The sequence below is a fragment of the Cornus florida genome, unplaced genomic scaffold, assembly GCF_030987335.1.
Source record: "Cornus florida cultivar Cherokee Brave unplaced genomic scaffold, ASM3098733v1 CherokeeBrave_3.0.0_Hap2_Chr02, whole genome shotgun sequence".
Taxonomy (NCBI): domain Eukaryota; kingdom Viridiplantae; phylum Streptophyta; class Magnoliopsida; order Cornales; family Cornaceae; genus Cornus; species Cornus florida.
The window spans coordinates 63653668-63725756 of NW_026775572.1; the positions used below are offsets into that span (position 1 = coordinate 63653668).

Sequence of the window (72089 nt, forward strand, 5' to 3'; positions counted from 1 at the left end):
AATGGTAAAGAAATTTTGCACATTCAACCAAATTTAGTACGCGCTTTGTTGTATGGTGTTTTGAATAAAATTTGAAAGCATATTTGATAATGTCTATTTATTGTAAAAAAATTTAAAAACAAAAATATAAAAAACATGTATTTGGTAAAAAAGTGTTGCAACTATTTTATAAATGTCATTTTTTTCAGAGTAGCCATTTGAGAGTACCATACCCTTTCAATTTTTGATAACTATTCACGGTACTGTACAAAAAAAAATATTTTTTTACCAAGCGCTATTATTTTCACTGTTCAATGATACAATACTCGACAAAAACAAAAACACTAAAAACAAAAAATGTACCAAACAACCCCTTAAAAAATAGGAAACTGCTTTTAGAAACTATAAAACACCATAAAGAAAACTAAGTTATAATCCTATATAAATTTCCTTACCTGTTAATCCTTGAAGGGACATTCTCAGAAGACATGATCACAACTGGTACATCTCTCATAGATGTAGACTCCTGTAAAATAACATAAAAATTAATCTAAGTTGAGTGATTTGGAAACCAATTCAACATAACACTTTGCCAAAATTAGTAAAATTTGAGCTTGTCTGACAAATAAATAAGTTGATTAAATAATTTGAAATTAATGAAGGTTGCTTGAATTTGGGAATTAATATGGATTTATGCTCCATAAACATAAAACTTTTAAATTCATATCATTAATAGTAAGAGATTTAATTCAGATCTATTAACACACCTTGATCTTTCTTAGGAGATCATAGCCAGTCATTCCAGGCATACAATAATCTGTAATAATCAAACTTATTTCCACTTCCTGCGATAACAAATAAAGCGCATAGATCAATTATATATATATATATATATATATTTGATTACCAGAGAACCCAGGAAAGAAATTAAAATCCGTACTTGAGTATGATTGTTTGGGATAACAGAGGTTGGATCTCTCTGTTCATCATCATATTGCAAACCCAAAAACTCCAAAGCCTTATTTCCAGAATCCAAAGCAGTAACTGTGATAATAAAAAATACCCAGAAGAAATAACAATCAAAATCCAATAAAATTTAATCCAAAAGCTAAAATTTCTCAAGGAAAAAAATAAGGCCATGTTTGGTTCAGTTTTATGAAGGAAAAAAAAAAATATATATATATATATATAAGAACACAGAAAAAAACTCCCCCTGAAAGAGTTTCCCTAAACAAGTTTTTGTGCAAGCATATGTATATGTATATGTATATGTATATGTATAAAGGATCAAATTACCTCGATAAGAAGATGTTTTGAGGAGCCTCTCAATCAATTTTCGGTCTATCAAGCTATCATCAACTGCTAGAACATGGAACTGTGCATCTTTGGCCACACAACCCATTGAAAATAATAATCAACCAACCAAACACGACCCAACAGTGAAACGACAATAGGAGACTTGGAATGAGGGGTTGTGGATGCTTTTGGAGATTTTATATGATGACCCATATCTCATATATAGGAAAACAAGATCAAATCAGATATGAATCAGAATCTCCAGGATCTTCTAGGTTGATCTTCAAATCGAAGAAGATGCAACGAAGCTTCTTTTTTTAGTTTCTTTTTTGAATTTTGAATTTTATATAATGATAGCACTTTCTAAAAATATTTTATTGACTCTTTATCTACAGTTGGAGCTGTACGGGAAGATCTCATGCACGTGCCTACCAGTTTTGAGTCTTATTACTAAATAAAAAAAATTAAAATAAAAAAACAAGACTATGTAAAGCTATCTTACCGTAAATTATTGAATGTGTGAGTTGGCGAACTCGTTGGTTACAAAATTGGTAAGTGCATGTAAATTATAATGCGAGCGTATTATAGTATAAAAATAAACCTGATTTTGATGTCCAAGGCTGATATTTTTACAGAAAAATGATAGAATTGATGACTTAGTTATTACCACAAACAAATTTGGTTTGGTGGGAACCGTGGGATGATTGATCCCTCCCTATCCATGATCGGGTGGAGCAAACGTCTCAGGAATGATTAGTGTAGTGTCGACCGAGTACACTACAATGTTAAAGTGAACAATAAAAAAGAAAGAAAAAGACACCTTATAACATCTTTAATTTACACAAAAAAATAATAAAAAAAAAATTTGTATAAATCTGATTTGTCATGATAAATTTACACAAAAAAATTTAAATTATTTAATTTTAACTCTATTGTTTTATATTTTTTATGTAAAAATATATCTCCCAATAACAATCAACCATGTGTCATGCGAAAACCCCTCATAACTTTTACAAACCTACTTAATATATGGTTGATTATTTAAATGAATGACAAAGAGGAATGAGAAAGGAAATATGTTAACCTTATAGTGTAAAAAAGTTATGTAAAATATATAACATTTTCACACATTGGTGATATGATAATGTATCTTAACAAATTGTTAGAAATAAAAAAAAATTACATATTGTAAATGATAATGTATATTTTACAAAAAAATATATATATATATATATTTTAATAGACAATTGAAAATACAATTAGTAAAAAATTGTGGAATACTTTATGGGTTGACGGACTGCTCCTTTTATAGGAGACCTTAATAGTTGTGTCCCCCTATTATATTGGTTCCTTTGGCCTCTCCACTAAAAATAGGCTCCTTAATAGTGTTGGTCGTTGTGCCTACCTAGAAAAGACTTCTCCCACAGGAGAGTTATCCAAAGAAGTTATCTCATCCACTTGGAGTCTATCCAAACATTTTGGCTTTCACGTCAGCTGGACTTTCATATAAGGGTAAGAATAATGTTTCTGACTCTCCTGAGAAGAGTTACGAAGCCTTCTTTGTTATAAAAATTTGAGTTTGTGTGATTTGTAATTATAAAAATAAATTTTTTTTTTTTAGTTAGTTATAAAAAAAATTATTTTTAAAGAATTAATTTTTATTATTCTTTAAAAATTATTTTTTATTCTCTTAATTTTTTAAAATTATTTTCAAAATTACAAATCAAGCATATCATTGATTTTTATAAATTTGAAATATACACTAAAGTGTACTTAGTTTATAATTTTGAAAATAGTTCTCAATATAACAACAAAACTGTTTTCAGATTTTACAGTTATCTAGAAAAAAAACCCTTCTTATAACTGAATTTTGAATTTTTTGTACAATTTTAATAAAATTGAAAACATGTCTTACTTGGTTTGTAATTCTGAGACCAGTTTTCAAGATAACAAAAAAATTGTTTTCAGAAAAATATAACAGGCAGTAATCTGAAAAAAAAAAAAAAAAAAAAACAAACTGAATTTTGAGTTTTTTGTTGTACAATTTTAATAAAATTGAAAACATGGCTTGCTTGATTTGTAATTCTGATAAAAGTTCTATGTTCTAATAAAAGAAAACTGTTCAAAAATAATTCATTTCACTTTTCGCATATTTCAAAAAATTATTATAATCCAATAGTTAAATAAAGAGAACTTATGACTATTCTTTATAAGTAAATTAAATTTATTTTATAACTTTTTATGCCGGTAGCAAGGAAAAAAAAAAAAAATATGACACTTCCTTGTGCTTAAAATTAAAAAGAGTGTGGAAATTTTATTTGTGACCAAATCTATTTTTTCCTTTTTCTTGCAACAAAAACATGCACAAGTTCAACTTTTTACACATTCATTTCATTCAGACCTTTGAGAATTGATATATAATTTTTTTTTTTTTAATTAAATAAGAATGATTTTGCTATCGAAATCAAATATATGCATTCAACTCCAATATTTTACCATTCTTTCAACTAACGGCCTCTCTTATAATTTTTAATTTAGGTATGAATTTAAAAAAAGTTCATGTACATTTAATGAGATTGTCAAATTTGATACCAATTTGGATGGGCATAAATCAATTAATTGGCCTTGTTATTTTGAAACAATTACACAACTTGATTTCACATAACACAAATCAAATTACAAGAAAGGAAATGCAGTAAATTTGATTTTAAATTATACTGAATTAAATTTTGGATTGAAAATGTAGGAGAGTGTAAGGAACAATTTAGATAAACAAAGTAATCTATTTGCAAAATTTATGTGCTTGGACTGATTTTATTTTATTTCTTTTCAATTGCCTTGTGAATAAAAAAGTTTTCATCCTCAGATTTTTATTTCATTAGATTTTCTTCATTTCAACCTTGATTTTTTTTTTCACCAAAAAAAAGATTTGTGTGCTTGCACGTGCATGGCGTGCGTATCCAAACCATAACCATTTACTCTTCCACAATTTTAGTCCTTTTGCTCCATTTATTCTATGTAAAACATTTTTATGGTATAATATATTTAATGTAAAACCTTCTTTTTTTTTTCTTTTTTTTTTTCTTACTGTTGTACGTGCATTGGTGCAACCAAATATTGGGAAAATAGCAAAATGTCTTTTGAAATATACATTAAGGTTGGGAAAAATATTTTACACCTTCAGATAAAATATATATTTTTTATTTTATTTTTTAATGTTTGACAAAGGTCCAAGTCAAGATTGAGGTCGAGTCTATCAAGGACTTGTAAAATAACTTGTTGAAAAATTGATGGGTATTTTATTTTTATTAAGTTTTAATTTTTTTTTCTTGGTAAATATTTTACGACAATCAAACATTAAAAAATAAAAAATATATATTTTATATCCAAACAAACCCAGCCTAAAATGAATGGAGCCTTGGCTAAAATTAGAAGCTGGTTTTATTTTTAGACTAAGTTCAATATATATATATATATATTTTTTTGTAACAAATTAGTTACCAAACATATATTTTTTTTCAAAATAAATCACACTGCAAAAAAATAATAAATGGAAAGGAGTTACCATTTCTGCTTCATATGAAATTTAAAATGCAAAATAAATATTTTCGCCCAAGAAAACCTTTTAATGTCGTATTTGGTGTTTCAGTTTTTTTTTTTTTTTCAAAAATTGTTTTTTGAAATATTAAATAATATATTAATTTTAACTATTACACTGTTAAACTACTATTTTTGGACTTGTTACGGCACCTCTGAAATGAATTCCTAGCTCCGCCTAATTGCATGGCATTTATATACTATCTTCATCTCTTATTAGTTGTCCATCTTTAATTTTATAACTTTTTAAGTGGACATACAATTAATGCATTGTCTCCTTTTTAAATTACTAAATTGTCCTTCAAACTATAAATATATATAACACTAAAGTTTGAATTTTTTTAAAAAGATAAAGGATAATGATGGAAATATAATGAAAAGATGCTTTGACTTTTTAAAGAGGACAACTAATTTGGGACATGTAAAAAGGGAAAAATAGATTACTAATAAGGGATGGAGGGAGTATATTTATTGAATAATCTTACCACAATCATAAGTAATGTATATATAAAAATATAAAGAATCATAAATGTATATAATTAATATCGACCAACTCCGTGTATAGACTCTATATGTCACTATTGTTTCAAAAAATGTAATAATAATAAATAAATAAAGGAGGTTCACAATTACAAATGATTATTATTAAAAACATTGTCAAGTTCACTCAAATAGGGACAATAAATTACCGGGAAAAAATAGGGACACTACTATTAAAAATACAACTTTTTTTTTTTTCAAATTTTCGTAGGTTTTTTTTCAGCAGCCTACTATATACTATGGTGACCTGAAGTATTAGTAGAACAAGACGGCGATCAATAATAAATTAATTTTGGCAATGCAAATAAATTTTTAAAAAAGGCCTAAAATTCTTTCTGAAATGTAATTATTTTTCTTATGACCAAATTAAATAAATGTTAATTGTGATGTGCATAGTAGTAATTTGCACTGAATAGACCTATGGCCACGTCACACAAGCTTTACACATTCAAATGTGGTGAACTGTATAAAACACGCCACTAGTTCCAATAATATTTAATTCTAATTGTTGTTCAAAAAGCACAAATTTATTGGGATTCAAATTTTTTACATTTTTTTCTCCAAAATTTTTTAATTCTATATTTATCATCATTTTTGTTTTAATTAAACACAATAAGTAGTTACACAAAATATATATATATATATATATATATATATATGGAAAAGTCTAAAAAAACACTCCATAATTTTAAATATGTGCGAATTACACTCCAGTACTTTAATTTGTTTATATAAATTCATACAAGATATGAAAACGTGCATCTAAGCACATCCGGTTAGAATTTCGGTGAAAATTGAACGTCAGTTGGTCATCTGCCATACACATAACCATTTTAAACCCTTTATTTTCAAAATTACCCTTCTTATATTTCTTTACTATCCTTCACCATATATATATATAACCCTAATCTCTCTTTTCCCTATCTCAGTGTTTTGATTTAATCTTAGATAAATTGGAGAAATGGATAAAGATAAAATTTTTTTGATCTTCGATAAATTATAAAAGTAGATAACGATAAAATCTTAATTACCTAACCGTCATGTTCAACTGCTGCCCTTCTTCCTCTTTCAACTGCTGCCCTTCTTCCATCCTCCGCTATTTTGGGAAATAAATTATTCTATTAATCTATCTATTTGAGAGAGAAAGTGCAAGTAATATGCCCTAACTTGAAACAACTTGGTATTGACAAAAGGTTTCTTTGTCTTTTCCTATTTTATGTTATTTTATTATCATTTTTAAATCATAAATAGAGGGTTATTTTAGTCTTTTTATAGCTCCGATACCGGTCAATAAAGGTTAACGGCCAAAAGGCACTAATCCACACCATTTTTAATGTATAGGGGAGGTAAACAAACAACGGGGGGTTGTATGCACTATATTGATATTATAGGGGTGTAAACCGCACAGGATCATATATATATATATATATACATATATACACACACACACATATGGGTTCATTAGCATGGGGTTAGGCATAAAATCAAATCCAATCCGATTGAATGGATTGATAAAAATTGAATCCAATGAGAGCCTTAATCGAATCCGTGGAATATCATATTGGTTTTATGGATTGAATTTTTAAAAACAACTTAATAATTTTAAATTTTTTTTAGCCCAGTGTAAAATTAAGATGAAATAATTTATTACCCACACAAAACAAACTAAATTGGGCAACAATTTCACATAATTCCTTGCAACATCTGAGACATGGGAATATTGTAAACACTTAAAATTTGTGATGGTTTAATCACCGTTTGATCGGCCAAGAAGTCAAATATTATTGATTAATTAATTTCATAAATACGGGTCCCATCAATGGACACGTGTCAAAATCCTAAAGGTCCAAGCCTTTAAAGAAAATGGTGGTTTAATTCAAATTTGAATTGATTTCCATATAAAAATAATTAAGTTCCTTATTTATGAAAAAATTGCACAATTATTAGGTAGTTTTAAAATTAAACGACCCGTTTTTTTGGCCTATAAATATAAAGCCACCTTACACATTTGGAGGAGATACATAAAGAGACGAACAAAACATTGAAGCTCTGACTCAAAAAAAATTCCGAAGTTTTTGAAGAACAACAACAACAAACGTGCCATACTTACGCCATTCTTCGTCAAAGGCCTTCACCCACAGTTCGAGATCAAGCCCCACCGATCCTCGTTCAAATATTCATTTGAGCCTTCTTCAACTTTGAAAAACTAGAACAAAGTTCAACCACCGGTTTAAGATCAAGCTTTTAAAGCTCTTGTACCAATTTCTGAAGGAGATTATAGATTGTAAAAGAATCGCCAATAGAGAAAAATTATATTCATTTTTCCTGATATTTAATAAAATAATTGTTTGTTGCATTTATTTTCATTCCTGGATTTCCGGATACAAAATTTGTGTGTACAAATTTATGTCACGCCCGGTGGGACCTCTATGCCCTCATCTTTATCTCCTTAGTCACTCATTAACATTTTTTCTTTCTCAAATCAATGGCCTCCAAGAAGATTCAAATCGCTCATGGCTCGAAGAATGCTGGTAAAAATGTCGGGGTTACAACAACCAACAAGGTTCTCACCTTGAAGGCCGCCAAGAACACTGTCGCTCCATCAAGTGATAGCAACACCTCCACGGGACCAACAACCTGTAGTAAAGCGATAACGGCCACTTATTTGGCACAAAAGCAAAACACGGTGCGTGTCAACTCCACCAATCCTGCAAATGCAAAGGCTCAACCGTTCATAACCCTTGAATAATTGAGAGCCACGAAAATCAATGCCACAAGCCCTGAGGAGGACCTCGCTAGTATGGAAGGCTTTTATTCGAAAAGTACGTCATCGCATCTATCTCAATCCATTCCGGATTCCAACTCAAGCACGCGCTCATATTCAGCCTCATCCCCTATATCTCCGGAAGGTTCGGCTTCACCGAGATATGCTGATTCTCAGACTTCTTCACGGTCAACCCACATGCAAGTCATGATGACTGACACAACGTCAGTAAAGGAACAACTTACGACTATAGCACGTGCTATTGAGAAGCTCACTAAGACTGTGGAAGAAAAATACCTACAGATTGCTTCATTAATGAATAAGCTTGAAGAACAAAATTCTGTCGAGTCAAGTCAAGGACCCATGCACCCTTCTGGTTTCATGCCATAAGCAACCATGGCGAACAAGGCTCACCGTGCAACAACATATGAACAGGGGGTAAACCAATCCAACCTTGCTCCCTTCATCACTTCTTTGTTTGTCCAACAGGTTTAAGACATGATCAGTAACACGATCGGGCCACAATATGGCGGGGCAACTCACATTTTTCTCATGTATTTGAAACCTTACATAAAACGAATCGATAACATGATAATACCAGTCGGATGCTAACCCCCCAAGTTACAACAGTTTGATGGGAAGGAGAACCCTAAGCACGTATGCTGCCAAGATTTGAAGTGGGGGCAATTTGTAGACACTTAAAATTTGTGATTGTCTAATCACCGTCAGATCGGTAAATTCCATAAATACGGGTTCCATCAATGGATACGTATCAAAATCCTAAAGGTCCAGGTCTTTAAAGAAAATGACACTTTAATTCAAATTTGAATTGATTTCCATATGAAATGAAACAGATCCCTTATTTATGAAAAAATCGCACAATTATTAGGGATTTCCTACTATTTGGCCTATAAATACAAGGTCACCTTACACATTTGGAGGAGATACACAGAGAGACGAATATGACATCTAAACTCTGACTCAACAAAAACTCCGAAGTTCTGAAGAAGAACAACAACAACAAGCGTGCCACATATACGACGTTCTTCATCAAAAGCCTTCACTCACCGTTCGATATCAAGCCCTGTCGGCCTTCGTTCAAAGATCTATTTGAGTCTTCTTCAACTTTGAAGAACTCAAACAAAATTCAACCATCAGTTCAAAATCAAGTTTCCGAAACCCTTGTACCGATTTTCGAAGGAGATTTAATCAGAAGGAGATTCTAAATTATAATAGAATCGCCAATAGAGAATTGTATTATTTTTTCCTAATATTTAATAAAATTGTTGTTTGTTGCATTTATTTTCGTTCCTAATCCAGTGAGAGCCTTAATCCAATTGTGGATATCATATTGGTTTTACGGATTGAATTTTTAGAAACAGCTTAATAATTTTTAATTTTTTTAGCCCAGTGTAAAATTGGGACGAAATAATTTATTACCCACACAAAACAAAAATATATTGGGCAATAACTATACATAATTTCTTGTAACATCGGAGACATTCCCAAAATAATTCATTGCAATGAGCCCGTTGCACACGGTGGAACGGGGCAACCAAAATTTTCTACCCCGCAACAGAAATTACAATACTTATGTTCCACTTGTCACTCTATTCCAAGTACCTTGTTAGCAAAAGCTGCCATAGAGAATATATAACCATAGGGTTAAGTTTAAGGTTAAAACATAGCTCCCTATATTTATATATATCACAACAAACACCTTTTTACTCACTCAAAACCATCAACATATTTATATATATCACAACAAACACCTTTTTACTCACTCAAAACCATCAACCATCAAAATGAATACGTAAGCCTAGTTTTTTTTTTTTTTTTTTTTTTTTTTTTTTTTTTTTTTTGTCAAATTTTAATCTAAAAGAAAGAAAATGAGAGAAAACATGAATCAATTAGAATTCCAAGAAAGGTAAAAAAAGGAGTTGTGCAGACATGAACTATTCAAAAAGGATTGCTCCCACTTAATATTTTGAGAAAATCATTCAAAGTCTTATCAATGTAAGTGATGTTAAGATGCAGATTAAGTATAAGCTGAATCATATTTTTAATAAGTAAACTTTGAAGAGTCCCACAAGGAGGAGGGTTGAGATATATCTCTAAAGAAATTGGAATTATAGCAAATTTTAAATAGAATTAGACCAGTCCCATAAGGAGGTCAAACACGGTTTTGAAAATATAAAAAGTAGACATGATGTGATGTGGGGATTCTTTTATAATTTTATTTTTTTAATTGTGAAGCGCCAATATCTGCTTTCCAATTTATTATTTTAACATATACATTTTTTGTATTTGGCTTGAATTCTTCATCTATTGAAGATTATATCATTGGACTAATGGTCCATTGATACAATTGTAAATGTATAGGATTGTTTTATATAATTATCCCTTACTCACATAATTTTAATTTAATTTATTTAACTATCGAATTATGTATCATTATTCATTCGGTGAGTTAGTCTCAATTCGTATTAATTTTTAGACCATTAAAATTAATGTAATTTCACTTATAACTAATTTTTTTTTTTTTTTTTATAAAATAAAAATGTATTAGAAATTAAATTAGTAGAGATTCACATAATGGATCAGGCTGAACTAAACTGGTTTGACGTCTCATTTTTGTTTTGGTTAGTAGTCTGAACTTTATTTAAATGTTTCTTTTGCAAGGAACAATCCGATTGTACAAATTGACAGCATCCGCACTGCCGATGTCAAATGGGGCCCAATATCCAACAGATAAACGGCTGAGATAATAGTCAACCATGGTTAAATTTAGACCGTCGAGGCGGGTTGCTTAAATTGTTTTCACCAAATGTCTCTCTGTTTCAGAAAAATAAATGTTATTCCTATTTTACCCTCCCCAAATTTAATTATTCCTTGATCCACGTGGTCAAGCAACACCGTCTGATCCTCCAGATCCATCGCCTCGCAACCGTTCGATCCTTTCACACCTATGAATCACCTGAGAGCCGTCCAATCCTTCCACATATGCCGATGCAATGCCTCAGAACCGTCTGATCATCTCAGAACCGTACGGTTCCTAAAGTTAAAACCCAAACAACACCTCTCTGAGTCTCAGTGGTACGCACCCAAAAACAAATTAAGTGACCACTCACACTCATTCCATGCACAGCTAAAAGAACCCATTTTCTCTCTCTACTCTCTGCTGTCTCTCTCTCTACTTTCTCTCTCTACAGAGGACGGACTTGAAGGCCGGAAGTCGGAGGGGTCACTGTTTCTCTCTCTACAAAGGTAGTGGTCTCGAGCCATTCTCTCACATTTCCTCGAAGGGTTTATTCAATTGGAAAAGGGTTTCTCGTTTTGGGTATTTTTTGGGTTTCTCTCTCCATTTTAACTTCAGGTTGAGGTTGTTCGCATTTGTTGTTTTGAATCGATATATATGGTTATTTTCTGTTAAATTAGGGTTTTACTGGGCTACAGCGTTTCTCTCTCTATATGTATGTGTATATATATCTAATTTGGTGGTGGTTGCTAAGTGGGTCTCTTGACTTCTTTTCTTAATAGTTTGTTCATCTGTATAAACTAGCGTTTTGGTATGTGTTGTTGTTTGATTTTTGGTGGTTTTATGTATTTGCATGTTGTTTTGTGCATGAGGTTGCAATGTTGACCATTCTTATACTTGGGTCAAAATGTGGTCCGTTTGGTTGCCGTGAAAATTTGGGAAAGAAGTGAAATCACGAGTTTAAATAAGAGGGTTTTTATTATTTGGGGGAAACTGAGCCTAATGTTTTTCGGGAATTTTTATTTTTATTTTTTATTTTTATCTTTTTCTTGTAAAAGAAATAACATGTGATTCTCTATGGAAAATGAGAAAACATAGGGTTTGGTGTTGCTTATGCATTCCCATGAACCAGAATCTTGCAAAACTTAAGGATACCTTCTGATCTTTTTGTTAAATTTTTATTTTATTTTATGTTATTTATTTATTTTTTGTTGTTCTTTTGACTGAATTTGAATGTCATTTTGAAGTAAACCAGTTTGAAGTCCCTTTTCATAAAGTCTAAGCAAATTTTTATGTATATTTAACTGTTTTTTATTCTCAAATGGCATTTTACTTCAGTTTTGATTTATGGTATGCTGTGAGAGCCATGGAAGAGAACCCCTCTTGCACTCTTTCAGACGGGTTATTGACTGGAATCAGATTTGGTTTGGCAACACCTATAGAAATTGTAAGTACAAGATTGTCATTTCTGCATTTTATGCAAGTGTAATTAGGTTTTCCCAGAGGGTGATGTGGAATTTGGTTGATGTACTGCTTAGCAACAATTTTTATATCTTAAATTTCCTTTTTCTTGGTAAAAGATTTTATTATGTTTCCTTGTTGCTGGAAGGGAATTATTACAATAGTTGAGTTCAAAGAATTCTTTCAGATTCTATAAGAATTTTGTGCACTTCTTTCTGAAAGAAAATATCAGCCTTCAATTATTATGTGCACCATGAATATATATATATATATATATATATATATATATATATATATATATATATATATATATTTTGTACTGTCGAATGAATCCCACAATGCTCTTAGGGAGACTCAAAACCTCTACCTTTCACTTTGAAATGAGAGGAGATACCACTAGGCCACAGCCCTTGGTGTGTGATCCGTGATTAAACTATCATAAAAACTGTAAAACACTTCCGATTGAGAAGAGGTTCTTAAAGTTTTGCCTGCTAAAATTTAAAAGTATGGTTTTGAATCTTATGCCTAGTTCTGATTTAGTTGACTGACAAATTCATATGATTCCCTTTTTTTCCTTGTTCTTTTTTCTGTTATAGTGTACATCTTCCAACAGCGACTTGCCAATTAGCCATGCTAGTCAGCTTTCAAATCCTTTTCTTGGTCTGCCCCTTGAATCTGGTAAATGTGAATCTTGTGGTACTGCTGAGCCAGGGCAATGTGAAGGTGTGTAAGAATTTCATCTTTTTTGCCTTGTCATTTTGTAAAAGGATTGAGTTCTTATCTTAATGAAAAAAGGTATGTGGAACAGATGATTATAACCTTTTTATGCTTTTGAGGAATTACTGCTAAAGTTCTTGGTTTTTTCCTTTCAGGCCACTTTGGATATATTGAGTTACCGATTCCAATATATCATCCTTCTCATATTGGGGAATTGAAACGGATGTTAAGCATGTTATGCTTAAAGTGTTTGAAGATAAAAAACAGGAAGGTATACATCCTATTAGTTTTTATTTTGTTTGCGGAGTAGCATTTGGTTGTTGCCTCAAAGAGTTGGTAGTTACAGGCATGCCATTTCTTGGTTTGGCCTAGAAGATAAGATGTTCAGAAGGCGTGCCTTGTATTTTTACTCTTGTAATTTGAATAGTACCCTTTTGAGTGGATAGACAAAAGGAATTGTTACATGTTTTCACCACTCTGATAGTGCTGAAGCTTGAACCTGGAATTTTTTATGTTGATTGGGTCAAGATAGTTGCACTTGGTTCTAAGCTCTTGTAGAATGCATAGTTTGTCAAAGTGGTCAGCACACACGTCTCATTTCACTGTATTTTCAAAGATTCTTAATTTTTTCAATGGATTTTACTTTTACACTAATTAATGAATCTGTTACTCTCCTATGTGTTCCTGATGGCAAGGGGCATGAAGAACTGAGCAGCCTTGTCTTTTTGCTGAAATACCTTGTGAATTTTTTGAAAAAGGGCTTGCTTGTATTCAGTTGCCCATCTGCCCCAAGGTTTCTACGTGTTGACAATGCGAGATGAATTGTCATGCTTAGACATGGGAATATCATATGAAAATTATGAACTAGAAACACTGTCATCGGCTCATGATATTTTCCTGACACATTAGGTAAGCCTTTGAAAACACTCAGAAGTATGGGATAGATTTTTCTAAACTTGTGCTGAATTTTATTTTCTATTCCTAATAAATGAAGGAATTCCATAGAAATAACATTCCGGAGTAGGCAAATTCAATTTGCATGGTAGTTGTACAAGTTATGCATGCTCGGACGTTGCCAACACAAAAATATCTAAGTACAAAAATATCATGGAAGTCAGTCTATTCTTTTTAGAAAAAGTTACTCACAAGCTCTTACTTTCTTTTTATGAAAAAAAATAATACTGTTTATTTTATTTTTATGTTATATTATATATATAATGCAGTTTTCGTAATATCCAAAACATATAAAGGAGGTTCTGGAGTGTTGGCATCTTCTCTTTTTGTTCTCTTTCTCTCTCTCTTGGTCCCTTAACAAAGGGATGTAATGGGGATTTTTAGTTATTATTTTCTCATTTTTGCTGACCCCATTTATATGGGACAAAGGCAAGGATGGTGATTTTCTCATTTCTGTCTCCCTCAGATTCGAAGGGGTTCGTGTAAGGTTCGTGCTATTCTTAAGATGTATTTGAGTGTTTCTTCGGTCCTTCAAAACCTTTTCATTTCTTAAATTGATAAATTACCGTTCCATTTTGTGATACATGTAATTATTTCGTCATTTCTTTGTGAAGTTTATTTTCATGCATAAATCTTGTGAATTATCGGCACAGGCTTTCCTGCTTTCTAAATTAAGGGGGTAGACCCTTAGTTGTGTTATATCAAAATACAAATGTAAAATCCTCTGAGATTACAACGGATTGTGTTATTATTTATACTATCCTTATCTATTTTCACAATAAAAAGTTGATAAAATAGTGAGTGTATTTATACTTCTGATAGCTGTTTGAGTTCAGTTCTTTCTTTATTCCTCAGATTAATTCTATTTGACTTTGTATCTGACGTGCTATAATTCCTTTGCTTGTGTTCCATATGCTTTGTCTTAATGGGTTTACACTTTGAGTTTCAGGTAAAGAACATTGGTCTGCTTGAAAGAGCGCTGTCCTCTTGCTGTGAGGTGAGTTTCTAACTGTCAAAATGATTGCTATAAATGTGACATTTTGATTGTCTACAAATGAGTTGTACTTTCTGCTCATTTGGTACTACTCATTTGATCCCTTTTACTATTAATTCATATTTTTGGTTAATTTGTCCCGTTGGGTTTTTTTGCTCTCTCTCTCTCTCTCTCTCTTGAAGATGTGCATATATATTCCTAAGTCGAGGGATTATATATGGTGGAGATCTATAAAGAGAAAGAAGAAAAGAGATACATAATCCGAAAGAAGCCAAGAGAGAAAATGAAAAATAAAGGGGAGGGGTATTAGGATGGCATAAAGTTTACGAAGGATTCGAATTTCAATGTTCTGCCAAGTAAGCCACTTTTAAGTTGGCTGGTCTGGGCCTCTGGGGATCCAGAGAATGACATATTTATTTGATGAATTAGATCTTTATATTTTTATCAGAAAAAAGAAACTCGATTTTTAAGACGAGCTCTTTTAAGACGTGTGGTTGTGATTATACTGGTAGTGGTTCTCTAGCACAAATTAAGCTTATATAAATTATATATTAAATAATTCAATACCTCCACGCAGATTTAATAGCTTGATAGTAGAAAAGTCCATCTTCGCTTGCCCTCATGCTTTCCAGGAAAGAAAAGCAAATGAAAATCACCCATCAATTTTTATCTTGAGCTTACCATTTGGAAGGCAGCTCCGATTGTCACTAAACTTGTCTTGGTCGGGGAAGGCTACATGCTTGAATTGATGTCTAACTGTGTCAGCATTAATGCATTTTGATTTCTTTTGTTATCCAAGATCTTTGTGATAGGATTAAGCGTTGGTCCACTGCTGGATAATTCATATTATAAGATTCTTTCACTGTTTCTCTCCTTCGGTATCACCAGATAATAAATATGCACAAATTAAATCACTTCACTTTGTGACTAAGAGTCAAGGTATTTGAATTGGTAAAGGTGCTATATCCCATGGCATAATACAGTTCACCAATATTTTAGATAGGAAGTACCTGTAGTAGAAAGGATGGTTATAGTGTGTATCCAGGAGAGGGTGTGTGTGCTTGGGAAGGGAAGGCGGAGAGAGCAAGGAAGGAAAGGTGCTGCACTGCTTGTTTCTCTTTGACCTGCATAATTCATATGCAGGATAAGGCACAGTACGTGTTCCTTGTGGAGGTAACAAGTGGTAACGTTTCTCAAACTCAATATCCAAGCATGGGATTTAAACTTTCCGGGTGCATGGAGAACCAAATGTTTGATTCAATTCAAACTCAACGCCCTAGGTTGTTTTTGAGTAGGTGATGTCTTATTTTGCTTTCAGTTCTCAATTCTCAGTTATTATTATTAGCTTTATTGTTGTTATTGTCATTGTTAATTTCAGTAGTTGTTATGAATAGGTTATGGATATAAAAAATACTGGTTGGTATTCTCATTTTCACTTTTAGTTGTCCTTTTTTTATTGATAAGTGAGAATATAATAAAAAGCGTTCAAATGGGGAACGCATCCCGGAAACTATACAAAGGCCGAAGCCAAAGAAAGGAACCCAAAAAATCAACAAACTCCTCTAAAGATTGACAATTTCTCCCCATCACCCAACCAAAAAGAGAACTAATGATTAGAAATTTCAAAGCCCCAATGGAAGATTCCTCCCCGTTGAAAGATCTTATATTCCGCATAACGTTTTGCGCACTTAGCCAACTTCTTATTTGGTAAGTTTGAAGATGAGTGCTAGTTATAAAGGAAAGGGGTAAATTACACTGACCATCTTTGTTTTTCTCTTTTTTCCCCCCCTTTTCCCCCCTATCAGCCCATCTCATTCATTTTTGCTTCTTTCCCACGTCTTCATTCTAAAGTCCCAATATTTGTATCTATGTTACCCGGACTCGGGTACGGGTATCAGACACGGGTATGTGTCTAGAGGTCGGATCCATCATTTTTTAAATTATAGGATACGGGGACTCAGCTAAAAAGTGTCCAAAATTTGGACACGGACACTTGGACATGTCTTAATTATTATACAATGATAATACTTATCAAAAAAAAAATATATATACACACACAATGATAATACTTATCAAAAATATATATATATATATATATATATATATGTATATATATATATATATATATTATACAATAATAAAAGTATAACCTATTTATCTAAGTCTCTCAAGTATAGACATTATGTCCTACTCTCTCTCTACAAAAAAAGAAAAAGAAAAAAAGAGAGATATCCTTGTCATTTGGTTGGTAAGGTAGATGGTTTTTTACAAGAAAAGTATAGTAAATGTAAAAGTAAAAAGTAACTGCACAAGGCTCTATATATATTGTTTTTTAAATACTACTAAGAAAAGTATGCAAGTTTCCTAAGAGTAAAAAATATACGAAGCAAATTTAAAAGTAAGAAAAGTCAAAAAGTAAATGCACTGGGTCCAATAAAAAAAAGTAACTGCACTGGGCCCTATGTGACAGAAACAAAGAAAACATGGCAGTAAAAATGACCACTCATCTGCCACACGTCAGATCATTAAATAGAGAGATGAGTGGCGTGAATTCACTCTCGCATAAAATTAAAAACCGTGTAACAGCCGCGCGTTGAAAACAACCATTTTCAACCTTAAAAAAGCCCTAATTTCTAACCAGCAGACTCGAGCATGTCTTCTTTTATTTATTTGTTTAAAGAACAACTATTGTTGTTGTTATGAAGTAGATTTAGTTCATTAAACGATAAATTAAATATATTTATAACTCATTATGTATTATGATTAGTGATTTTTTCATTGTAAGGTTGATGACAAATAATATTATTCTTAAATAGAGGACCATAGATATAAAAAGATAAAAGATATATTTATTCATCGCCATGTCCTTATCTTAACTCTTTATTACGATTTGAGTGTTTGTGTCGTGTCGTATCCGTGTCCCATTCCCATATCCGTGCTTCTTAGTAGGTGGCTATATAGGAAATACGGATGGTGAAGATTGTTGCCTTCATCTCTATAAAGCTGGAGGATGAAGAAAACTGTTGTCTCTGGGCAATCTAAGTAATCGGGGTAATCCCAAATTGTCAGCAGATTTGCTAGGACCGGATCGCTATCGGACCTATGGTCTCCTTTGTTTGCGACCTTTTCACTTTTGTACCAAAGGAAACGTGGCCAGTTTGACTAACCATATATGATTAATGGTGGATCTAACCATTTGACTATCAAAAGATATCATGTATTGCTAATCTTGTTTTTGCTCTTGGCATACTCCAAGTAGTATTGCTTCTAACCACCAGTACTTATATATTTGTCATGGGATGTATTATATATCCAGTGACAAAATCAAGGGTGAAAATTGCTTCCTCCATCACTGTCCATGTCCATACTAATGTGACCAGAAGCACTTACTTCATAGGAAAAGAAGATTGACCAGATTATCTCATTTGTTGGAAACACCGGAAAAGAAGATTGCTTGTGCAAATCTTAAATTTGTTTGGTAGAGAGAGACTAGATAATTTCAGGGAGAGATAAAAAAGTTAATTTTACATTCTCCGTCAATGATATTTAATGAAGTTGGTTATAACAGGGGAAGTCAATATTAATTTTGAAAAACGAGGGGAGGTTTTGTAATTATGCCAAATCTCAAAGGAGGTTATTGTAATTTACTCCCTCTCCCCCCCACCCAAAAAAAAAAAAAAAAGAAAAGAAAAGAAAAGAAAAGAAAAAGAGTCAAAGATAAATTATAAGAAATGTCATTTTAAGATATATTAGTTTAATTCTAAGAACTTTCAGTTTAAGATATAATAATCTTTGCATTTCGAAGTTCCAAATGTGAATTTATATGTATGTATATGTGTATTTTATCTGAACATTATAATCATTTTAGACAAGTTTGTGTTGCACGCCCACACTCTTAGGTGAGAATATTCGTTTATATTTGGAGAATGTTCTCTTAGTTGTTGTGGACGGATATTATTTTCTTATATTTGAAGAACTTATGCAAAAAATATTATTTGCATCACTTATATTTGGTAAGTGATGCAAAAAATATTTGTAAAAAAAGAAAGATCATTTTTTATAGGCAACATTATTTCAACCATGCTTCCACTTTCTAGTTGTTCGAAATATCAAGTCATGGAAGCAAGCAATTTAAAAGAAAATTTCTGATCTTCCTTCAGTACTTTGTACAAACCACCTGATGATTAGATTAAATGTGACTTGAATCCTACACCTCCCATTTATGGGTACCAACACGAAACAAGTCAAGCAACCGCCCTATGATTAGATTAAATAATTCAAAAATTGTCATTGCTTGACATATATGATGAATTTTGCTTCAGATATCTTTAAAATTATCCCCTTTATGCCCCTTCAGATTCCTCTTAAATAGAGAATTGGCTCTCCAACTTGAGGTCTTCAGCAAGGAAGCTTAAAGAGAGCAGGATAGAGAGAGAAAGAGTGGCAGAGGAGAACTAATGGCAGCCAGGGTTTCTGCTTCTTCTCTTCGCAAAAAGAACTAGTAAATGCTTCCTGCTAGGAGTGGGATACCTGAGGCCTGCTCTAATCTTTTTTCTAATGGGTCCAATGTTGCTTTCTAGTTAACTCTTAACCCTGATAGCCCCATTAATTATCAAGTAAGATAATTGAACTCCAGGAATAGGATAATTACTATGAATCTCCAACATTGCTAAAAAATTGCAAATAAGCCCTTCCATTTAAATTAGCTTTAGGGATTCAAAAAGGATTTAATGTACGCTCTGTGACTAACTTCCAGTTAACTCTTAACCCTGATAGCCCCATTCTAGTTAACTGTTAACCTTGATAGCCCCATTAATTATCAAGTAAGATAATTGCACTCCAAGAATATGATAATTACTATGAATCTCCAACATTGCTAAAAAATTGCAAATAAGCCCTTCCATGTAAATTAGCTTTAGGGATTCAAAAAGGATTTAATGTACGCTTTGTGACTAACTTCTAGCCACTTTGGTTATTTGATTTATCACCTTTAATCATATTAATCTTTTCTCCAAAGATGATGACAAATAATACTATGTTTGAGTTCATATATAACAAAAACCATTTTAGCGAACTCTTTGCTAAAATTTTTTTTAAGTTTTTTTATTAAAGATCTCACTCATTGAAAATTTAATACAATTCAGATTAGAGATAAGAGTCCATTATATTCTCCGGAATAAGAGATTTTTGTAAAATTTCAAGTGTAAAATTTCAAGAAAAATCATTCATTAACTATTTTATATTATCTATTCTTATCAACAATATGGTTCAATGCATTTCAAATGTGTAAACACATCAAACCCGAGTGTTCCATCAAATGACTAAATAAGCCAACTTATCTCATAGATATCAGTATGGTAGAATGCTCAATTATGTCATTAACTGTTATTTTTCAGAATACAACAATTTGATGATTTCTAGCTCTTTTACATGAGTTTTACTCTATGCACCTAAATCATCCTTTAGTATTTTAAAGGGCTTTATCAACCTCATGGGTTTATTAATGCATAACTACCCATAATGTGAGTAAATGGCAATGAATAATAATGTCATTCCCTAAGTGAAAACGTCTAATGCAAGATTGGCTTGTTGACGGCATACAATCCCAACACTAGTAGCCACAACTAGGTTTGGGAATGTAGTTAAATCGTATCTTGAAATAATTATTTTATAAAGACTATAATTCTGATATATTTGGTTTTTTAGTTGCTTGAGAAATGAACACTTCTAAAAATTTAGAGCTGGCGCCGGTTGATAACAAGATGAAAGAAGGCATTCAAGGCAGTTTAACTATTTGTATGGCTGATTATTTTATTATTTTGTAGGAGGCTTCACAAATTTCTATCAATGAGGTTAAAGCGAATGATGGTGCTTTTTACTTGGAGCTGAAACTACCAACTAGGTCGAGACTCCAGGATGGATTTTGGAATTTTTTGGAAAGATATGGTTTTCGCTATGGTGATGACCATCGTCGACCATTGCTTCCTTATGAGGTTTGGCTTCCTCTGTGCTCTTATATTACCTTATTAGGTAATGATGACATTGTGAATTACATTATTTACTAGGCCTAGGCTGCTTCTTGTTTAGATATATGGCCTGTTGCCTCATTGTAACTAGGCAACAAAACCGACATACTCAAATGCATATCCAAAAAGCCTGAGCATGCCACTTCTGATAGTTTCTGTTGAAAAATTCCAATATATGCATGAGAATATCCTTTGGCATGAAGACAATAGCTAATTTGTAGAGGATGCTTCTTAGAACTTTATGTGATTGGATAGTTTCTTTTCTTCCTTCCCCCCCTCCTTGAGGTCCGTTTGAAGGGCATCGTGGCCCAGCATTAAGTTTCCCCAAATTGAAGCATATCAGACTTTAAAGGTTGATTTTCTTTTCGTCTCTGTTGGTTTTCTCTGTTTGTTAATAGGCATATTATTCATTGGGTTTCTTTTTGGATGGACTTATTTTTCCAAGGAGTGGTTTATGCTTCTAACCACTCTTTGGAGTTATCTGCCTATTTTAATTAGAAGACATCATGTTGAATGAGTTAATATTTCAGCTGTAAAATGTTTCAATTTTAAAGATAAATCTTGTCATTAGAATCTGTATCCAAGAAAATGCTTTGGTATGATATCGTCATTTATTTTGTTTAATCTGGTGTGAATTTACCATTTTAGTTTCAATTTAATGGGGTTTTGGACTTGGAGTTTCCATTTTATTGTCTCTTTGTAACTTTTGATTTATTTTAAAATTATTGCTGATACCCCAAGTTTCTTATGGATACATGATGTTTTTTTTCCTTATCTTTCTTTTGTTTCAAATCTTATGCTTGATTTTTCTCTATTTTTTATTTTCTACAATACAGGTGATGGCAATTCTTAAAAAAATTCCCGAGGAGACTAGAAAAAAGCTTGCTGGGAAGGGGTACTTCCCCCAACATGGATATATTGTGCAATATTTGCCAGTACCCCCGAACTGTTTGTCAGTGCCAGACGTTTCAGATGGAATTAGCGTCATGTCTTCGGTTAGGCATTCTTGTCAAATCTGACTCGGGGGCTTAAATCTATTGTCTTTAGTTGTTAGATTGGGAGTAAGCAAAGTTTTCCCGTTTCTTTCCAGGATCTTTCCACAATGATGCTTAAGAAAGTGTTGAAGCAAGTCGAGATCATCAAAAATTCAAGGTCCGGGACTCCAAATTTCGAATCTCATGAAGTTGAAGCAAATGACTTGCAAGCAGCAGTTGCACAGTATCTTCAAGTTAGGGGCACTGCCAAGGTACTTATATGACTTTGATTTTTTGATTTAATTTTTTTCCAGATGATGTTTAGAATCACAAACAAGTTTTGACTAGTTGAAAGAGATTGCATTACCTAATTATTCTGGCTATCATTTTCATTTATTTTTTGTTTTTCAAGGGAGTGGGATTGGATATGCTGCTTGGTTTCAATTTTTTTTTTCCTAGTTGGGACTCACACACACTGCCTCCACTGAGGTTAGAACCCCTGACCTCCCTTTGGGAAGTAGGAGCCTTGTACCGCTAGGCCACAGGCCTGTTGGTCTGCTTGGTTTCATTTAGCATCTGATATGGCCTATGTAGGATATCTGTTGGTCCAAATAAATAGCTAACTCTGAGTTTTGCTTGCTGCCAGTGCATTGTATTTTGGACGATTTCAGAAACATTGTCTATAATTTATTTTGGTTTTTGCTTGATGGTTTTATATTTTGGCAGTTTAATTTCATTTGTTATTAGTTTCCTACATCGTTGGATGAGTTTTATTCTTTTAAAATGTGCATATGTTGCTTGGATCTGTTCTTTCACAATGATATGGGGGAACTTCTACTTGACTCTCTTGTCTTATCCAACAAAAAAAAAAAAATAAAAAAACTTCTTGTTGGCATTTTTGCACCTATAGATATGTGCATTCAATTAATTGTTTTTTGTCTTTTCATGCAAATCTACAAGGCATCTCGGGATTTAGATGGACGATTTGGGATAAACAAAGAACCCAATGATTCTTCTACTAAAGCATGGCTTGAAAAGATGAAAACATTGTTTATTAGAAAGGGTTCAGGGTTTTCTTCTCGTAGTGTCATAACTGGTGATCCGTATAAAAGGGTGGATGAAATCGGATTACCGTTTGAAATAGCTCAAAGAATTACCTTTGAGGAGAGAGTTAATCAGCATAACATGAAATACCTACAGAAGCTGGTGGATGAAAACTTGTGTTTAACCTATAAGGATGGTTCGTCCACATACTCATTGAGGGAAGGTTCAAAGGGGCATACATTTTTAAGATCTGGTCAAGTGGTACATCGACGAATTATGGATGGTGATATGGTTTTTGTTAATAGGCCACCAACTACCCACAAGCATTCCCTGCAAGCATTGTCAGTGTATGTTCACGAAGACCATACAGTTAAGATCAACCCTCTTATTTGTGGGCCTCTTAGTGCTGATTTTGATGGGGACTGCGTTCATTTATTTTATCCCCAGTCGCTTGCAGCGAAGGCAGAAGTGTTGGAGCTATTCTCAGTTGAGAAACAGTTGCTTAGCTCCCACAGTGGCAACCTTAATTTGCAGCTGGCCACCGATTCATTGTTATCCCTGAAGATGATGTTTATGAATTACTTCTTAAATAGAGCAGCCGCACAGCAGTTAGCGATGTTTGTTTTGAATTCCCTACCAAAGCCTGCATTGTTGAAGGCGTATGGTTCTGGCCCTCTTTGGACTGCTTTACAGATGTTACAGACTGCTCTACCTGCTTGCTTTGACTGTTGCGGGGAGAGACACCTTATAAGAAAAAGTGAGATATTGAAAGTCGATTTTAATAGGGATGTAATGCAGTCCATTATCAACGACATTGTTACATCTATTTTCTCTGAGAAGGGGCCTGATGAGGTTTTGAGGTTCTTTAATTCCTTACAACCTTTGTTAATGGAAAATATATTTTCAGAAGGTTTCAGTGTTTGCTTGGAAGATTTTTCCATTCCCAGAGGCATTATAGAAGATATCCAAAAGAATATACAAGGAATTTCACCACTTTTGTATCACTTACGGTCCACTTCCAATGAGGGGATAGAATTGCAATTGGAGAATCAGTTGCGGCTATTCAAACTGCCCATTGCTAATTTCATTCTTAAGTCGTCTGCAATGGGTAATCTAATTGACTCCAGGAGTGATTCAGCCGTAAACAAGGTGGTACAACAGATTGGAATATTGGGATTACAGCTTTCAAGCAAGGGGAAATTTTATTCAGGAACCTTGCTTGAGGACATGACTCTGGCTTTTGACCGCAAATATCCTTTTGGTGTTCATTATCAGTCTGAAAAATTTGGACTAGTAAGAAGCTGCCTTTTCCATGGATTAGATCCGTATCAGGAGATGGTCCATTCCATCTCTAGTAGAGAAGTAATTGTACGGTCATCTAAAGGTCTGAGCGAACCAGGAACTTTATTCAAAAACTTAATGGCCATCCTTCGGGATGTCGTTATCTGTTATGATGGTACAGTGAGGAATGCTTGTAGCAATTCCATTATTCAGTTTGAATATGGGGTTAAGGCTGGAACTGGGCCCCGGAATTTCTTCCCTGCTGGTGAACCTGTTGGAGTGTTAGCTGCAACTGCCATGTCAAATCCTGCATATAAGGCAGTTCTTGAATCTTCTCCAAGTAGTAATTGCTCTTGGGAGATGATGAAGGTAAATACTTTTAAAATTGGGAACATGTTGTTTCATTTTGATTGATGATTTCAGTTTTGTCCAATTATACTTTACGTAGCCATTGTGTGGATATCAATCTTTCTGTGATTTTCTCTGTTCAGGAGATACTACTTTGCCGTGTCAATTTCAAGAACGATGTATTTGATCGTCGGGTGATACTGTATTTGAATGAATGTGGTTGTGGAAGGAAGTACTGCCAAGAAAATGCTGCATATCTCGTCAAAAATCAGTTGAAAAAAGTCAGTCTTAAGGATACTGCAGTGGAGCTCTTAATTGAGTATGTTTTATTGTGTATCATTTTTATTGTCTCTTACTTTTCTTACACATGTACGTACTTGTCTATCTTTTTTTCTTGTCTCTTACTTTTCTTATGTATATACATGTATATATATTTTACAAGCACATATGGACTTGTTCTTCTTAACTTTATTGTCATCTAAGATGGATGGATATGATCATGGGACAAGGCACAACAAAGAACACTGACCCTTGACACAGAAAATCATAAAAAATAGGACTTGGAAACTGGGAGGATACGGCAATAATATTCACATATAATTATATATGAGACTGTGAGGACAAGACATAGAAACCCCAGATGCCCTTTATTGTAGCTCATCCGTCTCATGTCTGTTGAACTACAACAAGTACCTTATTTATCCCCCAAAAAAAAAAAACTACAACAAGACCTTGGAGTACAATCAGCTACGGTTTTTGATATTGACAGATCAGGATCCTTCCCTTGAATCACTCATGCAAAGTACATTTCCACTACGCATGTATCAGTTTGTTCCCAGGGGTTACCGGTCTTCCGAACTGGAACTTCAACCCTACATCACCACATACAATGGTCAGTAACACAGGCTTACCTTAGGTCAGTTGCATTCCAGACAAGCCTCTTCCCCTATTTCTTCCATGTAAAGTGTCATCCTTTTATTTGCCGCAATGCGCATTGTAGTTTGTTTCCAGGAGTCAACATGTAGGTAGTGTCTTCCTAAGGGCTGCAGGATCAACTGACCAAGGCTGCCAACAAAACTGAACCGGGCCTCAAATCCAACACAATCCTCAACCGGAATCCAGAACAAGAATCAATGATCGCAAATCAACAAGGACTCCAAAGAACGTTTTAGTAAACAAAAGACAACAATAGCTCATATGAGGATTGAACCAAACAATATCCAGTTGACTGCCATCACAAAGGAGCCAGCAGAAGCAGATAAAGAAACTGCACTGGAAACACTAGGTTACAATTAATTTATTCACCAAATTGGCATTTGCAGAACCTCGAGATATGCTACATTTCTCTATTGCCTCTTCTCAAATTACAGTTTGAGATAATCGCATTTGGGTTCTTACAATTCATTATTAATGTTCAATTACTGTGATGATACACAGTATATCGGGATCACATCAGCATCACAGTTTACAAAGATATTATTAAAACCAATAAATATTGTATAATAAGTTTCTCCAAACAACTGCCAGCTCACAAAAATATACACAGTACGTCACATAGAAGATAATAATGTGGTACATTACATTGATATCTTTCAGTGTTATAAAACATAACAATATTTTCAGGGAGGATGGCTGCATCTCACTATAATTATGATGTCTTATCACATATGGAGCAATAATAGGCAAGATAATAGCATAGAACATATTACCTGAGTTTGATTGTGCTGGCATTGTGTCACATATTACCTGGATTACTTTTAAGATATAATTTAAAATTGAGGGGTGGTTGGTTTCAGTTAGCTTCACTTAAGGATGGGAGTCCTTTCTGTATTCTGAGTTTGATTGTGCTGGCATTGTGTCCCAATGTTTGCTTGGACTGTCACGATCTTTACAGCAGAGTGATTCTATCCCTTTCTTCCTCTCTCTTGTTTCTCTCTTTCTTCTTCCTCTCTCCTTGGTTACACATTATAAGTTCCGTTGGCCAAAAAGGGGTGGAGGCCCCCGTATTTCTAGCTTGTGATGCATGGGGTCCTTCTACCACAGCCACCTGGCATAGTTTGGTAGATTGAGGGGTAGCTTGATCGAACTAATTCCGCTATGTCATGTCAAAGTTGACAGGCTTGACAAGCCACCAAGTTATCAATTGACATCCCCATTTGTCAAAGTTTTGCCCCTGGTTATGATTACATATTTCACGGTCTTTTAACTTAATCAAGTCTATTTGATCCTATTTTATGACTAGGTGGGGAGTCCTAATCACTGAAAATTTATGGGTCGTTACATGGAAAATATATAATTATATGACCTTAACTTAAAATATTTGGTACATAACAAGTACATGCCCTATATATATGAGCACTTGTTTGTTTTCTTATGTAGATACGTGTGGGTATGTATTTGACGAATCCTCTACTAGTTCCTTGCCCAATCTTTAATAAGAACTTCATATGTCATTTGTTTTTTAAATATAGTTATACCTCTATATAAATCGTATAGAAACCTTTGATTTGATTTTTATTACGACTATACATTCCTTCCATGTTAAAAGGAAGTTCCATTCAACATTTAAGGCTCACTGGACACATGTAAAGATAAGATGGAGAACTATCGGTTATATGTTTAAAAAGAGTTATTTTTAATTGTGGACATGTCTAAGAGGTTTCAGACTTGTGTCCATGTGTCACTATATGTTTTGCTAGTGCCCTTGCTTCCATTTGGCTGTTCTGGTAATACGATGCTTTAGCCTTTCGTTTTGTGACTTTATTGACAATCTATTTATCTTGAATATATTGGTACATCTTTTCATTTTTTTCCCGGGTGTTTGAGCTTTTATGTGCTTTCCATGTGTGGATACTTACCATTTAATGGTAATATTTAGTGGTTACAAATTTTGTTGTAAATTTACCGTACACGAGTCATCTATTGTTTATTAGCATCATCATTTTGCATGATTATTTTACCTTTTGCTATAGTAAGCATTATATTGTTGTCAAACTTGGTCTTCTCCTGATGTGCATGATGTTTTGAATTTAATAAGAGGTTTTACTTGTTTTCATGTGTGAAAATAATGGTGTTTTGAGTTGCTATTAAAACTTCTGGTGGTTTCATCCTTACAGATATAGAGGACAACAGCAAACTGTTTACGATAGTTCTGAAATTGATCATGGCTTGGTTGGTCATATTCATCTCAATAAGGTTGGTATGTCTTTGAAAAGCATTTGAACTTCTGGTGCGTTTCCTTTGTTTGAAGGTATATTGCACGCCCAATAATTTTTTAATTTTTTTTATGACTTATGGGCTGAACAGATGCAGTTGAAGGATGCAAACATCAGTATGTCGGAGGTTCTTCAAAAGTGCCAAGAAACTGTTAATTCATTTCGGAAGAAGAAAAAAGTTGGTCATCTATTCAAGAGAATTTTGCTATCTGTCAGGTTAGTTTTATCATTAGACTTGTAATCAGAGTTTGAGACGAGCTTTACCATATGGCATATCATTTTTATTTTGTTATTCTACAAGTAAGATTCATTAAAGAGCACTCAAGGGGGGAGCGCATACCAAATACAACTTAACAAAAGCCAAAAAAAACCTGTATATGCACTAGAACTATAATAAAAAACAACAAAATCCTCTAAAGATTTAAAATTTCTCCCATAAAATAATTGTTTGAACTTTTTGTAAATTGTTGTTGTTAACTAGGATATATTCACACCTTAAAATAATTGTTTGAACTTTTTATAAATTCTAGTGACCGACCTTTGTTTTCATTTTTGCTCCTTGTATACCACCATTTCACCATGACTTGGCATAATACTCTTAATGTATGGAATTACAGAGTTATTTATTTCTATAAACTGTATTTCTTCTTGGCAGTGAGTGTTGTTCTTTTCAGCAACATCATGATAGCAAGTGGGTTGACATGCCATGCATGAAGTTCTTTTGGCAAGACACAGGTGATCAACATTTGGAGGCTATTTCTCATATTCTTGCTAACACAGTTTGCCCTGTTTTGTTAGAAACAATTATTAAAGGTATGCTATTAATTTTTATTATTTATTTCAATATTCTTCAACATGTGTGTATCTTAAATATGTTTTCTTTTTCCTGATTTCTCATAGAATTTATCTTCTGTTCATATCTGAATTGTGTAGATATTGCTTTCATTAAGAAGAGGCCATTATCCTGCATGGACATATTGATTAGCTTGTTTTCCCTTTCTTTCTTCTTCCTTTTACCTTTTTGACACCTTTCTTTGTTGAAGGCTGATTTGCTAAGATATATAATTTACGAATAACAAATATGAAATCTCTTATAAGAGATTTTTCTGGAATAGTTTCTTTTCCTTTTTTGTAATGGTGTCAAAAAGTTGGTATGATGACCTCCATCCCCAAAGATGCATCTTTGCAACTTCTTGCACATCCTTTATTGATCATTGATAGTTCCTGGGATGGTTAGCCGAGGATATGATGTGTCAGAGTATGGGCGGTGACTTTTCCTTGTGGGAGGCATGAGTAGGCCTGATATGCTTTTGATTTTGAAATTCCAGCTAGTTTGTTCTGAAGATTGAGTTTGAAATTGTAGTTAACTTTCAATTTTCATCAATCAAACTCACAATCAAGCGACAAACAGAAAGTAAAGTATAGTGGAGCAGAGACGCACAAACCTTAATGTGGAAAATCCAAAAAAGGAAAAGCAATCCACTACACATGAAAGATATTAGTATTAGGTTAACAATTCACTTACCATTGAACGCCTAGTTACTTCTAGTCATAGATGACACCAAACTTTTCCTTGAAAATCTATTCCTTTCGTCCACTCATCTAGAGACTCGCTCCTCACGTATCTTCTTCTTTTATTCATTTATTTATTTATTTATTTTTTATAGTAATTGCTATCCCTTTCTAAATGAAAAATTGGACTAATTCTATTATCAGATAGCAAGTCAAATAAATATGCATAAGGTCCGCAATTATGAGTGATGTGGAAATGTTGAATCACTTGCGTTTGCAAAGTCTCGAAGGAGTTATAAGGTTGTGGTGGTACACGAATTAGAACATAATCTCCTCCAATGAATTTTTGATTCCTAATATGAGCATGTGCAGTAATTTAATAATTTTTATTACTCGAAACAATTCGTTGTCTTATATCGGAATGAAGCTCATGGACAAGCTGGACAAAGGAATCAACAAATTCAAACAAATAGAAATATGGAGGCATAGGTATAAGATCAGAAAATCATATGCACACTCAATAGGATAGCTATCAATTGACTAATTGACCAATCTATGATATACATACTCCATAAGAGGCAACAATGAGTTCCCAATATCTACATGTGCTCCCACAAGACACTGAATCAACTTTCCTGGACTTCCTTCAACTATTTCATTTTTTCTTTCAGTTTGAGGACAAAATGAAAAGGAAAATTTCAAATTGGTGCCTAAAGATGTCCAAAGTGTTTTCCAAAAATGACTTATGTACTTGACATCCTTATTGGACACGATGGAAGTGGGTTACTCATAAAGTGTTAGTCTCTGCACCACTATCTTGATTTATCTCACCTTGTAATGACTCCCATTTGTGGATTTATTTCAAATGCCTTAGACCGGACATGGGAAACTTCCTTAGCCGTTTCTTTTTGTTTTTTTGTTTTTGTTTTTGTTATTTTTTCAAGATGTTTTTGTTATCAGTTATCACAAATCTGAGGAGGAGAAGACCTATATTGTAATTGTACCTTAGAGTCCCTTTCTAATGGTTTTGCAAGTTTTGACTTGATAGTTTTACCATGATACTTAAAGCTATAGGTGTTCTCTCTACAATAGTGAGTTACACTTACATCATAGGTCCATGGGTGACCAAGTAGCACATGTTGATGATACTTTGGTTTTCTGCGCTGTTGAGGAGGCTCAAATGATATATTTGTGGTGTAATTTTGATATGGTTTCAAGTCGTCTCAGGATTGAAGGTGAATGTGGGAAAGAGTGTTTTGGTTCGGGTGGGGGAGGTCCCTGAAATCTCCACTTTAGCTGATATTCTTGGTTGCGGCATTGGCTCCTTCCCCATTTTTTATTTGGGGTTGCTTGTTGGGGCTCTATCGAGGATAGTGGGAGGTTGGGACCTTATGGTGGAAAGGTTTGAAAGGAGTTTGGCTGGTTGGAAAAAAAGCAATATATTTCAAAAGATGGGAGGGTTACTTAGATGAAGAGTACTCTTTTAAGCGTTCTGACTTATTTCCTCCCCTTTTTTCATATCCCTTTTTCTGTGGCTGATAGGATAGAGAGGCTCCAGGGGAATTTCCTTTGGGGTGGAATGGGGGAGGTGAGGTGGTTGAGTTTCATTTGGTTCGTTGGGATCAGGTTTGCAGTTCGATTCAGACTGGAGGTTTGGGTATCAGAAGACTGGTGCCATTCAACAAGTTCCTTTTGGGGAAGTAGTTTTGGAGATTTGGGAGTGAGAGGCACGAACTTTGGAGGAGGGTGATTGCGAGAAGGTTTCGGGAGGACAGAAGAGGTTGGTGCTCTTTTAAGGTACTCTCTCTTGGTGGAGTAGGGTTTGGAAATTCATTTGGAAATGTTGGGATGAATTTTCTAAACACATAAGATTTCGTGTCAGGGATGGTATGAGGATCTGTTTTTGGAAGGGCATTTGGTGAAGCAAGCGATCTTTGGCCCTTTCTTTCCCCAGGCTCTTTAGGATTGCCATGGATAGTCATGCCTTGGTGGTCGACTGCTATTAGCTTGATAGTGGGAGAACATACTAGGATGTGCATTTATTTTGAGGCATTTTCAGGATTGAGGATGCCGTTGCTTATCTGGAGCTACTATATCTCCAAGTGATTGGGGGAGGTCCTGATTCTTGGGTGTGGGCTCCATCTTCCTAGGGTTTTTTTGAGGCTCGGTCTTTTTATAGGCGTCTTACAGATGCTCTAAGGTATTCCTTCCCATGGAAGGCTATATGGCGTTCTAAAGCCCCCCTTAAGGTGGGTTTCTTTGTTTGGACTTCGGTGCTGGGAAGGATGTTAACCTAGGATAATTTAAAGTGGAGGAGACACTTGGTGGTTAACTGTTGCTGCATGTGCAAGAGAGATGAGGAAATGATTGATCACCTTCTTTTGCATTGCCCAGCAGCTTGTGATTGCTGGTTTTTTTTTTTTTTTTTTTGAGTTTGTTTGGGGTTCAGTGGGTTATGCTGAGGTCTTCTAGAGGCTTAGTTGAGGTTTGGAGAGGTTGTATAGTGGGGGCCCAAGTTTGTAATTTCTGGAGGGTCACGACTTTGTGCGTTTGGTGGTTTTTATGGCTTGAAAGAAATATGAGATCCTTTGAAGGAATGGAGACTCGTATTGGTACGCTTAAGTTCTCCATCATTAGTAATCTTTTTTCTTGGCTTCTAGGGAGATAGTGTAAATCAATGGAGGAGTTAGTTGATTTTTTGTGAAGGAATGGAGAATCCTATTGGTGCGCTTAAGTTCTCCATCATTAATACTCTTTTTTGTTGGGTTCTAGGGAGATAGTGTAAATCAATGGAGGTGTTAGTTGATTTTTTGGACTCTTTGAGAGTTTAAAAGCCCTATTTGGCTTTGTATAGCTTTTGAGGGATGCGTTCCCCTTTTGAATTCCTTTTTAATACAATATTACATTTTATATATATATATATATATATATATATATATATATATAAATAAAAAAATTGATGATTTTACAAACTTTTATCTCCGCATTGGAGACATGTATGGAATAGGCTGGTGTATGGCCAGTCATCTCTCTTTAAAAGAATTGATGGAGCGTGTGTCAAGACCTAGGAAGCATGGACATGTCAAAATGGGTGAAGAATCCGTGTCCGACATGTGTCGGACATCGACACGCGTCGAACACGCCCCGACACGTGTCGGACACACCAAAAAACGTGTCTGGAATTTTTTGTTCATGTTTTTTAATTTTCAGACACGGCTCGGACACAACACGGATACTCCGCGGACACACGTCCGACACGCCAAGGGTGTGTGTTCGACACGCTTATCTTATTTTCAGGGGTCTAAAAGATAATTTTTGAAAAAAATTTGGGTTAAAGTATAAATATGTGAAGTTATTTAATAACTTATACTCACTTATGTGGTCCGTACATAATAATTTTAAACTTGTAAGGTTAATATGCAATTTTAGATAAAACAAATAGATATTTAAGGGCCACTCATTACACTATTACAGTAGATGAGTTATGATTTGTGTATTTTTTTCATTATGAGGTTGATGAAAAATCGTAACACTTAGTAATTTTTAAAGTACTACATCATATATATATATATATATATATATATATATATATATAAAATATATACTATTCGCCGCGTCCCTGCCGTGTCCTAATTTTTTGGATTTGCTGTGTCGTCGTGTCTCTGTCGTGTCGTATCCGTGTCCGTGCTTCTTAGATCAAGACATTGTTGCGGTTTTTATCTTTCCAATTTCTCGTATGGCTAGGGATTGATTCAGTTTTTTTTTTTGATAAATAAAAATATATTAGAAAGACGTTCAAAAGGGGAACGCGTCCCTAATACACAAAAACGAAAGAGCAAAAGCCAAACCTAAGGACTAATAGAGTCCAATAGAACAAAAAAGTCATCGATCGAGGAGCAAGCGCTGCCTCTGACATAACAGAAAAGAGAGCGTAGGATAAAAGACTTAAGGTTTGCAAAAGACAATTCCTTCCCTTCAAAGTTTCTGTTATTTCTCTCTCTCCAAATACACCACCAAACACAATGTGGGGCGACCCTCCAAAAATCACGAGCATGATCAGAAATAGGGCATCTTCTCCAAGCATTAATTAATTGGAAAGAGTGCTTAGGCATTACCCACTGAACGCCAAAAATACTGAATATGAGATTCCAGCAATCAGATGCAACAGGACAATGCATAAGAAGATGGTCCACGGACTCACCATCATTTTTACAAAGACAGCACCAATTAACAATGGTATTACCTCTCTTACGCAGATTATCCAATGTTAAAATTTTTCCCCAAGTAGCAGTCCAAACAAAGAAGGCAACTCTAAGAGGAGCTTTAGAGCGCTAAATACACTACTGTTATCAAGATGATAACAGTCAATCACATAAGCATGCTTATTCTCGGCAATGCTAAAGAGACGAGGAAAAGAAAGAGACAACAACTGATCACCACACCATAAGTCTTCCCAAAATCTAACATACGTACCATTACGAACCTTGAATCGAATATGGGTGGAAAACACATCTCAACCTTTCCGAATGAACTTCCAAACGCCAATGCCCCCGGTAATAGAAACAGGACGAGAGGACCAACCTTCACTCTCTTCCCCAAAACGACACGAGATAACTCTTCTCCATTGTCGATGACGTTCTTTACCGAATCTCCATAACCACTTCCCCAATAAGGCTCTATTGAAAGGGACTAACTTCCGGATACCTAAACCGCCAAACTTCAATGGTTTGCAAACCTGCTCCCAATTAACAAGATGATATTTAAACTCCTCTCCTTTTCCACCCCAAAGAAAATCTCTCTGAATTTTTTCAATTCGTTCAGCAATAGAACACGGGATCTGGAATAGAGATAAGAAATATGTGGGAAGGGATGAGAGGGTGCTCTTAATAAGAGTGAACTTCCCCCCTTTCGAAAGATACTGTTTTTTCCACCCCGCCAATCTTTTTTCATACCTGTTAATCACCGGATCCCAAGTCCCCACTATCCTAGAGGAGATTCGCAAAGGTAAGCCCAGATAAGGGAGTGGAAAGGCACCCACTCCACATCCAAGAACAGCAGCTAAAGTGGAAATATTAGAGACCTCCCCCACTGGGACAAGCACACTCTTTCCAACATTAATCTTAAGACCAGACACTGCTTGGAAGCATGTAAGAATGCACCTCAATACCTGAGTTGGGAAACATCAGCATCACAGAAAACCAGAGTATCATCTACAAACAACAAATGGGATATGTCGATCTGGTTAGCAACATCTCTACCAACAGTGAACCCCCTTATGTAACCTAGATTCTCTGCCTTTTTCATTAATTTACTCAATCCCTCCATGACAATAAGAAAAAGAAAAGACGACAAAGGATCTCCTTGTCTCAAACCATGCAAACTTGGAAAAAAACCAGCAGGAGAGCTGTTCACAAGCACAGAGAACATAACTGATGAGATGCAAGATTCAATCCATTTTATCCATCGATCTCTGAACCCCATTCTCCGAAGCAAATAAAGAAGATATTTCCAATTCACGTGATCATAAGCTTTCTCGATATCCAGTTTGCATAAAACACCAGGAACTTCACTCTTCAAACTGGAATCGACACATTCTCCTACAATAAGAACAGAATCTAAAATCTGTCTACCACCAACAAAAGCATTTTGTGACTCTGAGATGATTCCATCCAAAACAGTCCGCATTCTAAGAACAAGGATCTTGGCAATAAGCTTATACATACACCCCATTAAACTGATTGGCCGAAAGTCCTTAATGTTAGAGGCGTTGCTCTTCTTAGGAATAAGAGCTATAAAAGATGCATTTAATGATTTCTTAAATGTGCCATGAGAATAAAATTCCCGAAAAGTGCCCATTACCTTATTACGCACCACCTCCCAACTCTCTTTAAGAAACCATATAGTGAATCCATCTGGCCCTAGAGCTTTATCACCATTACAACTGGATAACGCCTTAAGAACTTCCTCTTCAGAGAAAGGAACCTTAAGCATATCACTATCCAGCGTAGAAATAGCATCAAGTTTTGGTCTCCATTCCAAAGTCTCAGTATAGAGTTGCTGATAAAAAGAAACAATACCCCCACGCACCTCATCTTCTTTCCACAGCTCTGAACCATTCACACGAATACGCCCAATATTATTGTATCTTCTATGAGCGTTAGCAAGTCTGTGAAAGAATTTAGTATTACGGTCACCTTCTTTAAGCCACAAAGCCTGAGATTTCTGACGCCACGATATCTCCTCCATAGTAGCAATCTCAGCAAAAGTCGCTGACAAAACGCTCTTCTAGAGCGAAGAGAATCCGTATCTTGCCTTGTCTCATCAAGACGATCAAGATCAGCGATATTAGCCAGGTCTCTATTTTTCTTCCATTCAAGATTCCCAAACACTTCTTTATTCCATTTCTTAAGCTCAGATTTGAGAGTCTGAAACTTCTTAGCAAGCACACAGCTATTAGAGCCAGTAAGCGTTGTTTCTTCCCACCAGGACTGGACCTTCCCTTGGAAGTCCTTAGCTCTCAACCACATATTTTCGAAACGAAATGGAGTCCGTCTAGATCTCATGTCTCCACAATCAAGAACTAAGGGCACATGATCAGACGTGACACTTACCAAAGCTGACTGAGTGACATCTGGAAACTTCTCCTCCCAATCTCCAGAAATCAGGATTCTATCAAGCCTCGATAAAGTAACTGGGTCTCTGCCACTAGACCAAGTGAAAGTTGCCCCTTCCAAAGGCAAGTCAATAAGAAGGTGACTTTCAACTGGGTCATCTCTGAAGACCACCTCCCCCCTGTGGATCTTTCAAATGGAGACCGAACAGAATTGAAATCCCCGCCTAGGCACCAAGGCAACGACCACAAATCCTTAATGTAACTGAGTTCTTGCCAAAAAGCAGGTCTAACACAGTCAATAACGGGTCCATAAACTCCAGAAAATACCCAACTGAAGTTATCATCTTCCATCTGAAACACGCAAGACAAAGAAAATAGCCCTTTCCAGATATTCGTTCTAGACATCCATCTACGATCCCACATAATAAGAATACCGCCTGATGTACCATAGGCGTTCAAAGCTTCCCAATCCACGAACCTACTTCCCCAAAGGCTTCTAACTACGGCATTAGAAATAGAAGCCAACTTGGTTTCTTGCAAGCAAATAACATGGGCATTCCACTTCTTCAAAGCAACTTTAACCACCTTTCTTTTGTCCGGATCATTTAATTCACGGACGTTCCATGTAATAATTCGTATCTTCATTGAGAACCAAAGATAATTAGTGCCTCTCCTCCCTGCTTCCCACTTCTAGTCCTTCCCCTTTCTTTATTCACCCCATCCTTTCCTTCGTAATTAATATTGGAAATAAGGTTCTTAACCTCCTGATCACCTTTCCGATGTGCATGTTTCTTATTTTTAACAACTTTTGTGCTTTTAAAGGTCTCTACATTATTGTTTCCTTCCACAATATCATGAAGAATGATTTGTGTTCGATCATCATCTCCTTCCGAGGAGACACCCAAAGCTTCGCTGACCTCGCCAATATTATCCAACACCCAGTCCATACCCATATCGTTAACTGTCTCTAAGCAATCAGGGTGCACAGTTGCTAAGGGTTCCATAATGTCCACATCAGATTGATCAACATCCCAGGCAAGAGGACAAATCTGTTGAGACTGATCATCAAAGTCCTCCCCTTTGCTTTCAGCATTGTTCTGATACAAGTTTAATTGCAAATTCAATTCTGTTCCAGTGTCATCCATAAAATTTTTCATTAAATCATGGGTAGAATTGGTCCCAGTCATGGGGGGTAGACCATTTAAGCCTTTTAGAGCAGCATAGAGCTTGAGTTCATTAAGTAAAGTCATGGCTAAATCATCTTCAGTTTAAAATGAAGGTCTCGACCAACAGAAACTGTCATCCCGTTGGAACAATCAATACTTCCGGACTTGGACATTGAAGACGATGATTCAGCATCCCGTGGTACAATAGCTTTAGAAAAACCTCTCTTTTGATCCAAACGATCCTCCACTCGACCTTCACCATTTCCCAGCACCTTACTCGAACAAGGGGTAGAAGATGAGCTCTTAGGATGAAAAAAAGGGGTCAAACCTGGAGAAGGAGAAGGAGAAGGAGAGCGTACTACCCATTTTTGTTTTTCAGTACGAGTCCATCGAGTACCTTGTCGACTAGCTAAACCAATCGGCCGTCTCCACTAATCTTTCTCAGTCCGACGCTGAAATGAAGAAGAGGAGAAAGTTTGATTTTGGGCTTGAGTTTTAACCTGGGCTTTCCTTGGATCTGGGTCATTAAGAACTGAAACAAAAACTGAGTTTGGTCCTTTAATAACCCGTCTTTTAGTATGGGCTGGCTTAGGCCCAAAATCAGGCTTGAGCCTTAACGCTTTAGTTTGCCCATAACCCCTCCGGCCCAAATCAACTTTAGGCCAATCTGTGTGGCCCAGCCCATTTTCCTCACCGACCCTTGTAGATAAAGGATAGTGTGGTATCTGGAAATGAAACTCTATGAGCGCCACGTGTAGAGTAATTATTATCAGCTGTGACGCGCGTAACCGGCGCGTGTCGTTGACTTGATCTTCCTCGTACCCATTCTTTCTCCGGCATATGAGTAGGCCTTTCGCCACCTTCGATACTCTCTGTTGAGGGAACCAACACCGGCGCAATTTCTTCCCAAATCGCCACCTTGTAGCAGAAAGTATCATCATTAATAAACACAAATTGCGGACAAGTCGATCCTATCCTCACTGTAATACGAACACTCTCGGCATCCCTGGTTTCATCGGCAATAGCTCCCACAAATCCGCCGCATAACTCCCCTACTTCAACAAATAGGGCATGACACCATAGATGAAGGGGGAGCCCAAACATCCGGATCTGTTTGAGTCCTTTTTCTCTAAGGACGCCACAACATCCAACCCTAAAAGACCACACATCGATCCGTAGAGTTGCAGATCCCCAGTGACGTCGTCCTTCCTTTAACACGCGTTGGGCTTCGGCCTGAGAAGGAAACCTGAAAAGAAGCATCGAATCAGATAATGGAGTAACCCCCACACCACAGGACGTATTCCATGCTTTCGCTGCATCTTCCTCCACACGATCACAACCCCTAACTTCCTTATCAAAACGACCAACCAAGCAAGATGGGAGTACTGATTTCCTCCCCCCGACGGACTTCCCGTCGATATACAAAGATGGTCCTTGGTGCGGAACTGCCGACTTCACATCCCCAGCTAATGAAATTCTTGGAATCCTTGCAGTTTCTAAGTAAGATTTCATCGCGGAATAAAACAAAAAAAGAAGAAAGAAAAAGACAAAGTCTCTATCGCTGTAAAAATCGCCCCTAATGGGGTGAAATCGCCTATAGTGACGTCATTTCACTTGGAGAAAATAGGGATTGATTTAGTTTTATTCAAGACATCTAAGTACTTAGGTGGGGGATGCCTACATTCTCAAACTCGATGTGGTTGAACAATCGGAGGTCTCATAATATTATTGGCTTGACATTCCCTAAAGTTGGTTTTTCTCATTTGCCAGGACAATGCTGATATAGAACTCAAATTAATTAAGTGAACCAAATTAGGGCTAAGTATCTAAAAGACCCCTAAGGTTTACATTTTGAGCAAATAACACCCCTCTTTTACTTTGGGTATATAACTCCCAAAAAAATTTTAAAATGTTGTAAAGAAGGACTTTTCAGTTGTTACTGTTTCAAATGCATTGTTAAAAAAACATTTGCCTGGCACATGTCTGATTAAATTTAATAAATAACAAAATTACCCTTTATTGATTCCCAAAACGACATTCCCTTTCGTATATAAATCTCAAAAAATAAAGGATATAATAGTAATTTTGCATTAACTGAATTTTTATTTTTTATTTTTGTTTTTAATTGTAGGAAGGACATTTTAGTATTTTTATCACCCCATTAATGGCCAATTGACGGGAGGTCCTTATTTGCCCCTACAATAAACATTAAGGGGTTTTCAGAACCAGGGGGTTATATGAGCTATATGCATACTACAGTGTGTTAAATGATCACTAGCCACCAAATTATAAATCACTGCAATGCTAACCTAAGAAATGGAAATGCATTGTGTATGAACCAACAGATTGGATGAGAAGGTATTGGGTGCACAAATGGTGATTACAAAATAAGAGAATGGTGTAGCAGAAGGCCAATCAACACAAAAAATTGTTCTAGCTCAAGTAAGGACCTTTTGCAAATTGTATTGTCCCAGCTAACAGATAAAAATATTACTCACTATTTTCGAAAAAGTAGTGTACCTTTACTATGACAACCTCTGTGGGCGGGTGTGATGTCGGCGAGCACTAACAGGCTACATGGTGTCATGATCCCATATCGCCTGGGAAATGGGAAATGCTATATGTAGATTCAACACCTTTCTATAACACAACATGTTTTAAAGCCGCGATGGCCTTGGGCCTACCAGAACTCCGGAGTTAAGTGTGCTTAACCTGGAGTAATACCAGGATGGGTGACCCCTTGGGAAGTCTCTGGTCCAGGGGAGCCAAAAGCGGACAATATTGTGTCTGGTAGGGTAAGGGTTGTTACATTTACCGAGTCCAGGGAGGGTGTCCAAGTCAAAGAATGCTCCAAAGTGACTCTACAAGCTGAAGTAGATTTCTTTTTCTTTTTTTTCCTTCTTTTTTTCTTCTTCTTCTTTTGGTTCACTGCTGTATTGGACTAGACTGGGATGGTGCTGAACTGGTGCTGGTCTGGCTCTGAAATTGGGCTGATCCTTAACTCGTGCATGAACAGGTTTATCTGAAGTAATTTAAGGACTGGACTAATTTTGGGCCAGCTGGTTCGGGTTTAATAGATCACACTGTTTCTTGGAATGGGTCAAAACTGATTTTGTCTTCTGAGCTGAGTCTGGTCAGTTACGGGTCGGATCTGCTTTTAAGATAAACCAGAAGCTGACCCTTCACAAATTCAAACGCAAAAGAAATTGCAGGCTTCTACTACAGTGTGACGACGCTAGGATTTGTGCGACGCGATGATGGACTGCGAGAGCAAAATGACAACGGTGTTGTGGGGATCGACACGACAGAATGTTTTAAGATGACAAGTCGATGCTCACAAAGTTGATGACAACGGAGACTGGCGGTGCGATGATGTCCGATGGTGTATGAGGATTGAGGACAGTGGCGACGAAGGCTGTGCAAGGTGCTGTTTTGTTCGAAAACAAAGACAATGGATGTTCGACGGCGTAGGCTAAGAAGCACTCGATGGCTAGGGGATCTGTGATGGTTTTCACTGGGGTTCAGATGAGGGGCTACTGCTTGTTTTTCAGAGTCTTGCGCTTAGGGTTGGTGTTCCTATTGGTTGTCAATTGGAGGTTTGTGGTTGGGTCTTGTGGCTAGGCTTCACTAGAGTAGGGTTTTCAATGGTGGGTTGGTTTGGTTGTAGATGGTGGAGGCTGTATTTGGTGGTTTTGGTTTTGGGGTGGAAGGTAGGTCTGTTTGGTTGTGCATGAACAATTTTTGGGTTGTGGAAACAATAGATGGGGTTTAGGGCCGAAGAGTTTTGTTGTTGGTTGAGAGTTTCGGTTTGGGTTTTGTGCCTTAATAATGGGTTTGGTCGGATGGCAGAATGGTAAGGCTTAGGTTTTGTTTGATGGTTTAGGGCTTGATTTTGGTTGGCTTGGGAATATTGAGCAATGATTTATTTGGGTTTGGTTTAGTTGTGCGTGAATAGTTGAGTAGGTATGAATCTTCTGTAACTCGGATCTTTTGCTCTGATACTAAATGATGCAGGAGAAATAGTAACCAAAAAGAAGAAGGGGATGAGAATGAGAAGATGAGATGAGACTAGACGAAGGAGGTGAGAAGACAAGATTGAATGAGATGGGTTAGAGAGATTGAGGGATCAAGAAAAGCAAGAACACGAGGGAGTTCACAAACTCACAATAGTATTCAATAATTCAAAATCCCTTGTCTTATTACAAAGGAGCCTTTATATAGGCAAAAGCATAACAAAACCCTATATAATAAAGTACTAAAATATCCCTAAAATTAAAACATTGCCAAAATAATAAAAGGAAATAAAAATTTACCCTAATTATATTAAATCTTAATATCATTTATCTTTGCCCCTTCTCCAAAAGTATAGGCGGAACAAGTGTAACTCGTCCATGAAAATCATAGCTCATTCTCCATTAACAAGTTTTGTGTAGCACTTTACTAATGCATATGCCTAACAATCAGAATCAGGTCCTGAACAATGGACCACAAAAGTGACATTCATGAAAGTACGAAATGAACTTCTGTCATTACCTCGTGAAACTTATTGGATAGAAGAGGATGATGGTCCGTGGTTTAGTTTCCTTTTTTGTTGGGTAATGGGAAGAAATTGTATATTTCTAGATGAGATAGTGGACTTTTTGGGTTCTTTGGGTCCGTTGGACTCTATTTTGGCTTTCTTGTATTTATCTTTGGTTTTTGTTTATTCTTGGGATGCATTCCCCTCATGAATGCTTTCTAATACATTTTATTTATCAAAAAAAAAAAGAAAAAAAAAAGGAAGGAGTAAAAATTGATGGTCTGTGGTTTAGAGGATGAAAACCCTAGAAAGGCAGTCTACATAAATGATTAAAGAAAGACATTCTTCTTTGGGTCATTGGTTTTCTATCTGACCATGACCCATGAGAGAATGAGATGTTCTGAAGTATGCTGTATTGACCTGGACTGAAACGAGCTGAACCTAATTTAATCCGTTCGAAATCTGTGGTCCAACATACTATTCTTATTTCAATCTGAATCCGTGAATCAATTTTTGCCTACTTCTACCTTACAAATAAATCATACTTGTTTGAGTAAGTATTGCCAACACGATGTGCAGCTTTCTTGATGATATTGTGTTAGTCACTATGCTAGTTATTGTGATACTGATTCATTGACTAGTTATAATATTGATAATTACATGTATATCATTAAAATCTTACTTCTGAGAGTGTTTCTCTCGAAATCCAGTTTACTGAACATTTGTGGATTAAGTGAACAGAAACAGTTAGATATTGCAAGGCCTCGTGACTGTTTAACTCTGGTGCCTTGAATTATTAGAACACCAGTTTGCACCAACCAAGTGACTGGTTTATTGTTTAGAGAATTACTCTGTTTACTACATAAAAGAAGGGTGAAGTTTTGGTTTAGAATGTGCAATAAACTCATCAAACAGATATGGTTGATTATCATTGTTTTTTCTTCTGCACCTCCAACTCAACAGATAGTGTAAATTGGATTTGATGGTGAGTGAACCTTTTGTGTCATTTTAGAAAACATATATGTAGGATTTTACAGCTCAATTGGGCTTTATATACTGGCCTCCAGTTTTTAGAGGTACACTATCCAGGAGGCCGGCTACTTGGCTCAAGGAGGCATGTTATAGTACTTTTTTTTTCCCCCCCTACAATTGCTGTCTTACTGTTCTGTGGGAACGCAGTGTGTTTCTTGTTTCTTATATTTTTTTCACACTGCAATTTTGTATCTTTAATTTTTATTATGAAATTGAAAAAGCAAGAAAATGATTGTCTAAGATGCTACATTTTAGAAGAGAATTATGCTTTGATGTCGATCCTTACCGTCTCTCTCTTTAATGTACGTACAGGTGACCCCCGGGTTTGCACGGCAAACATAATTTGGATTAGTCCTGACACATCCACTTGGATACAAAAAGATTGTTGTAAGAGTCATAAGGGGGAATTGGCTTTGGATATTGTTCTTGAGAAAGCAGCAGTTAAAACCAGTGGTGATGCATGGAGGATCGTCATGGACTCCTGTCTTCCTGTCTTTCACTTAATTGACACTTGCCGTTCCATCCCCTATGCAATAAAACAAGTTCAAGATTTGCTTGGGGTTGCTTGTGCTTTTGAGCAAGCTGTTCAGGTATCTCAGATTTCTCTCTGTCGTTCCATCAACTATCAATTATTTAGCGTACAGCACTGCCTGAATGACCATTTGGAAGAGCTTTTTCTCTCTCTAGCAATAAGATAGAATCTTAAATATGAAACTAACATTACGCGGGGTAGGATGAGCAAATGTCCTAAAAGAATATCAAAATGGGTTCTGGAGAATCAAATATGCTACCTTGGGAAATTTGGTGACAGGATGAGGACGTCTAAACTACAGTCGAAAGAAAAAAAGGTGCGCTAGAATTAGTTTTTGGATCAAATGGTACTTTATTTTTAGGCTTAATATTATTTGGGGGATGAGATATATATATATATATATTTTAATAACTAATATTTAATTAAAAGTTCTCAGGAGGGGAGCGCGCCCAAGGAAACAAATACAAAACAAGAAGTACCAGCCATCAAAAAAGACTCCTATACCCTCAAGCTATCAACAAAGACAATGTGGTCCTCCAAGGATTTGCAATCTTAACCTTGAACCCAACAAAAAAGAGAACGAAGTATGGACATTTTTGACACCCAAATAGGGATTCCTTCCCATCAAAGGATCTCCTATTTCCTTGCAACCAAAATTCCCACCATGTACAAAGCGGAGTCGCTCTCCAAGCATCTTGGGGTAGCTAACCAACTATACACCCATTCCAAGCCTCAAGCATGCTCAATGTGGAATTGTGCAAGACCTATCCTACTCCAAAAAGGGAAAGGAAAATTTCCAACACATCTCTAGCCACGACACAATGAAGCAGAAGATGATCAATTGACTTCGCATCCTTTTTTTACATATAACACCAATTCACCACAATTTGGCACCTCTTCTCCAGATTGTCGAATGTCAAGATTCTCCCCAAAATAACCATCCATCCAAAACCTTGAGGGGAGCCCAGGTATGCCTAATCGCCTTCAAAGGAATTCCTGACTCTTGAACATTGAAAAGCCTCTGGTCGAAGGATCTCACCTCAAACTTGCCATGCCTAGATGTAGTCCACACCCACTCATCCACCCCACCCGCCTCCCTTGCCATCCATCAACGTCTGGAACTTAACCATGTCCTCCAACTCCTAATCATGAAGATGTCTCTCAAATTGCACATCCTAAGTTGCCCTACCGTTATCAAGCTGGTAACAGTCCGTAACCGAGACATGACTGTCAAGGGATATCGTAGAGTCTTAAAAAAACTCTGGCTAGAGGCCTATGCCCACACCATGGTTCAAGAAGGACTGCAAATGAACCGAGCTGTTCATGAACAGCTCGGGCTCGGCTTGCTAGTAAATGAGCCGAGCCCGAGCCCAATTTTCAGGCTCGTTTAGTAAACGAACTGAGCCCGAACAACGTTGGGCTTAGCTCATACAGGCTTGTGAACAGGGGCTCGGCAAGGCTCGTTGAGGCTCGTGAACAAGGCTCGGGCTCGGCTCGCTATATATATATATATATATATTAATAATAATATAATATAATAATAATATAATATATAGTAAGTGACACATTAAAAAACATGACTTAGCAAGTTAGTATAGCTTGAACTCAAGACTTCATTATGAAAAAACTCCTAACACTCCTACCAGGCTACCACTAATCCACTTTGTGTCTTTAAAGTACAACATTGATTAATATTTACTAATATACATATACTAAATAGATTATCAAAGACAATTTTAACAGAATCAATAACTATACTACAATTTTTTTAATCATTATCGGTAGAAATGATAATTATTTTAAATTAATAATTTACATATCAAAAGCTAAACACCACAAGAATAATATCAAATAAAATAATATTGGAGAATCATTATCATGTTGATCTAAAGCTAAACACCACAATTTTGTTTTTATTAAGTATGAATGGAAATCAAAATTGACTCTATGATTTTCAAAGACTCGTCAATTTAAGTATGAATGAAAATCAAAATTGAGCACAACTTAGATAGATATTTTATAGTCTTTAAATTCAAATATTTATCTATATTATGTTATAAAATATTCAAATATGAATGAAGTATGAATGGAAATCATAATTGGCTCTATTATCTTCAAAGACTCATCGATCTAAGTATGAATGGAAATCAGAATTGAACACAACTTAGATAGATATTTTGTAATCTTTAAATTCAAATATTTATCAATATTATGTTATAAAATATTCAAATGTGAATTAAGTATGAATGGAAATCAGAATTGACTCTATGATCTTCAAAGACTCGTCGATTTAAGTGTGATTGAAAATCAGAATTGAGCACTAACTTAGTCTACTTATTTAATTTTAATTAGCGCCTATATTAATTAACTGTAATAAACTTTTTTAATAATTCAAGTCAATAGAACTAATCCAAACAGATGACTTCACCATCTAGGAACATGCTCCTTGGTAACTGGCTGTGGTTAAGAAGGGGCTGAAACTCTAATATGATATTTTGTATTTTTTTTTTTTTTTTTGTGGAATACTAATTAATTTTGAGAAATAATTTAAAAAAAAAAAAATTTAACGAGCCGAGCCTGAGCTTTTAAAATTAAGACGAGCCCGAGCCCCGAGCACAATTTTCTGAGCTCGTCACGAGTCGAGCCCGAGCAGACCCAAGCTCAGCTCGGCTCGGCTCGGCTCATTTGCAGCCCTAGGTTCAAGCCAAGACCTAATTTGGCTCCCAGATTTCACCCTGAATTGGTTGCATTTTTTAAAATTCATTCCACGCATCACGAGGGGATGATGACGCGTCTAAAGTAGTATAATTGTTTCATAAGATCATAAAAACATAGGAAAATGCTTGATATACAGATAAAATATATTAGTAATTTTATTAATATATTACCTGAACGTTCCCCTTTTGAACGTTTTTCTAATATATTTTTACTTATAAAAAAAAATATATTAGTAATTTTATATAAATGACTCATTTAACTTGATTTGTCTGATTTACTTATGTCATAATCGTATTAGGCTAAGAAGCACGGAAACGGATACGAGATATGGATACGACACGACACGGATATGGTGACATGGCAAATCCTAAAAAATTAGGACACAGCAGGAACAAAACATATAAGAAATATATTTTCTATATATATGATGTTGTACTTTAAGCAATTAAGAGTAATAATATTTTTTACAATCTCATAATGAAAAAAAAAAAAACAAACGTGTTTTGCTGGAAAAAAGAGAGAATGATAGAAAGAGGGTTAAGAAAGAGAACAAAAAAAAACAAGGAGATTGAGGATTAGGGTTTTGTTAGAAAAAGAATTAGGCCTTGGTTAAAAATAAAGGTAAAGAATCCATAGAAGAGAAAAAAACTCATGGGGAATAGAGGAAAAAGGAAAAAGAGACAGAGAAATTTATTGTGAGAGGAAAAAAAAAGTATTTAGGGTTTGTGAAGAACAAGAAGAAGACAGAAAAGAGGAGGGTGAAGAATAAGAGAGGAAAGAAGAGATAGAGATAGAGAGACCATTCACTGGTAGCGAAGCTTGGTTGGTGGGATAACAAGAGAGTCAAAGATGATCGTGCAAGGGTTCGAACGTTTGAATTAAAATATAAGAATAAATATCTAATTGTTTGAATATAAATTTTTATATGAAACAACAAGTTTTTGAGTAATTATGTAATTAAACAACTCATAATATTTTCACTTCAACTCAACATTGTTTCTATAACTTTCTTAAAAATCCCCAAAGAGTAGGACACGTGTCGGACACGCATCCATGGTGTGTCGGAAGCGGGTCCACAGTGGGTCAGATGCTGGTTCACGGCGTGTCTGGATATTCGAAAAAATATAAAATATTGGACATGTATTTTGGCGTGTCCGTGCTTCCTAGGTATTAGGTCAATTCAAATCCGACTTGCAACCCATTTCAACCTGTATAATAGGTAATGTATATAATTTTAAGAAAGTATTATACTGATACCATAAATTAATTGTGTGATTTGTTGATTTAATTTGTAAAATTTAGTTATTCCATATTTATTTTTTGGTGTGATTTGTTGATTAAATTGTAAAATTAAGTCATTCCATAATGTTTTTGTGTGATTGCTGATTTCAATTGTAAAATTTTGTCATTCCATCATTTTTCTAAATTAATATTTAATTTTATTATTTTAGGTTATTGTGTCGTGTTATATGCTAAGGACCGTAATGAAAGAGTTGTGTTTATGTGTGCAGTGCTTGGTCCATTTAATAAATATTTCGTGTTTGAATTGACCCATATAATGGAATACTCTTATTTTGACACAATGCAAGGACCCATTAACATGAATTGTAACCCCTTGTTTTTATAAAATTTGAAGAAAGACTATAATATTATCTCAGAAGATATAATAATGTGTGTTTAATTAAAGAATAAACTAGTGACACATAACTATGTTAACATGACGAATGACATGTATTGAAACTATTGTAAGACCAGGTACTGGAGAAAAAAGTAAATTTCCAATTACTTTAGGTCTTCATCAAATATCATCTTTAAGTCTTTATCACTTTTATTTTAGATGAACTGGGAAAACACGTTTTGGATGAGGTTACTTGGTGTGTGATATTTATGATACTATATTGATATTGGTATTGGAGCTTTCCTGATATCTTACTTGGGCTTGCCATTGGACGCCCAATCGAGAAGGGCATCCATTTGGAATCTAGCCGTGTAGTGGTTTTATAGGAGGCTTGCCCGTTGGAATAAGCAATGCCTCCCGAAAGGGGGCTGGTTAGGGAGAAGAGTGGTTGGAGCTCAAATGAGGTAAGCTATCAATGCAATCAGCTTATGAAAGAAAAAGAGAATCTATAAGGGAAAACAAAGAGCTAGAGAGTAGCTTAAACACCCACAACTCAATCCCAGAAGAAAGGGAGAGATACAAAGTTGCTATAGCAGGCTGAATATATTGAGAATACAAAAAAGCTCCTGAATACAATTTGGAACAACCCTTTTATAAGCCACAAGGGGTGCCCTTGCAAAGATTCAATCTTAACCCTTCATATAAATATATTCTAAGTGAGAGCATTTTGTCTAGCAGAATAAAGACGCTTAAAATGACAAAACGTTCGTTGAAGTGGTCACATGACTCACTTAAAAGGCAAATGACTTGCAAAATAGAATCAGAATGACAAAAATATCATAACTAGAGCTTAAGGCACATATTTAAGAGTTATATAACTGACTTAAGACCCATAAACAATCACAGGAACTGTTCACATCATCTGCTGCTCCTATTAATGCAAAGTCAGTCTAGTCTTTCTTGGATATTCAACTGTTTGAAGATGGTGCTCTTCCACTTGCTCTGCATCAGTCTCTCCGGGTGATAGAAAACTTGACCCCAACTTAGCTAGCATCATTCTCGCTTGAAGAGTCACCTTGATAAGGAATAAAATGACAAACGTTGAAAACATCGGATGTCTTGATGTGGCTGGGAAGCTTCAAACTGTATGCATTGTCGTTAATTCTTTCAAGGACTTCACTCGGTCCAATCTTTCTTGCACTTAGCTTGTTGTACTCGCTAGTCGGATATCGATCTCTAGTCAAAATAGCCCAATAATAATCTCCCATATCAATGATTACACGCCTTCTACCCTTGTTGACACGTTCTTTATACTTTTGATTGTGATCCTCAATTTGCTACCGCACCTCATTGTGAATTTCTTTGATTTGGTCTATCAATTCTTCAGCTTTAGAACTCAAACGACCCATTATTAGAAGTGGAACCAGATCTAAAACATTGTTTGGATTCTGTCCATAAACAATCTCAAAAGGACTTGTCTTAGTTATTCGATTTGTGGACCTATTAAAAGCAAATTATACATGAGAGAGAACTTGATCCCACTATTTTAAATTATTCCAATGTGACTTCGAATCAGATTTCCCAAACTCTTGTTGACAACTTCGGTCTGCCCATAGGTTTGAGGATGATAGGCTGAACTGAAATTCATATCAGACCCCAATTTCTTCCAAAGAGTTCTCCAAAAAATGGCTAATAAACTTCCTATCTCAATCAGAAGTAATGGACTTTGGCACACCGTGTAAACCAACAATTTATTGAAGTACAAGTTAACAATTTGAGAGGCATCCATAGTTTTCCTGCATGGTATGAAATGCGCCATTTTAGAAAATCTATCAATAATTAAGACAAGAATCCTTACTTCTTTGTGTTCGAGGCATATAAAAACCAGCATTAGTAGATCCACCTTTTTACACCTGACAAATTTGACAACGATCAACAATCCTATGGACATCCCTTCTTAACATTGGTCAAGGGTATTTTCCATCAACCTAGGAATAAGTTTTGTCTCTGTCGAAGTGTCCCCATTATGTAGCTGAAGTGGAATTTTCTCTCAAGGAACAATTAGGAATGCATAGTTTTGTTCCTTTAAGGAGAAAACCAGGTTGCGAGCAGTAGTCGGTCCTCTTGCCTTCCACTACCTCTTCATGAATCCTCCCAAAGAATGGATCAACAACATACAAATCCTTGAACGTGTCAAAACCCACAACCTCAGCTTGCATAGATAGTAAATGAGATTTTCGACTTAAAGCATCAGCCACCTTATTCTGGACACTTGACTTATGCTTCCAAGTGAAAGTAAACTGTTGCAAGTATGCTGCCCATTTGCCACGCCGACAGTTCAATGTATGTTACCCATTTATGTACTTCAAGGTCATATGGTCAAAATACAAAACAAACGCCTTTTGAATCGAATAATGTTCTCAATGGTGAAGTGTCTGCACAAAACCATAGAATTCCACATCATTCATAGAGTAATTCAACCTTGCACCACTTAACTTCTTGCTAAAGAATGCCACCGGTCTCTCTTCTTGGCTAAGCACTGCTCCTATGCTGATCCTTATCATTACAGTGGACTTCAAAGACTTTGTCAAAATCTGATAGAACAAGGATAGAGAGCTTCAGAAAGCCTTTCCTCAGGTAATTGGAAACTTTCTGCTGCTTCAGCAGTCCACTTAAGGTTGCCTTGAAGAATAGGATTTCACAATTTTCAGTTGAACCAATTTCAAGAAAATAATGAATTCAGTAATTTCTGAACCATAAAAAAAGTAAAAAAAAAAATACAGCTAAAAAGAAGCCGAAAAATTTGAACGCATGTTACCCATTTATTTATTTTTTGATAAGTAAAACGTATGTTACCCATTTATGTACTTCAAGGCCATATGGTCACAATACAAAACAAACGCCTTTTGAATCAAATAATGTTGTCAATGGTGAAGTGTCTGCACAATTCCATAACATCATACATAGAGTAATTCAACCTTGCACCACTTAACTTCTCGCTAAAGAATGCCACTGGTCTCTCTTCTTGGCTAAGCACTGCTCCTATGCTGATCCTGATCATTACAGTGGACTTCAAAGACTTTGTCAAAATCTGGTAGAACAAGGATAGAGAGCTTCAGTAAGCTTTTCCTGAAGTAATTGGGAACTTTCTTCTGCTTCCGTAGTCCACTTAAGGTTGCCTTGAAGAATATGATTTCTCCACTTTCAATTGAACTGATCTCAAGAAAATAATGAATTTAGTAATTCCTGAACCATAAAAAAAGTAAAAAGTAAAAAATACAGCTAAAAAGAAGCCGAAAAATTTGAAATATGAAAAGGTTAATAAAAGTATTGATAAGCAAGGGAACTCATTTTGCATGCACTGCACCGATGCTCTGAGGTACAAGCAAACACTTCCTATATTTTTTTAATGAAAACTAAAGGCACTAAAGAGGACTGTGATTCTGAACAAAGGTTCAAATATAAACTGCAAAGGCAAACCTTTAACGAAGAGAAATTTGCAAAATTCCTGGAGCCGAGGCTTTGGTTTTGGGGGTTTCTTCAGGTGTCTTCTTTGATGTAACTGCTCAGCTTTTATATCGGGCGTGGTGGTTATGCGCCCATATCTGTTGCTGCCAATGCCACCATTACCTTTAGGGGTGGCAATTGGGCGGGTTATGAATGGGTGAGTTAATAATGGGTCATTATCCCACTAGTGATCCATTTGAAGTGGGTCATAAACAGTTTGGGTTTTAATTGGGCTAGTGAGTCCACATCCAACCCGATGACCCAAATATTTTTTAAACACTAATGCTTTAGTTGTTGAGAGATTGGGTCCGTCCAAATAAAAAAACTTAAAAATACCTTTAGTTAAACATGTCAAAAGTTTGCAATCATATAATCCATATATATATATATATATATATATATATTGATTTATTTGCAATAAATGCATTGAGAATTCTCCTCAAAATGTGTTTTGAATTCTCAAATGAAAAAAGAAGGAAGCAACTTCTATATACAAATAATAATATATATTCCTCAGTATATGGATATATCATACATGTGCTGATTTGGTAAAAGGTAATTTTCAATTTCTAACACATAAATTTAGAGAATCTATCCTATTTGGGAAAAAAATATGGAAATGAACAGTTTTAACATAAAAAAGAATAAAATCACACAGTTTCATAAGTTCGGAAAATGTAATAAAAATGAATTAATTTTTTTTTGGCGAAAATATAAATGGGCGTTAATATGCCTAAAAACAGGATCTGTTATGGAATATATATGGGAAATAATATTCCTTAATTAGTCTTGCACACTCTTAATATGGAATTAGGATAATCTAGTTGTGCATACCCAGTTCATTAAATGGATTATACACCTTGCTATTACACTACGTGCAAATTTTTTTTTGGCTCTTTTCTTCTCTCTCTAAAATCTACAGCTAATGATATATTTGTCCAGAAGGGGTTTTGTTAATTTGGATTTGTTATACAGAGCAAAAGTTTTAGAGAGAGAGTCATGTAGAGAAAGAAGCATTATGTAGAGAGAGAAATATTAAAGTGGGGAGTAACTTGAAAATTATATAAGCATGTAGCATTTCAAGGGATCAATTAGTGTGGAGAGAGAATGGAGGAGAGGGAACAGAGAGAAAAAAAGGTGAAGAGTTAGAAAACAGAGAAGGGAGAGAGAGAGGAGAGAGAAAGCGGAGGGGGGAAGAGAGAGAAACGAAGGAGAGAGAAAAAGGGGGAAGAGAAGAGAAAACAGAGGAGAGAGAAAAAAAAGGAAAGAGAGAAAACTGAGGAGAGAGAAAAGAGTTTGTGCGGGTTAAGATGGGTACCCACTCTTAATCCATCATTAACCCTTGAATTGAATGGGTACCCACTTTTTACCCATTATTGGCCCACTCACTTAAATTTGGGTGCCCAAATGATTTAATTTTAGTGGGAGGGCTTGGGCGGTTTAATGGGTTTGGGCTTAAATTGCCACCCCTAATTACCTTACATATTCCTGTTATCATTACTCAACGTTTCATGTGCACTAGTTTTGTAGTTAGTGGGGTTTAGTTTTGTGCCAAACGTGAGCCGTCATTGCCTATGTGGAATTTAAAGTTATGGTATCAAGCCTCTCTTTATACCGAGGTTGGATAATTTTCTGTTTGTGAGTGATTTTTCATGGATGCCTGCTCCAACACCATTGTCTTCACTCTAAATTGTTGTTCTGCTTTAGTCTTTTTCATTGCCATTGTTGAATGCCTTCATGTCATGCTCTTATTAACTTGGCTTATGCTTAGCCTGCCATATGTCTCCACCATCGCCCTTGTATAGTTTTAGCTTATAAAATATGAAAATTATGTGGTGAGGGTTATGTTTGTTTTTCTTGGAAGTCTTGATTCAAGGTTGTCCATTCCTTTTGTGAACATTCTGTACATTTTCTAAATTGATGTTGCTCTTTTACTTGCCAGAACAAAATTGGTTCTAAATACAGTGAGATGGAATTTTGTAATTTGTTATCTATAGTCCCATATCCTTTAATATTCTGAGAAGCCTTAACCTTTTGGCTTATTTACAGCGCCTCTCTACATCAGTGTCAATGGTTGCCAAAGGAATCCTTAAAGATCATCTTATTCTATTGGCAAACAGTATGACATGTGCTGGCAACCTAATTGGTTTCAATGCAGGAGGTATAAAAGCGTTATCTCGGAGCCTAAATGTCCAAATACCATTCACAGAAGCAACATTGTTTGTAAGGAATTTTACCTTGTTCTATTGTGCTGTGAAATATCTGATGTATCTGTGTTCTGTGTTTTGCATTTGAATATATACATTTATGTCTTTATTATGTCTGCAGACCCCAAAGAAATGCTTTGAAAGAGCGGCTGAAAAATGCCACGTGGACTCTTTGTCTAGCATTGTTGCATCTTGTTCCTGGGGCAAACATGTGGCTGTAGGTACCGGAAACTCATTTGATGTTCTTTGGGACACACGAGAGGTATTTTGTACTTTTTCCCTGTTTTATTTGTTTGGCTTTATTTTATACTCTTTGGATAGTTGATGTCATTTTTTTTGTCTAGAGATTATTGCAAGTAATATTTAATCTTTGACCATTGGGGTGCTTTATTTTCCTTGTATATCAGTTTAATAATTTGTTTTCCTTTTGGCTAGGTTGGTTTGAATCAACAAGATGAAAGTGATGTTTATAACTTCCTTAATTTGGTGAGAAGCAGTACAAATGAAGAGCTAAACAGCGCTTGTCTTGGTGGGGAAATCGATAATTTTGAACTTGAATATGAAAATATGGAGTCGGGCTTTTCTCCAGATCATAACTCCAGTTTCGATAAGCCTATCTTTGAAGATAATCCTAGCTTTGAAGACAATTCTGCTGGTTGGGGTACAGTAGATTCTGGTGAAACGCTTAATCAGTCAGGGCAATCGGCTGCTTGGGGAAAAAAGATCGCAGCTGAAGAAACTGGCTGGAATAAGAAGAATGGTCAACCAGAGAATTCTACTGGTTGGGCTGCAGTAAATTCTGGTGAAAAGCTCTCTGAAGATAATTCTACTGGTTGGGGTGCGGTGGGTTCTGTTGAAAAGCTTAATCAGTCAGGGCCATCGGCTGCTTGGGGAAAAAAGGTCTCAGCTGAAGAAACTGGCTGGAACAAGAAGAATGGTCAACCAGAGAATTCTACTGGTTGGGCTGCAGTAAATTCTGGTGAAAAGCTCTCTGAAGATAATTCTACTGGTTGGGGTGCAGTGGGTTCTGTTGAAAAGCTTAATCAGTCAGGGCCATCGGCTGCTTGGGGAAAAAAGATCGCAGCTGATGAAACTGGCTGGAATAAGAAGAATGGTCAACCAGAGAATTCTACTGGTTGGGCTGCAGTAAATTCTGGTGAAAAGCTCTCTGAAGATAATTCTACTGGTTGGGGTGCAGTGGGTTCTGTTGAAAAGCTTAGTCAGTCAGGGCCATCGGCTGCTTGGGGAAAAAAGATTGCAGCTGATGAAACTGGCTGGAATAAGAAGAATGGTCAAACAGATAATTCTACTGGTTGGGGTACAATAGAATCTGGTAAAAAGCGCTCTGAAGATAATTCTACTGGTTGGGGTGCAATAGATTCTGGTAAAAAGCTTATTCAGACAGGGCCATCGGCTCCTTGGGGAAAAAAGATTGCAGCTGATGAAACTAACTGGAATAAGAAGAATGACATACCTCTTGTTGACCATTCTGCCGATCAAATTTCTTCAGCTGCGGGAGTTCCAACTGAAGATCAACCTCAAACTCTAGATACCCTGTCAAAGACTTCTGTTGCTAGGGATTCTTCGAATGATGAAGGCTGGGGAAAAGTTGGATTACAATCTGACACAGGTTGGCACAAAGAATCACCTGTCAATTTATGGGGTTCCAGTCAAAATGCAACAGAGGAACCCTCGTATCAATCGTCTAGTACAGGCTGTTGGGGTTCTTCAAAGGTCAGTGGTTCGAATGAAAGGGATGTACAGTCCCAGTGGGGTACACAGAAACGTAACGCTTTCAAGAGAGATCCCACTGAAAATTCACGTAATTGGGGTTCCTCTAGTGGTGGAGATTGGAAAAACAAGAGAAAAGGCCCAGCAAAGTCAGTTGGAGGGTTGAATGATGATTCCATTGCAAGTGGAACTTTAACTGCAACAAGACAGAGGCTGGATATGTTCACATCAGAGGAACAAGATGTTCTCTTGGATGTTGAACCTATTATGCTGTCCATCAGAAGAATAATGCATCAGCCTGGGTAATAACTTCTACTGATTTCTGCTTGTTAACTAATGATTTTCATGCTTGTTAAATTTAGAATATCCAGAATAACATGATTGAGAAATGATCATATGACTTAAGGATGATTAAGGACCTCTTCATACTGTCCCTTTCCCATTTTTCATGAATAGGGAGCAGCACATGATGGAGAATGATAATATAACTTAAGGGTAATTAAGGACCTCTTCATACTGTTCCCTGTCCCATTTTTTATGAATAGGGAGCACCACATTTTGGAGAATATCCCCTTTCAGTTATCCTTCTCATTGTACATCATGCCCAAGTTCCCAAACATTGGATTACATTTTGACAAATTACTAGTAATGCCTCTACATATAGAAAACATGTATTACTTTTTAAGCAGCAATGTTGGCATTTTGGAGCTAGATGCTGATGTTGGCAATTGAAACAGTACCATTATATATTTCCAGACATTTTTTTTTTCTGCTCTTCTTTTTTGGAAATTTGTTAAACATTGCAAAGCCTCTGCACTGATTTGATGTTTTCCATTAGTGAAAAAAAAATATAAATTATGAAGCGAGTCTGATAAAATAACTGTTTGAAGGTACAATGACGGGGATCCTTTACCTCCTGATGATCAGTCGTACATTCTTGATAATGTATTCAGTTACCATCCCGATAAGGCAGTAAAGATGGGAGCTGGAATCGATTATGTCATGGTATGGAAGTGGACGCTGTTCTTGTCAAGTTAGATAAAATTTATTTATATATATATATTTTTCTATTTCTACATAACCTGACCTCATAGTAATCTTATTTAATATTGTTCAGAGGCATGTTTCTAAGATTGTCTAGATAAACAAATTTGTTTGTTTTGATCAACTTAAGCTTATTACGTTTAAACATTAGATAATGCTAATCAGAAACAAAGCTGCTATTAGTTCAATCCTTTTAGGCTAATGAAATTAAACTTATTTTGTGCCAGTGAGTCCCAAGTTTTGTTCGTAGTTACACGGTTGTGGTGTAACAGATGCAGGGCCATGTTGGCATAATATAACAAAATCAATTATCGTGTTAATGATTTTTTCTTTTTCTTGCACATTGGGCCCAAAACGCACCGATTCACAGCCATTTACAACATAATCCAATAAATATGGGTTTTTAATGAATAGTATTGGTCTTATTTTATTTTTATTTTTTGAATTTTGAAGATTATTTAACAAGAGTAATTGACCTATACATGGATTCTTATTAAAGACTTGGTAATTTATACTTTTTATTAAAGTAATGAGTAAAAATAGATGTGGACATGAAATAAATGAAAATCCGTGACACAAGGCATATTAGTATTCAACTCTATGTTACGTTTATGTCAGATCATGTAATGATACTAAAGTGGAGAGCTAAAGTGATTCCTAAAGTGGAGTGCTGGATTGGATCACCACCAAAATGAGTGACGTGGAGGATCTTGGCCTGAGGGATAGCGATAACTCTGAGGGTAATGATGGTGTTAGCCATACTGTTGAGGAGGATATAGGATATCTTGTAGAGCTACTAGAATGATCTGTGCTGATGCTATACCTCTACCCACACCCACAAGGCATCTAAGCCTGAGGAGGCACTTGAGTGTATAAGCCATAACCATAAGCATACCAAGAGGTTGTGGCTACTATAGTAGCTTGTCAGTGCTATCACAAGAATCTGATGAATGCCAAAGTCCAAAAGCTACGCATGACAAAAGACAACCAGTCATCACGACAGTCTCGTATTCTCTGTTTCCTTGTAGAATATGTAGCAGTTCTAGTACTAGGTCATGCTTCTTCTCCTCCTTGTATAGTAGGCAACCTGATGGACAGATTAATCACACGTGTAGTGCTCCGTTCATGCTGCACAGCTGAAGGCACATAATCATGACGATAATATTATATCATCCTCCTCCAGCCCTATCATCATTACTACCTCTCTCACTGGTAGACTGGAGGAACTTACGTCATCACCATCACAGGCACAAGAAGAAGAGTCACCTCCTGCATGCATCTCACCCCTTCCACATCCTTAATCCAAATAAGCTTTCTCACTGAAAGTACTGGTTTTCCTCCCTCCATCCAACCACGGGTCAAGATGATTGTCCTCTTCAAAGAGGTAGAATAGGTGATGGGGCTATATCGTCTTTCAATCCCCTAACTTGGGGGGATATGCCTAATCTTTAGCCTCATTGTTGTGAAGGTATATCAATTGTTGAATCAATTTGTTCCTTATTAGTACTGATGAGGCTGAATCTGGCTTAAAACTCACTGCTGCTGTCTGATTCGGCAACACTGGTTCCTTATAAAATCCACCATTTAACTGTAAACTCTACAATTATCTTGATTAAAATCTAATAAGAGTTAAACATAAGAGAATCATTGACAATATCCATATTATTGAGTGTTTGACTATATCCATATTAGTGTTCATATTTCTTTTTATATCTAGCTAAATTGGATAGCTGTTATAGCGTGGACTCTGGAGGGTTTCTGTCTGTACTCTGCAGGATGTGCACCATATTTGGTTATCTGACCATTCATTAGGATGCTTGATTTCGATTTTATCTGTTAACTAGATTATCATTGTATGATGTCCACCTATTTATTTTACATGTTATCTTGAGAACATTTCCCGTTCGTTTTTGATTTGACAGGTTAACAAGCACAGCAGCTTCCAGGATAGCAGGTGCTTGTACATTGTATCTACTGATGGTCACAAAGAGGATTTTTCATATCGCAAATGTCTTGAAAATTTCATCAGTGGAAAATATCCTGACAAGGCCGAATCTTTCAACTCGAAGTACTTCAGACGGCCTCGTCCTGCTCCTGGTTGGAATAAAGAGCGTAGTCCTGCTCCTGGTTGGAATGGCGAGCGTAGTCCTGCTCCTGGTGGTTGGGGTGGCGAGCGTAGTCCTGCTTCTGGTGGTTGGGGTGGCGAGCGTAGTCCTGCTCCTGGTGGTTGGAGTGGCGATCGTAGTCCTGCTCCTGAGGAAGCTGGACCTGGGAATGGTCAGTAGGCCTGTCTCTTGTGGGCTGGGGCTGTGGATACAGCAAAATCTCATTATCTGCGGTTTTGATGTGTGTATAGGAAGCAGATGCTCTTGAACCCTTTGTGGTCTCGCTCAGATAACTTTGTGAATCTTTATTCCAAACTGCCCTCTTTTTTTCGTGAGAGCAGTTATTTTTTTTTATTATTATTATTATTTTTTCATATTAGTTGTAATATAGAAGCATTTCAACCACATTTTAATGAGATTTGCAGCATGCTCCTTCATGGCCTGTGTAGTGTGCATCCAAGTGTGTGTGTGGGTTGTGGTGGTTTTGTTGTGAATTGAAGTTATAGTCCTTGAGAAAATCTGAAGGTAGTGGTTGAAGGTAGATGGGTTAATATAGATGAAATGTGTGTATTTTATTTATGTTTCTGTTTTGTTCTTGGGACTTTCATAATGTTGTGGGCATTGGTGGGTCCTTTTTTTGCCAAGTGACAGTGAAACTTGCTTTGCTGTTGTGTATAATAGCTGCAGCAGATTCATGTCTCAAATGTTTGACCTTTTAGGCGTTACTTCTGTACAAACTTCTCTGATTAAATAATCAATTACAACTAATGTAGTTATTTATAAGTCTTAGCAATCAAGCTCAAATATTAATTGCACATAAATTACAAATATATATATATATATAAAAACTCAGTATACCCTAGGAGTACTACCGAGTGACTTTACTCGCCCTGTCACAAGAGTCCCTTGGGTGTTGTGATTGTGGTTTTTCGAACATAACTAATTTTCAAAGATCCGATACTGTTATAATGTTATATAACCGACTAGTTCAGTTGGTTTATATTTGCGAATGTACGAATCGTACTCACGTGAACCTTAATATTAGTCCGAATTCAATACTGTGTCATTTGTCAATCGGACATTCGCAATTACGTGGGTAGCATCCTCCTCCACGCCCACAAAAAGGAAACCTGTCAAATCAAAGGCTCCCCGCGGGTTTCTTTCCCGCACTCCCCTGATAAGTAAAATTTGTTAAGAGTTCAACTTTTGTTAAGCTGAAACCACCCACCCAACGTCACTGATAAGCTGCTGCTGCATCATTACCTGAACAAGGAACACCGCTTTCTGAGACGCCTTTTGGTTAAGTAACATCGGAATTTCTCACCGTAAAGGTGAGCTTAGCAAGTTGCAGAGCAACTTGAGGAATGAGGATGATAATTCAATGATGGAGAATATGATGAGACTTGATAGATATATAAAAAAAAAAAAAAAAAAAAAAAAAAAAAAAAAAAAAAAAAAAAATGTACTGTGGATGACTGTTTTACTTCAAATTTAAATACTCTGAATCAACCTTTGGGTGGTTATGTGATTTTGCAAGCTAATTATGAAATTGTGATCGGAATAATAGAAACAACTAGAGTATTATTGTTTTAAATGATTTCGATGGTTTAGACTTAAACAACGTGCTTACCGCTAAATGTATAAGATAAACCCCACCGCCGGCGATTATAACCATCACCCATCACTGCCGGCGGGGATTTTGCAAGCTAATTATGAAATTGTGATCGGAATAATAGAAACAACTAGAGTACTATTTTAAATGATTTCCATGGGTTAGACTTAATACAACGTGCTCACCACTAAAAGTATAAGAAAAACCACCACAGGCGGTTAAATGCCACGTAAATTTAAACCACTAACTGATGGGAAAAATGCTGTGAGTATTAGTCGGTTTTGTAACAAAACCCACCGGTGATGCAGAGTATTCTATCGTCATTAATTATTAATCACACACTACACAGCCGGAAAAAGTTCCTGCAATTTTCAAAATCTTGAAACCCCAAATTTTATTCAACCCAATTTTTCCAATTGACATAAAAAAAAAAAAAAAAAAAAAAAAAAAAAAAAAAAAAAAACAAAACCAATTCGATAATTGGAAGAACAAATGAAATCATTATTATTATAACCCGGTAAACTGCCGGGAAAAAACTTACCGGCGATAACTTTATAAATTATTATTTTTTGGATGATCTTGAAACCCAAAATTTCAAATTGAGCTATTGAAAAGAAAAGAAGAAAAAAAAAAACATCATGAATTTCTTACTGAGTTGCGCTGTTTGTGTGAACGAGTACATTGGATCAATTTTTCTTGTAATGTTTAACAATCAAGCAGAGAAAATCAGGTTTTATAGCATAATAGTCGGTATGGTTACATTCAATTTCACTGTTTTAGGAAAACTGTATCGTTTTGCATGTCAAGGTCTCGTTGAGTTTAATCATAGTATAATCTTAGCAATGAGATTTACTGAAAGGGTAAAATGGCCAACCTCAATGTACGTGACTCCAGTCATTGGTATTGGCAATTTCCTATTATGATTATGGATAGAATAAATAAAAGTTATCGGATCTTATGTCACCGTGGTAATACTCCTCTTGTGAAGTTAATTGAATAAAGAGGTATACCATGGACATTTAATATGTTTGGGTCAATTACCTTTGAATGTGAAGCTTGCAAAGTTGAGGGTGGTCAAAATTAACAGAACCAAAGAAATAGTCAACATTCAGAGAGTGATCAGCACAGTCTAAATCAAAATTCAAATTCAGAGAGTGATCGTCACGATGGTAATCAACATTCACAAAGTGATGAGGGTCAAATTAGTAAGTTGGAGAGAGATAACAACACTATGCGTAACTTCGCTGTTGGAAGGGGCCAGGTAATTTCTCCCTTACACACAAATTTTATATTTTGTTAATGGAAAATGATTATTGTATGGAATAATTGAAGTGAATTGTTAGACCTACTCTTTTAAACTCTTTTAATTGGTCAATTATACAACAAATAAGGAAGTGAAACCTTTACTTAATTATATTTGGTATAAATAGTCAATTAAAAATTATTCAGTTAAGCAATTCACTACGAATGTTCGGTGTGAGTATCAGTACTCTTTATTAATTTATACATTTCCTTTTAAGTTAGATTAAACTAGTATTGTGAACATTGGATTTGAATTGTTTGTGATATGAAGATCGTAAATTTCTTTTCTCAATCCCTTGGTGCTTCACATGATAATTGCCAATATTTATTTTGATTTTTTTGAGTTTGTCCCATGAGATTTGGGAATTGTTGGGAGGGACCAAATTGATTCATGTATAGTGGTATGAGGTCATTAGGTAAATTTCCTACTTGTCCGTTTGAATTGAATGATTTGGAGGGCTTTGTAGAGAAAAGAAAAGAAAGGATATTGTGATTTGTGTTTGGATTGAGAAAAAAGAAAGGATTTGGAGGGATAGTTATTCTTTCAAATTCTTTATATCACGTTTTTCCTAAAATGAGAAGATTTGAAAAGAAAGAAAAAGGATTTAAGTAATATATTCATAATACCAAAATTATCCTTAACAATTAAAAGACTAAATTTGTTGTTATGCCATTTTTGTCCCTATATTATAATACTTGTGTAGGGTTTACGTTCCATTCATTCGCAGCCCAAAGAAGGCACAACATTCTCTTCTCCAGATCCGGAGTCTGTCTCCTCTTCTCCAAGTCCAGTCACTGCTCCAACAATTTTTTTTCCTCTAAATTTATCAAATCATAATATAGCTGCTTTGATTATGCTCTTCAGCCAGTTTGAATTTGTAGTCAACTTCAGAGGAGTTATTTGTAGATAGCAAGTTGACTTTATTAACTATATTACTACTTATTCAATGAGATGTGATAACAGTATAGTAATATGGAAGCTATTTTATCACAATTTTCTATATAAATTACTTTTGGAAGCAATTTGTATTTGAAAATACCGAATTACTTCATATATGAAAATATAAATATACAGGTTCTTTTTATCTCATATAAAAAGTCTTTTCTTTTCTTAATTTTTTTCCCTTAATATCTTAATGTTTCTTTTATCTTTCATATGAAAAAAAAAAAAAAAAACCAAGCAAATATGAATTTCAATGCGATTTTTCTCTTCTTCTCTTTTCTTTATCCAAATCTAAAACCTATTTTTTGACATACTTAGAAACCATTTATCTATTTATTTATTCTTCCTTTTAATTCAAATTATGCAATTGTATACAATATATACCCTTCGTGCATTCTGGTGGAACTAGAACATTTTTAAGTTAAATTTGTATATTCTCTAATTACCTTTATAATTCTTGGAGGTTGCTCTCTTGAAAGTGACTGAAGCACCTGACATGAAAAAACCTAGAAACTTATTTTTTTTCCCACTTGCTACCAGGTTAATGATTATATATGTGTTTTGTTTTCTAATATAAATAAAAGGGTAAAATAGTAATTTAGTTATTATTTTTTCTTTTCTCTTGTCTAATTTTCTTTCATAATTTATCCGAACTCAGTACAGATGATGATTATTATTATTATTTAACGGAAAAAAAACTAATGCATTAAGAAAACGGAGCAATACAATCAGAGGGCAGCGTTTAACAGCCACCGGGCCAGACAATCCACTCAAAATCACAACATCTGGCTACAAGAGCCGATTTGCTCAACAAATGAGCTACACCATTGGCTTCACGAGGCACCCAAGTCAAAGAAGTATCGTGACACATCTCAAGAAGAGAACACAATACAGATTATTACTATATTTTTTTTCTTTCATAATTAATGTTATCATTTCAATTTTTTTTTTTTTTTTTTCGAGATCAAAGCCTAAAAAGAGAAGGTTAAGGGTATGGTGTAATTAAGCCAAAATAGGTTGACTAAATGAGAGGAGAGATGACGAATCTAACCACATATATCATATCAACTCTCTCCTCCAAAGACTCGATCTTTCATTTTGAAGAAGTTGGTTCAGGTGAGATTTGGGAATTTCTAGCTTTTCTTTTAACTTTCTTGTTCTTAGGTTCACAAGTAATCTATGTGCTTTATTTGTGAAAAACATGCTTCGAATGATGGAAACTCACATCATAATGATATGTGTATGTGTGTGTATATATATATATATATGTAGGGTGATTAGTGATGAATGGACTTGATAGTTGGGGGAAATGACTTGGGTTGGTATACTAAGTATGGAGAGTTGCTTATTGCATGCTTAAGAGCAGCTTATTGTTATCAAATACCATGGAAAATGTCCTAAATGATGTATATGTAATTATGTATGCTTTCTACCCCCATAAGCACGATTAGATGCTTAATTGTGATGGTTGTCTTGAAATTAATTGAAATGACATTGTGTATATATTTTATGTTGTTTGATGAAATGCTTATGTGAGGAGAATGTTAAATAATGACATGATGTTGATGCCATTTTGATGCTAGATTTTATCTTTTTTTATTTTATTTTATTTTTATTATTATTTTTTTTTATTCTCACTTGAAAGTGAAAATGGGTTAATGTAAGATAGTGTCCATTTTTTCTCCTTCCACTTGATCGGACACTGTTTCTATGGATATTAAAAATAAGGGGAAGTTGGTGCTCATTGCAAATACTTATTGTTAACTCTAGGAGTTGACGGTGTGGGTTGCTTCCACAGTGTGATTGCTGGTCCCGGTTTCAAATTCTTTTCCTTTCCTTTTATTTATTTCTTTTCCTCATTAATCGGGTTATCTTGATTCGGGGCGTGACATCTTGGTATTAGAGCTTAGGTCCGAAAACCTAAGGACAACGGGTAGGGGTTGAACTGCGTGTTGGATTTGGAGTTGTTTGTTTGACTTGTAGCTTGTCAAGGCTTAGGGTTCGAGAACCCTATAACAAAGGGTAGAAGTGGGATCACATGTTGGTTTGGAGATGTTCGCTTGACTTGTGGCCTATGAGAGGTCAAGAGGTATGATGTGCATATGTGTAGTACGATGGATATTTGGTGCCGATGTGCTAGGTCTATCGAAACTTGCTGAGTTTTGTGGGATATGAGGATTGAGGAGCATTTGGTATGCTAGGTATAGAACATGATGTTATGTGATCATGGGGAGTGAGATGCACGGGTTGAGCTTGAGGTATGTGAGATGCAAGGGTGGTGCTAGACCTTGGTGATATGAGTCGTGTGTTGGGAATGTGGTGCCTTGTAGGTCGTGCACCGGGTGTTCCGTTTGTGATAAAACTCCCGAGATTTGAGGAAGGTAGATGTTTGGAAAGTTAAAGTCATGGAGTTTGTGGGATGGACTCGAATGATGGTTGGACCGACTTACTTGCTATTGTGGCGACTTTTGTGGGTGGGTGTGTGACACTGTGCGAGCTACAAGGTGCGCAATCCAAGGGAAGTCAGGGTTGGCATTCTTTGAGATCATTATTTTCCTTGTTGATTGAGAGCAAAATATGGATGTTGGAGATTCTCTATAAAATTCATAGCCTCTCAAGTTGTTGAATAGGACCGATTAAGGGAGGATAGCTTGAGCGTTTGGCGATATAGCTACGGTAGACCCTTTTCTTGGAGTTGCTTAGCATGGTGCCGCTACATAGGAATGTGACTTGAGAGTTTGATTCATGGACCGTTTTGTTTTGGTTTTTTGTTTATGTTTTCTGTGTACTCTGTTTTGCCTTTCAAAAAAAACAAATTCTGTTTTGCCTTTCAAGAAAACAAATTTGTGCTCTATATATGTTTCCTGAATGCTTATTTGGTCGATGGATTTAACTTTTTATGTTTGATATTAATTTTTAGGATATTGATATGACTTATGAGATATGAATGCTTTTATGGTAGTTTAAAATTTCTATTTTGTGCCTCACTTCACTCCGGCGTGCTCCTCATCGTGCGGCTCGCGCCTAGGCTCCAAAAGACCTTTAGCACCTTGGTGCTCCTAGTCCTTGAGCCTTTAATAACACTGTATGAACTCATGGCTGATAAAATTAATAATTCGTCTATTGGGTTGTGGTCAACAAAAGAAAAAGAAAAAGAAAAAATTTATTGGGCTGTTTACAAATCGGTTTAGGTTTAATGCCTAAACTGATCCATGTTTTAAGATAGATTTGACTAACACTGTGAGCAGTAGTTCTGTTGTAAATTACGTTGATTTGTACATTCTAATTTTAAGTTAGATTGGACTAGCACTGTCAGCATTTTTGTGAATTGAATGCTAAGAAAAAAGTTTAAATATACTCCTAATTTTGAAGTCTCATTATTGTTTATGTTTTCGGATTGTTACAAAGATGCTATTTGGGATGATTCTTCTACCTCAGAGGATGTTGATGGTGGACCAATCCAGGAGTGTTTCATCCATGTCAAGGTATGTTGCAGCAAAATAGTTTATAAACTGATAATATCTCAAAATTAATGTTTATAGAGTTGTTACAACGGAAAGACGCTGTCCCTTTTGCAATATAAGTTATAAAGACTCTTAATTTCTCAACTGCCCATGCCTTAACATCTAACCATTCGTGTTCCTTTTCTGATTGCAGAATTGTGCTGCAAAAGAAAGTGGTTCTATGGCACCTTTGTGGGCGCCTGGGACATCATTTTATGTGCCTCCAGGAATTTCTGGTGCTCCTGTCACGCTTGGTCCGGCTGCTCCCACATTACCATATGTACCCCCCATGGATGCTCCTTCACAGGGACCATGGTTGCATCCTCCACAGATTGGCGGCTTGACGAGACCATTACGAATGTATCATGCATCTTGTGGTAATCTATGGGAGAGTTCAGGGATGCAAACTGATTTACCTCAGGAAATTGGTATGTTTGAAGTTTAGCGAGTAATGTTGATACCCTACTCCGATATGTTATTTTCTTTTTTTTTTTGACTTTGTTGTGGTTTTTCAGATGACCTCAAGGATGACACTGCCCTCAATGACCAATTGGATGTCATGACTTCTAATACGACAGAAACAAGGGCTGTATACAACTACAATATTCTTACAGGGAAATCTACGCATGAGAAGCCTTCTGGTTTTGACAAAGAGGTATATATCCTTAGAACATTTGTTTTCTTCTTATTATGCATTTGAAACTCCTTAGATCAGATATGACATTCCCAACAGTAAGGAATCTTCTAAATATTTTGGTTTTGTCTTCTTTTATTTTTTACGAATCCCTCCGTAAGGAATCTTCTAAATATTGTAAATATTTTGTCAGAGGCATTGGAGTCGAAAGGTTTAAAATGAACGTGAACTAAAATAGAGCATATGAAATGTAAATTTAAGAATGATGCAGAAAATGATAATATAGTGATAACTATTCAACACCGATACTTTATTTTTTAAAAATGTGCATATGTTGCTTGGATCTGTTCTTTCACAATGATATGGGGGAAGTTCTACTTGACTCTTTGTCTTATCTAAAAAAAAAAAAAAGAAGCTTCTTCTTGGCATTTTTGCACCTATAGATATGTGCATTCAATTAATTGTTTTTTGTCTTTTCATGCAAATCTACAAGGTATCTCGGGATTTAGATGGACGATTTGGGATAAAAAAAGAAACCAATGATTCTTCTACTAAAGCATGGCTTGGAAAGATGGAAACATTGTTTATTAGAAATGGTTCAGGGTTTTCTTCTCGTAGTGTCATAACTGGTGATCAAGATCCTTAATCTCAAACTGACGGCCAAGATAGCTCTTAACCTCATCAATTCCGGTAGTATCATTGCCGGTAAGAACAATATCATCGACATACACAATGAGAACAACTGTCTTACCGCCTGAATGACGTAAAAACAAGGTATGATCAGCTGCACTTTGACGGAAACCAAACTTGGGCATGGCAGTGCCAAAGCGATTAGACCAAGCTCGAGGAGACTGCTTGAGGCCATACAGAGAACGACGAAGACGACATACCATACTAGAATGAGCAGGAGAACGAAAGCCAGGAGGAGGAACCATGTATGCCTCCTCCTGCAAATCACCATTGAGAAAGACATTCTTGACATCTAACTGAAATAGAGGCCAAGATCGAATTGCAGTAACGGAAATAATACACGGATGGTATTCATCTTGGCAGCAGGGGCAAAAGTCTCCTAATAATCTATGCCATAAGTCTGAGCATAACCCTTGGCAACCAATCGGGCCTTGTAACGAGTAACTGACCCATCTAGATTATGCTTAACTGTAAACACCCAACAACAACCCACAACCTTTCGTCCAATAGGTAGCGGAACCATGTCCCAAGTCTGATTTTTCGCAAGTGCTTGTAGTTCTTCTGATTTTCTGCAATAGGCACACCGTCCACGTTCTCTTCCCAGAGGAGGACCGGTGGTAGTGCTCTAAACTGACTGGGATGGTGAAGTGCCTGAAAGGTTGGGAGCCCGAACTTCCATAGTAGAACGATCAACAGAAGCAACACCTAATGGATGAGTCCGACGGCTCTCATCTGACAACACATAGGAGTATGTATCCTTTAAAGTAGGGAATGAAGATAAGCCCAATAAATGAACACGAGCATACTCAAACTTGTCGTTCAACCCGGCAAGAAACTGAAACACTCGATTCTTCTTCACAATTCCTGCATATAAAATTGCATCATCTGGATCTTTCCAAGAGTGGAAGGAATCATAATATGACATCATCTCCCAAATAGCACGAAGCTTGGCAGTGTAACCTAAAATTGTTAGGTCACCCTGAGAAATCCTGGTGATATCTCGCCCCAGCTAGAAAATTCGTGCATTATTCTACCTCTGAGAATAAGTGTGTTGAACTGAATCCCAAATCTGCTTAGCAATTTTCATAAACATATAGCCAACAACTATGTTTGGTTGCATCGAATTGACTAGCCAAGACATAACCATTGCGTTATTTGCAAACCACTGTGGATATGCCTCTCTGACTCAGCTGCCTCTTTCTCAGAACCAGTAATATAGTCAATGTTGCCTTTGCCACCAATGAACATCTTCGTAGACTGTGCCCAAATCAAATAGTTGGAATCATCCAACTTCACTGTGTTGATTTGAAGTCCTGGATTTTCTGATGAGTTGGTGGGAAAAATGGCACCACCACCCATAGAACTCGAGCCAAGAGAATTAACAGTCGAGGACCTTCAATCTGCCATAATCTGTTACACGACAATAAAAAACTCCAAAGACACCACAAATTCTGTTAATAAATCAAAGGATCTCCTCAGACCATAAACAATAACAATGTCTCCTCAGACCATTACCGAAAAATCAAAATACATACGTTTTTTAAGGAGCGCTGCCCGCTTACATATAGGCAGACAGCCTCCTTCTTAATATCCGGAATCTCTTTGTAGACTAATTTTTTTTCCACCCAAGTCCTAGGTGTTGGAAACCAACTATCCCAATTTACCAACCCTAGAAGAGTGAAAAAGCAATTGTAAAACTTAAAAATACTTGTTTTCGATCACAAAACAGCAACACTGAAAAACATGTGTAGGCAACGTCACACGATATCACAAACAAGCTAAGGTAGTTGTCGCAGAAGTAGCAAGGCTGCTGAAAGGTGTGAAAAGGTGTTGGCTCTGATACCAAGTAGAAATATATAAAAAGAAGAGAAAGGAGAGAATTGCGTAAAGGCTTGAATGATATGAATTACTCATTCACAGCTTTAATATTTATAGATAAAATGAGCACATGCTCATATTACAAGAAAGGAAACAAAATCAAATCAAAATCAAATCATAACTTATCATAAAGCATCTTCTATAGCATAGTCAAATCTCTGCTATTATGGTAAGTCAAATCATAAATCGGGGTATCATATATGCTAACAATATCAGACCCAATTTCTTCCAAAGAGTTCTCAAAAAATGGCTAATAAACTTCCTATCTCGATCAGAAGTAATGGACTTTGGCACACCATGTAAACCAACAGTTTATTGAAGTTAACAATTTGAGAGGCATCCATAGTTTTCCTGCATGGTATGAAATGCGCCATTTTAGAAAATCTATCAACAATTAAGACAAGAATCCTTACTTCTTTGTGTTCAAGGCATATATAAACCAGCATTAGTAGCTTTACCTTTTTATACCTGACAAATTTGACAACGATCAACAATCCTATGGACATCCCTCCTTAACATTGACCAAGAGTATTTTGCATCAACCTAGGCACAAGTTTTGTCTCCGTCGAAGTGTCCCCATTATTTAGCTGAAGTGGAATTTTCTCTCAAGGAACAATTAGGAATGCATAATTTTGTTCCTTTAAGGAGAAAACCAGGTTGCGAGCAGTAGTCGGTCCTCTTGCCTTCCACTACCTCTTCGTGAATCCTCCCAAAGAATGGATCAACAACATACAAATCCTTGAATGTGTCAAAACCCACAACCTCAACTTGCATAGATAGTAAATAAGATCTTCTACTTAAAGCATCAGCCACCTTATTCTGGACACCTGACTTATGCTTCCAAGTGAAAGTAAACTGTTGCAAGTATGCTGCCCATTTGCCATGCCGACGGTTCAGCGTATGTTACCCATTTATGTACTTCAAGGCCATATGGTCACAATACAAAACAAAGCCATTTGAATCAAATAATGTTCTCAATGGTGAAGTGTCTGCACAAAACCATAGAATTCCACATCATACATAGAGTAATTCAACTTTGCACCACTTAATTTCTCGCTAAAGAATACCACCGGTCTCTCTTCTTGGCTAAGCACTGCTCCTATGCTGATCCTGATCTTTACAGTGGACTTCAAAGACTTTGTCAAAATCTGATAGAACAAGGATAGAGAGCTTCAGAAAGCCTTTCCTTAAGTAATTGGAAACTTTCTGCTGCTTCAGCAGTCCACTTAAGGTTACCTTGAAGAATAGGATTTCACAATTTTCAATTGAACCAATCTCAAGAAAATAATTAATTCAGTAATTTATGAACCATAAAAAAAGTAAAAATAAAAAATACAGCTAAAAAGAAGCTGAAAATTTTGAACGTATTTTACTCATTTATGTACTTCAAGGCCATATGGTCACAATACAAAACAAACACCTTTTGAATCAAATAATGTTCTCAATGGTGAAGTGTCTGCTCAATACCATAGAATTCCACATCATACATGGAGTAATTCAACCTTGCACCACTTAACTTCTCGCTAAAGAATGCCACTGGTCTTTCTTCTTGGCTAAGCACTGCTCCTATGCTGATCCTGATCATTACAGTAGACTTCAAAAACTTTGTAAAAATCTGATGGAACAAGAATAGAGAGCTTCAGAAAGCTTTTCCTCGAGTAATTGGAAACTTTCTTCTGCTTCAGCAGTCCACTTAAGGTTGCCTTGAAGAATAGGATTTCACAATTTTCAATTGAACCAATCTCAAGAAAATAATGAATTCAGTAATTGCTGAACCATAAAAAAAAGTAGAAGTAAAAAATACAGCTAAGAAGAAGCCAAAAATTTTGAAAAATGAAAAGGTTAAATAAAAGTATTGATAAGCAAGGTAACTCATTTTGCATGCACTGCGCCAATGCTTTGTGTTACAAGCAAGCACTTCCTAAATTTTTTTTAATGAAAACTAAAGCCACTAAAGAGGATTGTGATTTTGAACAAAGGTTAAAATATAAACTGCAAAGGCAAACCTTTAACGAAGAGAAATTTGCAAAATTCCTGAAGCCAAGGCTTTGGTTTTGGGGATTTCTTCAGGTGTCTTCTTTGATGTAACTGCTCAGCTTTTATATCGGGCGTGGTGGTTATGCTCCCATATCTGTTGCTGCCAATACCACCATTCAATTGGGCGGGTTTTGGACGGGTTTTGAATGGGTGAGTTAATAATGTGTCATTAACCCACTAGTGACCCATTTGAAGTGGGTCATAAACGGTTTGGGTATTAATTGGGCTAGTGACCCCACATCCAACCCGATGACCCAAATATTTTTTAAACATTAATGCTTTAGTTGTTGAGAAATTGGGTCTGTCCGAACAAATCTAAAGAAATTAAAAAACTTAAAAATACCATTAGTTAAACATGTCATTTATTTGCGATAAATGCATTGAGAATTCTCCTCCTTAAAATGTGTCTTGAATTCTCAAATGAAAAAAGAAGGAAGTAACTTCTATATACGAATACTAATATATATTCCTCAATATATGAATTAGGATAATCTAGTTGTGCATACCCAGTTCATTAAATGGATTATACACCGTGCTATTACATGAACGTGCAAATTTTTTTTGGCTTTTTTCTTCTCTCTCTACAATCTATAGCTAATGATCTATTTGTCCAGTAAGGGTTTTGTTAATTTGGATTTGTTACATAGAGCAAACGTTTTAGAGAGAGAAATAGTCATGTAGAGAAAGAAACATTATGTAGAGAGAGAGAAATATTAAAGTGGGGATTAACTTGAAAATTATATAAGCATGTAGCATTTCAAGGGATCAGTTAGTGTGGAGAGAGAATGGAGGAGAGGGAACATAGAGAAAAAAAAAGGGGAAGAGTTAGAAAACAGAGAAGAGAGAGAAAACGGAGGGAAGAGAGAAAAGGGGGAAGAGAAGAGAAAACAGAGGAGAGAGAAATAAAAAAAGGAAATCTAATTCAGAGGGAGTTTCTGCTATACAGTGATCACCAGGCATTGAAATTTATCAATACGCAAAATAGCTTGAACCGCATGCATGCCAGGTGAATTTCTTTTCTTCGGAAATTTACCTTCTTACTGAAGCATAAATCAGGACAACAAAATAAAGTCACTGATGCGTTGAGTCGTCGGGCAACATTGTTGACAACCTTCAGTTCTGAGGTTGTTGGTTTTGATTGTCTGAAGGAGTTGTACGAGACTGATGAGGATTTTCAGGCAATTTGGGCTAAGTGCAGTTCCTGACGGCCCGCTACTAATTTTCATATTCAGGATGGT

The 72089-nt window shown here is 35.7% G+C and overlaps 3 protein-coding genes across 4 annotated transcripts in view; 2 read left to right on the forward strand and 1 right to left on the reverse strand.

Annotated features, from left to right (window-relative positions):
- Positions 1 to 1631, reverse strand: part of LOC132295149 (two-component response regulator ARR9-like) — a 2027-nt gene extending 396 nt beyond the window's left edge. The window contains exons 1-4 of one of the 2 annotated variants that reach the window (XM_059793282.1): positions 1276 to 1630; positions 920 to 1023; positions 747 to 824; positions 435 to 505 (exon numbers count right to left, since the gene is read on the reverse strand). In XM_059793282.1, the coding sequence (XP_059649265.1) occupies positions 435 to 505; positions 747 to 824; positions 920 to 1023; positions 1276 to 1381 (359 nt within the window). In that variant the 5' untranslated portion in view covers positions 1382 to 1630. Of the gene's footprint in view, positions 1 to 434; positions 506 to 746; positions 825 to 919; positions 1024 to 1275 lie in introns of both variants that reach the window. The other variant, XM_059793283.1, reaches the window with a different exon arrangement.
- Positions 1632 to 11282: 9651 nt separating this feature from the next.
- LOC132295150 (DNA-directed RNA polymerase V subunit 1) lies at positions 11283 to 58694 on the forward strand. Its single transcript, XM_059793286.1, has 19 exons — positions 11283 to 11443; positions 12273 to 12381; positions 12992 to 13118; positions 13268 to 13383; positions 15016 to 15063; positions 20886 to 21053; positions 21923 to 22081; positions 22177 to 22332; positions 23021 to 24754; positions 24877 to 25052; positions 27850 to 27928; positions 28040 to 28164; positions 28604 to 28761; positions 43103 to 43380; positions 53215 to 53388; positions 53494 to 53634; positions 53808 to 55405; positions 55994 to 56108; positions 58070 to 58694. Exons 2-19 carry the CDS (start codon positions 12301 to 12303, stop codon positions 58430 to 58432), a joined length of 5796 nt encoding a protein of 1931 aa, XP_059649269.1. The 5' UTR covers positions 11283 to 11443; positions 12273 to 12300; the 3' UTR covers positions 58433 to 58694.
- A 4264-nt stretch (positions 58695 to 62958) lies between these two features.
- LOC132287273 (pre-mRNA-processing protein 40C-like) lies at positions 62959 to 66549 on the forward strand. The gene is made up of 4 exons (XM_059789771.1): positions 62959 to 63225; positions 65518 to 65594; positions 65767 to 66040; positions 66128 to 66549. The coding sequence occupies exons 1-4, from the start codon at positions 63135 to 63137 to the stop codon at positions 66310 to 66312; spliced, it is 627 nt and encodes a 208-aa protein (XP_059645754.1). The 5' UTR covers positions 62959 to 63134; the 3' UTR covers positions 66313 to 66549.
- Positions 66550 to 72089: the final 5540 nt, after the last annotated feature.

Bases quoted from the DNA above. Each gene is read 5' to 3' on its own strand.
- LOC132295150 (XM_059793286.1), top strand. From the start codon at position 12,301: ATGGAAGAGAACCCCTCTTGCACTCTTTCAGACGGGTTATTGACTGGA. The intron at 12,382-12,991 runs GTAAGTACAAGA...TTTCTGTTATAG, and splicing joins TGGCAACACCTATAGAAATT to TGTACATCTTCCAACAGCGA. The intron at 28,165-28,603 runs GTTAGTTTTATC...TCTTCTTGGCAG, and splicing joins AGAATTTTGCTATCTGTCAG to TGAGTGTTGTTCTTTTCAGC.
- LOC132287273 (XM_059789771.1), top strand. From the start codon at position 63,135: ATGAGAGGAGAGATGACGAATCTAACCACATATATCATATCAACTCTC. The intron at 63,226-65,517 runs GTGAGATTTGGG...ATTGTTACAAAG, and splicing joins TTTTGAAGAAGTTGGTTCAG to ATGCTATTTGGGATGATTCT. The intron at 66,041-66,127 runs GTATGTTTGAAG...GTGGTTTTTCAG, and splicing joins TGATTTACCTCAGGAAATTG to ATGACCTCAAGGATGACACT.